General features: G+C 48.9%; 2 protein-coding genes across 3 annotated transcripts in view; both read right to left on the bottom strand.

Moving 5' to 3' along the window:
• Positions 1-21,754: 21,754 nt before the first annotated feature.
• URM1 (ubiquitin related modifier 1) lies at positions 21,755-46,371 on the bottom strand. The gene is made up of 5 exons (XM_054007961.1): positions 46,295-46,371; positions 39,123-39,193; positions 24,303-24,384; positions 22,919-22,967; positions 21,755-21,980 (listed from the first exon to the last, which is right to left on the bottom strand). The coding sequence occupies exons 1-5, from the start codon at positions 46,327-46,329 to the stop codon at positions 21,912-21,914; spliced, it is 306 nt and encodes a 101-aa protein (XP_053863936.1). The 5' UTR covers positions 46,330-46,371; the 3' UTR covers positions 21,755-21,911.
• A 16,814-nt stretch (positions 46,372-63,185) lies between these two features.
• Positions 63,186-71,042, bottom strand: part of SLC27A4 (solute carrier family 27 member 4) — an 18,117-nt gene continuing 10,260 nt past the window's right edge. For both annotated transcript variants that reach the window (XM_054007450.1, XM_054007449.1), the window contains exons 4-13: positions 70,496-70,654; positions 69,849-69,918; positions 69,633-69,724; positions 68,834-68,943; positions 67,952-68,161; positions 67,317-67,443; positions 66,519-66,656; positions 65,708-65,872; positions 64,716-64,862; positions 63,186-63,741 (exon numbers count right to left, since the gene is read on the bottom strand). In XM_054007450.1, the coding sequence (XP_053863425.1) occupies positions 63,584-63,741; positions 64,716-64,862; positions 65,708-65,872; positions 66,519-66,656; positions 67,317-67,443; positions 67,952-68,161; positions 68,834-68,943; positions 69,633-69,724; positions 69,849-69,918; positions 70,496-70,654 (1,376 nt within the window). In that variant the 3' untranslated portion in view covers positions 63,186-63,583. The remainder of the gene's footprint in view (positions 63,742-64,715; positions 64,863-65,707; positions 65,873-66,518; positions 66,657-67,316; positions 67,444-67,951; positions 68,162-68,833; positions 68,944-69,632; positions 69,725-69,848; positions 69,919-70,495; positions 70,655-71,042) is intronic.

Here is a 71,042-nt window from a genome sequence, read left to right as displayed (position 1 = left end):
GCCCATCGCTCATCTGTATCACACAGTCTACTTGCACACACTATACACATACACTACATCTCCTCCCCCAGAACACACTTTGTCATTGGAAGCCATGTTTCACTCCAGATAAGAAGTCACGGGTTCTTATACTGGATGATGTTGAAGAACACAGCTAAAAGCCCCCGCACTTAAAGCCACTGGAAACAAAGATTCAGGACAAGGGTCAGTTTGCTGGCAGCAGATCTAGGTTACAAGACCAGAGAGCCTAGAATCACACAACCTTCTGAAACCAACATCCCTTCTTCTTTGAACCTCTTGCTGACTCGCCATTTCGTCTGGCCTGGTGCAGAGACATTACAGCAAATCCATCTATTCTCAGAGGTAGCTGATGAGATCAGGAGGAGGAGATTGCTGTTAGAATGGAATAGAATTTGACAGCACGTGGCATCTTTTCCCCCCAAGGTTCTTTCCGGGGCAATGGTCAAGATCCTGGTTGTGCAGTGACTGCAAGTCCAGGCATGAACATGGCTGAGATTCACTCTGCATGAATCTCCTCTTGATTCTACCACTATTTAACGTGATGCTGATGACAGGGCCTTGAGTGTCAGCCCCTAGAGCCTAATGTTCTTTTTCTGTACTGGGGCAAGTTGCCCACCCACACACTGCCCTGCCAACGTGCCTCCGTTCCTTGGCTTTTATGCCAACGAGGTTATCATTGTGTATGTGGGGCTGGAAGTTTACAAACAAAGGTTATAGCTATATGGAAAGCATAGGATTGTAGCACAGCTAAGCTTTAATCTAGCTAGCACAGTGCCACTGGGCTTGGCTGCCCCATCACCCCCTCTTCTGGTCAAACATGGCTCAGCAGGTGTTTCCTACCTCAGTTTCTTCTGAGGTGGGTCCCCTCCTCCTTCCCCACAAGGTCAATGTCAGGGAATGTAGCAGGACACTCCAGCCTCATCACTGAGCAAATATATCCCCTTCCCAAATAGGGATTGTCCAGTTAAGAGCCACAACATACAGAAGATTAATCTCCTCCTCTTGGGCTACTTGTCAGTCTGCCTTGCCAGCTCAGGTCTTTCTTTGCTCGGCTATGGAGTGGTGGCTCCCAGTCCGCTGTCTCTGCAGCCCCTCTCACACTTGATCACGCCCCGGAGCTCCAGGCTTTTCACCCCTACTGCCAAGCCCTGCCGAGTTTGCTGCTCTTTCAGCTGAGCTGAGCACTGCCTCTCAGGGTTTGCTCTGCCTGGAAGCCCTTTTTCCTAGCAGGCTCCTATTGTCTCCGATCCCACAAGACTCTAGCAGCTTCCCCCCAGAAACCTGCCTGCAGGCACCACCTCGGGGCCTCCTGCATGACCCCAATCTGCTTCCTGTAGCACCTCCCTCTCTCTGATTGCACCCTCAGCCCTTTTTATGAGACCCAGGTGTTCCTCAGCCTATCACCTGACCCCACAAGACCCACCCCCTCTGTCTGGGAGGCAGCAAATTACACAGGTGGGGTTAAGTGAACAGGTGGGCTGGCCCAAGGCCTCCTGGCCCTTAAAGGGGCAGGCCACCCTGATACCCCCGTGACAAGAGTAGTGAAGACACAGTGGCATGGTCTTGTACTCAGCTACCTGCCCCAGCACAAGCTGACCAGGGAGCTTGGGTACGCACTCGGGGTGCTAGCCGACTCGGAAGCCCATGCCACCATGTCTTCACCGCTGTTGTTACTCCACTAGCCAGCTTAGAGCTAGCACAAATTCTGGCATTGCACCTTCACTTGCAGTACAGACCTACCCCCCAGGAGGGCTGACAACAGAATGTTGCCAGTTAGTGGCCAACGATGGTGGAGGGATTGTGCGATGTAAGAAGCTGGAGGTTGGGCTGAGACCCACCAAATCCATTTTATTCAGCAGGCCACCAGCCATCAGATTGTAAGAGTCACCTGGGCTAGATTTGAACCACTGATGTGCAATACTCTTCATCCAGCCCCCCTCATTGTGACCTAACAATGGCTTGGCTACATATCCTTGGTAAGAAGACAATTCAATCAATTATATGGGAGAGTCACAAAGCTAGACCATTGGAAAGGGAAACACAGCCCTCCCCACCATCCCTATCCATGCAGCCATCTGTAATGCAGGAAAAGCACCCTGGGTAAGTTCCGAAGGCGTCCGCACACTGAACCTTCCTCACCGGACCAAGAAGAGGGGACTCAGCTATGGGGCTGGATCAATCAGTCAAGAACCTTTACGCGACGGGACATCATTCCGATCCAGACCACTCTTCACCATTCCTAATGGAGGGTGGTGGGATGGACAGAAAAGAGGGACACGCAAAGGCCTCTCTCTCCAGAGGCAGTGTGTGGAGAAGGACACACACAAGCTCCACTGAGACTCTGTCTAATAACGCCTGAGAAATCTGTGTCCATTCCAGCTGTTTTCTCCCATATCCAGCTGTTTTGCAGATTAAAAAAGCTAGCACCAGCTATGAGTCCCAGAACTGGGTTTTCGTTCCAGTTTTCTGCTAAATCCATTCCCTTTCGCCGGGAGTTGTTGCCTTGTGCTTTTATTTTGTTCTGTCCTTCATTAGCCTATTCTCCTGGGCATGGAAGAATAATGGTGCCACGCTCTAATCAGGATATTTTTAGGTGTATTCCACTTCCCCCCACTAGGGCCTGATGGAAAGGCCCCAATTACAAGTGCAATTAAATCCTTAGGGTCCCCATAACCTGCATTTTCCACCATCTCCCCGGAGAGCTGCATAACTGAGATGGACTGACTGGAGCTCCAGAAGGAAAGTAAGTGGTGTTCTGTCTGACAGGAGAGGGAGGAACAATGCCGATGGCAGCTGTAGTTAGCGCCGAGGATTGTGCCACTGTGAGCCCGTATTGAAAGTCACCTGAGACATTTGTACTCAGTTGCCAGACACAATTCCACAGCCACACCAGATGCCCCCAGCTGCATGTCCATGTTCTACTGCAGAGGTTCATGTGCAAACAATGCGGTAGCCGAGCGCTGGCCAATCAGAAGACAAGCCGAGATTGATTTCTGAGTGGATGGAGGTTTTTCCTGGCCCACCAACAGCTCAGAGAGGAAGAGTTCCTTAGTGATGTTGGAACAACACAGAGGCTCCCCCACATCATTGATCTTCAAGTCTGGGCAGACGTGCCATGTCCATCCCTTTGAGTCCAGGGCAGGCAGGGGCAGGGCTCAGGCTGAAAACCAGCAAGCAATTTCCTTGTGGTACCGGCTAATAGTTAAAGCAGAACGATAGTCTTGTGGCTAAGGTGCAGGATTCCTGGGTTCTATACCTGACACTGAGTTGTGTGTCTTTAGGCAAGGCACTTAACCACCCTGTTCCTTCATTTCCCCATCTGTCAGGTGAACATCATAACACCTGCCTTACAGGGGGATCATGAGGCTTAATCCATCTGTAAAGTGTCTTGTGCTCCTCAGACAGAACGTGCTGTAGGCACACAAGGGTGTTACAAAGATGCCTGTTTGAACAAAGGAATCCAGAGCCAGCACGAAAGGAACCCCACGTACAAGAGGGGCAGCGCTTCGAGAGCTGTGTGCTGGGTCATTTGTGGAGCCTAGCTTGCCTCCACTGCCTGGTCTTGCAGCTCAGCAGACCAAACGCAGAAGGTCCCAGTGCAGGTGGTGTAAGGGAGTAGGCTGCCAACCACATGAAGCACAAAGAGGCTGTCCGTGCAGTCCTTATCCATAGCTGTTGGTAACGCAGCAGCGGTGTCAAGGGAAGCGTGGTCAGGTGAGAAGGTGCAGCTGTTGTGCACCAAGCCTTAGACCACGTAAAGAAGAGAATAGGCGTGGTCAGGTCTGGGCTCCTGCATCCAGGGATCCAAACTGCATGAGCCTCAAGGCAGGGGCCGGCTTTTCTTCTAAACCTATAAATCCCCAGGCACACCTGCGGCACCATGTAAATACTAACAATAGAAGTGGCTGCATCTGAGGCCCTTCCCCATCACTTCTCTCCATAACAGAGAAGGTCCAACCCAGGTGAAAGAGAATCAGCAGGAGGATCCAGGATAGGGCAAGGCCTCAAATGAAAGCCCTGAGAAACAAAAAAACATGCCTAAGAAAAGGGCGGTAGCCTGGGAAGACATGGGAGTCAGCTGACCGAGAGTCTGGAAGAGAGCTGCTGCTTGCAAAGCTGGGCCCTCAGTCAGCAGCTGCCACTCTCCGGCCGCCAGCTCTGAAGGCAGCAGCGCAGAAGTAAGGATGGCATGGTATGGTATTGCCACCCTTACTTCTGTGCTGCTGCTGGCAGGGCGCTGCCTTCAGAGCTGGGTGCCCGCCCGGCCAACAGCTGCCACTCTCTGGCTGCCCAGCTCTGAAGGCAGCAGCGCAGAAGTAAGGGTGACAATACTGCGAGCCCCCTAAAATAACCTGGTGACCCCCTGCAACTCCCTTTTGGGTCAGGACCCCCAATTTGAGAAATGCTAGTCTCCCCCGTGAAATCTGTATAGTATAGGGTAAAAGCACACAACAGACCAGATTTCACGGGGGGAGACCAGATTTCACAGGCCATGATGCGTTTTTCATGGCCATTAATTTGGTAGGGCCCTAGCTGTCACTAAGAGTCATGAGTCTAACTTAAGAAAGGGGACACATAGGCAACATATCAGGAGAAGCTTCGTAGCAACAAGACCCATTCACCTGTAGAGCCATCAGCCACCAAATGAGGCAGAGGGGCTCACTGCCTGGGCCAGTTAAAACACTGGCTAAGATATTGTAGGGCACAATCCTGCCCTGGATGCTGGGCCATAGAGGGGATGAGACCAAACAGGGATTTTCTAAACCTAATTTCTATGATTGTGTAATTCAGTCAGACCTAGAGAACCAGGCCCAGCTAGGCCAGCTCCTGGGATTCTCCTCAGACCAGGCCTCAGAGACCAGCTCCCGGGACTCTCCTCAGCCCAGGTGAAGTGGACACCATATGAACATGGGGGCATCCGATGTGTCTTCACTTTTTAAGGGGGGGGGGTACTTTTTCTTTTTTTCTATAATAAATTCCCCACTTTCTTTGGGAAAATAATCAAGGGAATTCTTCAGCCAGGCTCTAAATCTGAGCTCTAGTGGTCTTTGCCTTGGCGAGGTGGGATCTCCCTCTAGGACTCAGTGACCCATACTCTCACAATCCCCATACACCCCGCCTTTCCCTCCCTCCTCTCCCACCCACCAGGCCTTTCGGTCAGTCGCAGTCCAAACCCGGGCAGCTGGGACTGAAAACAAAGCTATTTCACACACAATAACCTTCTGTCCATTCCCAGATGCTGACCGCTGCGGTGGACAGCGGCTAGGGCTGGAGCCATTGAAGGTCCGTGCCAGGCCCCTGCTGGCAGGAGACAATGTTGGCAGTGATGGAGAGTAGGTATTTCAAAAGGTTTTGTTTTCAGATGACCCGCAGAGCCAGTGTGACCCTTCACCCCCAACCCTACCCACCCATGCTCCACTGTCCCAATAGCAACTGGCCACATTCCTGACCTTGGGGGGGAAAAGTTTAAAAACTCTTAGTGAGGAAACAATAACAGTGTCATGGAATTGATTTAGGAGAGACTTTTTCCATCACAAAGGCGAAACAAAAGGGCTTGGAGCTGGGAAAGGGGCTCCGGCTCTCAGCTCAGGAAGGGAACTGAATTACTATGTGATAGGAGACATCTTCCAGTGGGAGGGGGTGTATGTTGAATTCCACCTGTTAGTCCTCCTAGCTGCCTCTCCGCTCATGCACACTCCTGGCACTGCCTGCCTGGGCTACATTTTAATCGAAGGCCAATCTTCAGGCTCTCTAACCTTTAACTTGCTGCAGAATCACTCCCCAAAGCCAGGGAAGCAGTGTGAAAATCAGGTCTGTTTCTTTCCCCTGTTCCACTGAAGGCATCCTCGTGCAGCTCATGTTTCAGGGTAGGGGAGAGAGAGAGCCAGGCCTGCTAAGTAGAAACCATGCAGCTGAAGCTGTGAGAGATTTCAGAGGCCTGGTCCAGAGCCCACATCATTATTTAGTGTCATGGGACCCAGAGAAGCAGTGGTCTGGAGCTCCCCAGAACTCCTACACACAGGCTAGCTTGAGGGGGAGGGCCCATAGCACCAGCTGCCAAGTCTCCCTCAGGTAGAAGAAGCCTCCCTCACTGGAAGACAGTTGGCAAAGTCTCTCCCTCTCAGGAGGGATGATTTTGCCACAGTCCAATGAGGCATTTAAAAATCCCACTCAGGGCATTTTGGGGTGGGGGGGGGTTCGCTGGTTCAGACGGTGTCAGAGCAATGGCCCAGCCAGTAACTGAAGCTGTGGGACTTTGTGTCACCCCTGGGCAGGGCTGAGATGAGGCCGCTTCTCAAGGACACTTACCAGCCCAGCCCATTTCCCATAGAGAGCTGCACCGTTGAGGGGAATTTGGCGCAAATTGTTTTATTGAGGGTCTCAGCTGTGGATGTCTCACCTCTAGAGTCACTATGAAGGACGCGCTCTGGATCTGCTGGGATCTCAGGTCTATAGCATCCATCATTGCCCTGCCTACACACCAAGGCCACAACTCAGCCTCCCCTGGCTGGCTCACTGACTCGCTCCTCATGTGAATCTGCCTCCATGAGGGCTGATCGCCTGGGGCCGCTGTCCCTCTGGGGAGATTGGGAAAGCGGGAAAGCCAGAGGGGGCTGAGGTAAGAAAAGCAGAAGGAGAGGGCAGCAAAAAGTAGCCCTGGATGGTTCTTTTTCATGCTGTTCAAGCTGCATTTTTAAGGGACAAATCCACCCGCCCTGCTCCCCAGCCTCACGTGGGCATGAAGGGTCCCACCTGCAGCAGGACTGGGGCCGTTCCAGCAGGTGGTGATGGGTGGGGTGAAGATTGTGTACATCCATACACCACAGAGCCCAGGTCCACAATTGCTCCTGGTGTGCTGTCACACAGCCCAGGGATGAGGATGGAAAGCCACGGGCCACTCTCCCTGACACAGGGTGGGTGCTGATGGGGTGGAGCCCATTCCAGCTCTGAGATTGGAGCTGTGGGCGAGGAGCAGCTTCTCTGCTTCTTCATGGCCTGTGGAAGGGAAGGTCCCATTCCTCCTTGCACCCCTCTCCTCCCCCCGCCCCGGGAGATCGCTACTGCCCATGTACTCAGACTACCCTGCAGAAGGATTGGGGCTTTAGCCAAAGCTACATAGTTCCTCTATCTGCTGGGTAAGAGGGAGGGGCAGTTTGAGACTTGAACACTGAAATGGGCCCTCATGCTCTCTGTGTGCTTGTGGGAGCGTCACCCACTGTAAGCCACACTCCCACTGAGGGGTGCTTCGGGTCACAGGGTCTGCAAGTGCCAAGGGGAGAACACAGCTGGGGCAGAGATGACAGAGCTGCGCACAGGCAGGACTTGGACTGAGTGGAAATGGGAAGGAGGGCAATTGCCCTTGTCACCGTGTTCGTGCACAGTTCAGTACCTGACCTAGGGAGGTGACCAACATGGAAAGGGAGTTCTCTTGTGCTAAAAGCTGAGCCCTCGAGCGCTGGCTGTGGGGGCAGCAGGGTGGGTGGGGAGAGTGAATGTGGTCCCTTGTGGGGGGAAGGGCAGGTGTGATCTGGGCAGACTTTGGGAGTGCGAATACACACTCATGGGGACACCCAAGAGGGAAACAAAGCGTGGGCCATGGAGCATGTAGTAAAGACTGTGCGATCATTGGGAATGTGAGGAGAGACATAGCCCTACGTGTTGGGGCTAAGAGGCTTATGGGCCTAATGGAGTCTTAAGGGCACCTCTGTTTTCTGCTTTAATGCCCACCAGCAGTCAGAGCTCAACAGGGTGGCTGCAGAGCCGTGGGAGGTACACACTCCCATCTCCTCTCACCCTTGGAAGGGAGAGAGGAGAACCAGCCAGCGAAGCCAAGTCTTCCACCTGGCAGAGCAGAGCGAAGGCCTTCCCACCCGGCTACTGGCTGGCCCTGCCACAACTCCCATGGTGTTGTGCCAGGCCCTGCGTCAAAACAAGAATGCAATATGGGGGAGGGGGAAATTACTTTGATTCTAGTGTGCGTTTCCTTGACATGTCACAAACTCGGGGCTGGCACTCTAGGCCTCACACAGGCCACGCTCCCCCTTGACTCAGTGGGAGTTTGGGTTGAATCAGGCCTGTAGGTCATTGGAAAATCAACCACCCTGCCTGACTTTGGTACCTGCCAGTCCAGCGCCATCCACACAGCAACCCTGTTGCGACCAGAATTCTTTTGGAGCAGTGGCTGGCAGCAGGCATTCTTGGGGAATATTCAGGCACAAGGCTTGGCATTGTGGGATGGTGTGAGAAGGTCCAGCAGAGCTGGTGCAGCTGCAATGCTTATGACTTCTTGGCAAGACTGGAGAACCTGCTGCAGGCTGCCCCAGACCTGAGCTAACGCCCTCATCCAGGGCCTACAGCCAATGCCGGTAAGATGCCTGGGGTGGCTGTTGCATGTGCGTGCAAGGTGCTGCATGCTCAGGTTGTTCCTAGCCTGGCTTTTCCACTTACTGCAGAGCAGCTCACAGAGGGTGTTTGCCTTTTGCTTTGGGGCAGCTCAAGAAGCTGGGTATGAAATCTCAGACACATGAGGGGGGATGGAGTGTTGGCCCCAACCAAGGGGAAACAAGAGATTTCTATTTGCTGCAAGTCAGTAGCGTGTCCTGAGAGTCAGGGGGAAGATTAAACAAAAGCAGCCTCCTGTCTGGGTCAACCCCTCATTCCCACAGGGATGGAGGGGAAAGAGGGGCTATCGCCTAAACAAAACTGGGCACAGACCGAGGCTCGGATCCGGCAATGCTCCACCCAAGGCAGATCCCTGTGCCCACAAGGAGCTCTTTGCAGAATCAGGGCTTCAGTAAGCCGCTCTACTCTCTGGATAAATGCCTCTGATGCTTCTCTCGCTGAGGCACTTTCTTGACTCATGGATACAGCCCCAGAAGGGGCAGAAACAAAAAGCCCTTGATTCTCTGTCCTGGTGGGCTCATTCACAGCCCCGAAGAGGTGAACCCTCTCCCTCCCCCCCCCCCAGTCATTGGGTTTTTAAAGAACAAACTGCCACTTGCCTCCTTCTGTGACCAGAGAGTCCACATGCTGGAGGAGAAAGAGTGACTCATCTGTGGGCTCCAATCAAAGGGGCTTTGTGAGATCCTTAACCCTTTGGCATGCTGTGGAGGCATCAGCTCCCAGCACCACCAGTCACATGCCAGCACTGGGACTTGGGCCATCACAATGATAGATAGATAGATAGATAGATAGATAGATAGATAGATAGATAGATAGATAGGATTTTAATACTGAGGCACATAAATTAAGGAGACATAGATGCAGCCAAGCAACATTAGGAGTGAAATTTAATCAAATATTTTACACATCAGAGAAGTGCTTTGATACCCTAATCCCCCTGCCCTCTCTCCAATCCCCCTCCAAAAGCCAATCCATCCCGGGTCCAATCCATCCCCTGGTCTTAAGACCTCTGATTTACTCCAGGGGATGAATTTGGGCCTCCATCACATTTAGAAATCTAAGAAAATAACTTCAGAAAATGTCCAACTTACTGAGAGTTCCTTAGCGTTCAGAGCCTGCATCTCCCGCCACGAGGACAGCATTCCGGCGCTGATGGGCTTTGGGAATGAACGAAAGGCGTTTTAACAGGAGAAATATTTTTTTCGCTTTTCTGGATGGATCGTCCAAGGGAAAGGCTGGAAACAAGTTCACTGGCTTTTTTTTTCCCCTTGTCCTATTTTTTTTTCCTGGCAGCCTCTGGGAGGAAAGCAGCTGGCAAGGTGATGCTTTTTTGAAAAGGGGCACTGCTTGTGAAAGAAGCATTCACTACTCTGTGAGCCTGGGGAAAGTCAGCGTTTTATCTTATCTCCAAAACAGGCGGATCAGTGCTGAAGGGGGGGAAATAGAAGGCAGGGTTGCAAGTGAGAAGATGTTCTGCCCACTCCTCAGAGCTGGGAATATTATTTTTATTTGAAACCAGGAGCCTAACGTCAGGTGCAAGGATGACTTTCAAACCGTGCTGTGCTGTGTTTACTCAGAATCAAAACTAAAGCCAATGACATCATGTTTTTTTCCAGGATGAAATTTCATTTGCAGATGACTTCCTCTACAGACTGGAAGTATCCAGGCTCTGAAGCAAAGAGGAACAGAATTGCTCTGAAAGAGACATTACGGTCTATGCTAGCAAGAAAATAGATTTCTTTTGCTAAAATGCATTGTGCGATTGTTTTATAAGTTGCCATCGATATTACTTGGGACTAGAAAGAGTGCCCCTCTCCAGGCATTTGAGAGAAAGGCAGAGCAGCTATAAATCAAACATTGGAATCTGTTATTTTGCCGTTTGAAGGAGCACATCCCAATCTTTAGACTAAACCAGCTGAAGTGAAAAGTTCTCTTTAAGAGGAGCACATTTTTCCACCTTGAAAATCTGTGAGGTTTGAATTCAATGGTGCGATTCTCTCCCCACCCACCCCAACCCCCAGCAGCCTCTGAGGGTCCAGAACCTGGGTTCACTTCTTTTGACTCTTCCCTGTTAATTTTGTTTAGAAACTTGTCAGGTTGGTACATAAAAGAGGTGGAAAGATCAATCCAATCTTTTCAGCAGTGTGGGAAAAAGTATTTCACTAATCCATATTTATTGGTGTAAGAAACTGAATGGGGAGGGGGGGGCTAGCCCCCAGTAGTCAGGAGCAAAGGACATAAGGGACAGTTTAAGGCTGCCCTTTTCATAGAGGGGTCACATGTCACCAAAATCTTTTGCTTTGTCTTTGGATTGGTTACATTTTGTTCTCTTTTTTTCAATTGGGGTTGCCAAGCAACTAGCTAAGTCCAGCCAAGATATTTTCTTTATTACAAGTGGAGCAGAAAGCAGCAAGGAGGAGAGAGATAAAAAAGGAAGACGAAGAAGAAGAAGGAGAAGAAGAGAAGTTTAGACAATTAACATTTATAGGATCACATAACTTCATTAACTCAGCCAGTATTATGAGGGGAGGGAGGGTGGAACATTAAGAATTAAAGAAAGTTAAAAGGAGGCTTGCAGCATCTGGGTTCTAAAACAATGCTAGGCTCCAAGTTATAACAATGGGTGCATCCCATTGCTTTGCAGACTTCAAGGGAGAGATGGCTTTAATTTCCTAAAGACGCTCATCAGGATTCCAGAGACCATGTAAAACCATTTTAGGATTCCTGCAGGAATCCGTTAGCAAGTTGTGGGGCGGTGGTTGGAGTTTTTACTTCTAATTTTTACCTTGAAAAAAATGGTTTGTTTAATATGAAAACAGAAGGGAGCCAGAAGAATCATTTGGAATGAGAGACCACTGGGGGCTTTCCCAGCTGCTGAGGAATCAGACGTCTTTTGAAAGGAGAGAGCAACGTTTTCCTGTTTTTTAATTTGGCGTTGGGTTCTTATTTTTCCTTTTGAACTTGTGATGCTGTTGACATGGCAGCTCCCACAAACTGAGACCGCTTAGAAATTGCTTTTACCGTTCTGTGGCTTTTCGAGGTGACTCGAGACTTCAGATGCCAAACTTGAGAAACTTTTGAAAAGCCTGATTTCCAGGCAGTGCTGAACACCCACCCTCTGAAAATTAGCCCCCCTTTAAGGTGTCTCTGGTTTGACACTCAACGACACTAATCACTTCTGAAAAGCTTGGCCTCTAATTTTTGCTTAACACTAAGATCATCACCAGTGATAATATCTGTTATCAAAGTCGGGCTCTCCTCGGGCAGGCCTTGCCTACCCAGAACTCCCACTGGAAGTCACTGAGAGGTTGCAATCTCCAAGAATGCAGGATCAGGGACTGACCTTGCCACCACTGTGCCTAGCTTCAGAAGTGGTAACTAGGTTTCTGGCTTGCAGAGAAGTCTTTGTAATTAAAATCTAATGCCTAAAATCTTCAACACCTGGGACATTCAAAATTAGACTGGACAAAACACTGGGACCTGTTCTGTAGGGAGAAATCCCGCACTGGCAGTGGGATTCAGTGACCGCATGGCTCTTTTCCACTTCTAACTCCTATGAGTCTCTGGCTCCTGGGCCCAACCCTGCCCTAAGCTAGGCACACACAACTGCTGCCTGTCTCGACTCCCTTGGAGGTGATTCTGAGGCAGGATCGAGTCCCATGCTCAGAAGCCTGCCCTGTGATTGAAGCGTTTGCAATATTCCCACTCACTCCAGCTTGCTGAGATGCTTTGCACAAACGTGTCCAAGTTTGCGTTTCTCTCTCTGCTCATTAACTGTTTACTGCTCACAGCAGTAGAAGTACAGCTCCCAGACTTCGCTTGTGGGCTTTCAGCAGCCAGGGTCAGTGTAAGGGCCTTGCTATTCTGTAATCAGCGTCTGAGGACAGTTCTTAAAACTGGGCAATTGTATGGAATAAAAGAAAAAAATTGGAGACAAATACAACTGTTGACTCTCTTTATTTCTTACTAGCCAGCAGTGCCCTTGCCACATGCCAGCCTTCACGCTATTAATTCATTGTATCTGCAGCCTCAAAATACATGGGAGGAAAGTTATTGCAGGAGTTAAGGTTGTTGTAATCACCAATTTAAGAGTTAATTTGATGTGCAAGAAAAAGTCCCCTAAACCTGGATCTAAAATGCTGCTGAACAATATATATACAGCTCAGTTTTTCTGTGTTGCTAAGGCCAACAATGGAGTCAGCTTGGGGGAAGATGACTGAAAACTATGTAGGTAGATCATCAAATGTTGGTTAGATCTTTGAAAGAAATCACGACAGTTAATTATGTCTAAACCCCATTTCAGTGGCCCTTAAAATCCGGAGCAAAAAAGTGGCAACGGCTATTCTCTGAAGAGCTGCATCGCTTCCCGGCTCTCCGAGCTCTGGTCAAGTGAAAAAATTATCTCTGTTATTATCATCATTGCAGTGTGTCCATTTTTAAACAGGGGACTGCCTGTGTCTGGGTGAAGTTTGCCCAGCATTTGTTTTATTTGGGTGTTAATTTCATTTGAGCCAAGGAAGGGGAGGGAACGGGATATTTAAAGAAAAGGACTCCCAACATTTTAGAAGTTCAGCAAGAAGGAGGGGTGGGGAGAAGTCTGGCTAGAACTTTGTGGAGGCAGGAGAGGCTGGGCAGGCTTGGAGCATGGCTGGAGGAGCTGTGGGATGCCGCACATCCAGCAGGCTTCTTGCCTCGACGGTTAGCTGATCACTTCGCTCCTCTGGATATGTGTTTGTTTCGCTTCTGCATGTATTTTGTTGGCTGCGATCTCTCGGCCCACCCTCCCTGAAACCCCCTTCGGCAGCTTCCTCGGAGCAGCAAGCGATGCCCTGTTCTCTTCCAAGGAAGGATATTGCAGCTGTTATGCTTAAAAGTCAATAATATTCATTAGCTGAAAACAATGAGCATTATTTATCTGTTTTCATTACAACGCTCCCTGTAGGGTGGAGCGGCGGAATGGACCGTTTTAACACTTTCACTGCAAAAAAAAAAAAAAGGGGGGGGCTAGCCGCTCAGGAATGCCATGAAAATAAGAACCCAGGGGCAGGGAGGCTGTCTGGGGGGCGGAGGGGAAGAAGGGATGGGGAGCCGCCTTGGGGGTCCCTTTACAAAACCGGAGGGGATGGAAACTCTCACACATAGTTAACGGTTCCGTTCGGAGCTGATGATCTCTCATGAGCTCTTTATGTTACGCATTTTCCACCATTCCTTAGACCCAAGATTTCACCACCCCAGGAGACTAGATAGATAGATAGATGGGGTGTATGGAGATAGATAGATAGATAGATAGATAGATAGATAGATAGATAGATAGATAGAATAGAATCATCTATCTATCTAAAAGCTAAACAGCAACAAATTGCTCCAAATACGCCATCTCTCTCCAGCCAGAAGACCTACAAGTCTCTCCCCAGGCTATTAAGGGCAGTACCAGTGTGAGGAAGAGAGTGGGGAAAGGGAGGTGTGCTTTAAAAAAGAAAGCAAGCTGAGTTGGGGAATGTGATCAGACTTCAAAGTATCTGCAAAAAAAACCCCACCACCACCACACACGCTCACACCAAAGCAGCCCAGCCACCATCCATGCCCACTGCTTCAGTTCGGTGCTGATGGAGAACCAGCGAGCAGGGTGTCAAACCAGCCAAGCCGCTAGCGGGAGACCGGCGGGGAAAAGGATCCGCGCTCTGTGAAATTCACCAGAGAATGGGCTGCGGGAGCCGGAGCTCTTTCCACTCATTAAGGCCATGGGAGCTCTCGGGCCGTGTCGCTGGCCGCTTTGCCCCGCGAGGAGCTCGGCACAGAAAGCAGAAGGGGACGGGGGAGAGCTGCAAGGACAGGCGGCTCCGCTCCTGCAAAAAAAAGAAAAAAGGCTGAGCGCGGCTTGGCTCTGCGCGCGCGGTCACACATTTGCGGCGCTGTGGCTTTAAGAGATGGCTGGCTCCAGGTTGCAGCTGCTGTTTCTGTGCTATGGAGACAGTGGAGATTCATTACTCCTAAAACACAATGGGCATTTATCACCCTGTGGTGTTATTCAAATTCAGTACCAATTGAAGGCCATCCCCATTCTTTTCTAGCCTCCTCTGCAACCCATTTATTGTTGTGGGCTTCAACTAAAAACCCGTCAGGACCCAAGTGCAGCCCCCAGAGCCTTCTGCAATGTGCTCGTCTCGGCAAGCCCCGTCCAGGAGGACCAGCTCCGCCGCTGGCACCAGCAGCCATGGAGCCGGGAGCCTTGGCGGATTTGGGAAGCGCTTGGGTGGGAAGGATACAACATGGAGAAAGAGAGAGCTGCCGGTGGACGCGAGCAGCAAGAGACCTTTTTTGTTTTTAATGGGAAAAACTGAAATCTCTCCCCCCAGCAAAAAGGAAAAAAAAAAGTCACTTGGGGGATGTTTGTGAGGAGCTGCAGGCGCAGGTATTGGAAAGCCCGGTGTGTGGATGTGCATGCCTCTTCTGCATGACTTTAGCAAATGGGGGTTAACAGGTGCAGAACAAATAGATCTGGGGCTTGGGTTTTAAACACATGCTGGAAATAGACTCTTTTCTCTGGGGGGACCCCTGCCCTTTGGCTGGGTTTTGATTTTTGAACCAGTTAATAAAATCATAGTTATCTATAGACCTTATAGATATAACGGTGTGTAACTATGTCTAGTTAGAGATCTATGGAACTGGATATAAATGGGGTGTTTCAATATTTTTCCATTATGTCCATATATAGATATAAATCTGTGCATGTATATATTTAATTATAACTACTCTTTCTTTATCTATAGGGAAAAAATCACTGAAACAGTTTAGATAATTCCATATCTATAGATAGCTAGATATCAGATTATATCCTCTAAATCTACAATTATATATAATGTACTGTGTCAATATTTTTCCATGTAATATATTATATTACTTGGAAAGAGATATTATTTATAATCGATATCTATGTTTTGTTTGTTATGTTGAATTGTGTGTGTGTGTATATATATATATAGCGTTTCAATCGTTTCCCCATATAGTTAGATACCTATTTATCCGATTATATAATCTGCCTCTATATAATATACCTTAGCTATCTATATGGGAAAGCTAGTGAAACACACACGTGTGTGAATATGTATATGAAAATATTGAACCGCCTCAAAGATGCATGATCAATTTCCAAGTGGAATTAGAAAGCCAACAATTTAAAGACAGAAAAAGGAAACCAGTTTACTCTGTTTGCACAGGTGCTGATGCTGATATTTATAGATAAGCAAACGGTACATAATTTGTGAGGAAAACGAAAAAAGCAGATTCGTGTTTGTTTAAAATGTTGGGGTTTAAGTCTGATGCGTTATTTTCTAACTAAAGAGGGAAAATGTTCTGAACTTAGTGAAGAAGCTGCATTTGGAGGGAAGGATTGTTACCGGTGAGAATCCGATTTGGATCCCCCCCCTCCCCCTTTATACATCTGCAGATCTTTATGAAGAGATTTTAAAATACACGGATTTAAAAAACATGCTGTTGGAAATTATTTATTTTTGTAAAAAGAGGGGGAATTCGATTCGATTTTATAGACGGAATGAGGAGAAAATCGCAAGCTTGTTCTCAGAGTGTCGGGTTTGTGTAGAGGGAAGGGGACATCCATATACAAACTTGCCATCAAAGGCTGAGATTGGAGTTCCTTTCTTCTTATTATTACAAGTAATTCCCCTCTGCACTTCCACACACACAGACACCCCAAAAGAGAGAAAATCACAGACAGTAACCGTTCAAATTTCTGTCTACATTTTTTCCACGAATTATTTCTAAAAAAGATAAAAACAAGAAAAAAAAAATACCCCTTTCTTGATTCAGATGCTCGACCAGGAATGTAGTACCGTATATATTCTAGGGAATTAAATCATTTGGGGTTTGAGGGTGACATGAAATCTCTCAAATCAAATTAGGGACTAGAAGCTTTACAGCAATGATCAGAAAGTTGTTCAGGATGAAGGGAGAGTGTTATCTCCATGTTACACCTTCCTCTAAAGGAATTGAAATACGGGGCTGTGAAGAGCCGCTGACACGAGGGTTTTGGAGAAGGCTCGGTGCGTGGAGGTGCCCCGAGTGGGGAAGGACGACGGGGGCTGCATGTGTGTGTGTTTGTGTTTTCTAGGAACCAGCCCGGATTTTCCTGGAAGATGCCTTGCCAAGCCTGGAATGCAGGAATCTCTGCTCCTGATTGTCCAAACGCAATTCTTGTGCAATGGAATCATACAAACCAAGAATTGTGTCTGGACATCTGTGGCAGAGATTTCACCTTCATCGTTTTGGTTTAGGGAGTTGATCTGAGGCCAAACAAATCCCTTCATTCCCTGGACCCTGTGTGCAGCAAGGTAATAAATATTCGTCACTGACAACCGCTAAACCCCCTCCTCTCAGAGGGATCTCCACAAGTCTCTCTACTCTCAGCGTTTGTAGGTCTAAATATGTTTTTTTTTTAAATAATTCCCTCTGTTTAGCTCCAACAGATATTTCAGTTCTGATGCGTCAGATAGTTGCTAGTAAAAGACTGTCCATGTTGCTCAGAGAGATTTTGTTCTTTGAAACGAATAACACGTTTAACCGCTGAAAATATTTTGTGTATATATTTAATTCTAACCTAGCTCGCTGGGTCTAAATCATCGAAGATTTTAATAAAAAATTCGGTTTAAACTTTCCACCGGTTTTCTTTTTATCTGCTTTAAAATCAAAACTGTTGAAGGGGAGGGGAGTAATTTTAAAACGTTTTTCAAATCTTTTCTGGCGGCTGTTGTTGTTGTTGTTTTTTAAACAAGCCCGGTGTTGTTATTTTACTCAACTGAAATTGTCTGGGAAAAAATCTACATCAATAAAAATATCAGCGGTAAAAAGATGAAGCAATAAAACGTTTTGATAATAATCAGAATTATGGGGAAAGTTGACTTTCCCAGTAAACCAGATTAAATAGATCTGATTCAAAGGGTGTCTAAAAAACGAACCCTCTTAGCATTCTTCTGGAGAATTGCTTAAAAAAAAACCCACTAGCCACTATGATCTTTAATTTCCTCTTCGCTGCGAGTAGACCGCTGGGGAAACCCCCGATAACCACTAATTTGTTTGCAATAGGGTTTTGATCGGACCGAGGGAAAGTCAGCACCGTTTGGGAAGCCTCTAAAGTGAAGGTGATCAAATGACACCAGCGTCCGGGCTGCCCTCGCTCCGGTTTTGTGGCGATGTGCTGGGAGGAGAGGAGTTTTGCTGTGTGCTTCCAGCCACAGGGGGAAAGCCCGCTCCCTCTCTCCAAGCGGGTGTCCATTCCCCAGCTCCTGCACGAGCACCCTGCTGCTAGAAGGGGGGAGCCTAGTGCTGGCAAAGCTGGTGGGTTTCGGGCTGCTTTTCCATTCCCCGGGGCAGGGACAGCACAGCACGCAGCATCGCATGCAGGAAAGGGGAAGGGTTTCCTTTGCCGCTGTGCTCTGCGCTTTCGGGCGCTGGGTCCAGCTTCCCTTGGACCCGATCCCCCCTGGCAGAATCGCTGCCACCCCCACCCTCTTTTTCGAAAGGAGAGGGAGAGGATCAGTCCCGTTGGGAAGTTTCTCCGCCACCATCGCGGGATCGGAGCCAGGGATCTCATCCCCCCCCCCCCCCAGTGCAGAAGCACGTGTGGAAAAACCAGCCAACCCCGCCCCCAAAGCGCGATCTCCATTTTAGGGGGTGCATGTGTGCCCCCCCCCGCCCCGGCTGAGCTGCGTGGGAGGGAGGGAGGGAGAGGTGGAGAGAGGCCAGGCCAGGCGCGGCTGGCACCGCCTCTGGGGCACCTCGGCCGGGTGTGGGAAGCTGCAGCAGGGGAGAGCCCCCGAGAGATGCCAGCTCCGGGCTGGCTCCTTTGAACCCACGCGCCCCCCTGCCCGCCGCGCAGTCACCCCACAGCCTCCTCCCACCCGCGCAGAGGGGCCCTGCCCCACGCCCCCCCCCCAGCCGAGGGGTTCCCAGACACCCTCCCCCCCCACCCGCAGTCTGCCCGGCTGCTCAGATCCGTCCGCAGCCTGCGCGACCCCGCTATGCGGCAGGGAGCCGGCCCGGAGCTGGCAGCCCCTGGAGCGGTGGGGGTGGGAGACCCGAGGCCAGGAAGGCCCGGGGCTGGGCTCCGAGCCAAGCAGCCCGAGCTCTGCCCCTCCCTCCCGCAGGGGCACTGGCAAAGCCGACATAGGCCCGGCCTTGCAGCCGCCCCATCCACTCCCGGGGCTCGGCGCTGCAGCGCCCTTTGCCGCCCCATCCACTCCCGGGGCTCGGCGCTGCAGCGCCCTTTGCCGCCCCATCCACTCCCGGGGCTCGGCGCTGCAGCGCCCTTTGCCGCCCCATCCACTCCCGGGGCTCGGCGCTGCAGCGCCCTTTGCTACCTGCGCCAGGGAGAGACCAGCCCCTAGCAGCGGCCACCGGCTCGGGCTGGGCTGGAGGGGGAAGCCGGCGCTGCGGGGCCCCGGCCAAAGGGGTGTAGGGGGAACCGGCCCTTGGCTGCTGCTAACAGCAGGGAGGAGGGGAATAGAGCCTGCAGCATGGGGAACAGCAGAGGACTCCTGGGCCCCGGGTCCGGGCTCTCTCGGGTTGCCAAGCCAGGTGGTGAGAAGAACAGCAGGGCGGCTGCAGTGTCTGAACTCATCCATCCCCTTCCACCCAGGCAGCAGCCCCCAGCAAACCGCCCCCTCTGGTTTAAGGGGCAAAGCCTCGTAAAGCTCCTGACGCTGCTGGGGCAACCCAGGAAACAGCCGAGGAACAACAAGCCCCCTTTCACCAAGGATCCAGGCAGGACAAAGAATGAAACAGGCCCGTGGCTCAGAAACTTCTGCAGGGACAGGAACTGGCCACAGCATTTCCCACGCCTTGCCCTGGCATTTCTAGCTTTTCTTGCACTGAGCAGCACTTCTTACTGCCTCTGGACTAATCCTTCCGGGGGCTGTCTGCACTCTTACGATTAAGGCAAGTAAGATTTCCCAGGGAAGAAACTCCTCCTGTGGTAAGTGACCAAAAGGAAGAGTCAGAGAAAACCCCTCTAAAGCCCAAATACAGCTTAGGGCAGGAAAGGGCTGTGAGGCAGGACTACACCCATCTCCTTCCACCTCCACCTGTTTTCAAGTCTTACCCACACTTGAGTATTCTCAGCCCGTGCCTAGCTTGATCTAGAATCCTTATGTGTTGTTTGTCCCCTTCCTCCCTGCAGTTTCACTCGGTGAAATGAATGACAGGTAAATTCAGAACCAATAAAAGCCTTTGGCCTGTGTAATGCACAGCTGCAGCATGGCCGAGTCAAGGGCTGCAGCTGGATTTGACAGAGGCGGATGACTAATTTTATTACCCATAATGCTCAGCGCTCTCCACCTTGAAAGCACTTCAGAAACATTCACAAGTTCATCATCATAATTCATAGTTGGGTTTAGTTATGCATCCTAGGACCTGGTAAACATCTCTTGGCATAAACCCATTGCTAGAGAGGTCAAACAGGAGAGTGTCTCCCCCCTCCCTTTCCACCATACAGAATGCAAATTTGTTAGGTGCAGCACACAGAAGGATTAATGTATTGGCCACATACATTACCAGTGGCAGGGTGCAACATCTCAGCTACTAAATAGCAGCTCGGGAGAGACCCCAGCTAGGAAGAGCAGGTAATAGTGCAGGCGACAAGTATTTGAAAGAGCTTGTGCAATACCTGATTGTCTTACATGTGGCTGTAATCAGTGCTACAGTCCTGATGGAGGTGCACTGGCAGAGAAACATGGAGGAGCAGGACTGGAAGAGGAGGGGTGGGGGATATACTAGTAGGCAAAGGACCAAGGAAGATCGCTAGACTGATATAGATGGAGGACGCTTGCCCAACATATTCCAAACCTTGGTTCACACCCCTGCTATCAGCTCCTCAGTTTTATTTACGGGAATCTTACCCTTTGCCCCTCCTGTACTTTGGCTGTGGAGTTTGGGCCAATGTGTATTTTCAGGGAAATTGGTGGAAGTCAAACAACATCCTTAGTTTGTTAAATACAAACCTCCACTTCAGCCACAGCAATAACAAAGCTTTCTCAGGAGGTAGACAACACTGGGAAGTCTCACCTTCCTTTGGGGAATGGGTTTAAAAGATGCATACTATTGGATTTTGCCACATTTTCATTATTGTTTTCAGTATGTTCCAGCCCCTCCACCCTTAGATTTCTGCAGCAGTTTTTGATGAGCAAAGCCAGGATGGCTGGTGCTGACCGGCTCTGCAGCAGTTCTGGGCTCCACATCTCTGATGCTGAAAACCCCATTCAATGCAGTTCTTCCAGTTCTGCTTCCTATCTCAGAAGCAATGTGATTCACTGCACCAGATTTTATAGGCAGAGGGCCTGCTTCTCTACTGCCTTGCATGTAGTGTAATTATTTGCATTTAGGTAGGTGCTCCAGTCTCATCTGCCAGTGTTTTACACTCCTTTGCTCAGGTGTAAATAGGGTGACTTGACAGCAAATGTGAAAAATCAGGATGGGGTGGAGGGGTAATGGGAGCCTATAAGAAAAAAAAGACCAAAAAAATCAGGACATCTGTTCACCCTAAGTGTAAAGTAAGTGTAAAACATTAGGAAATCAGAATTGTGTTTCACACCCACTTTGCACAGATGTAAACAGTGACAAGATGCAGGTGAGGGGAGAGCCAGGCCCTAAAAAGGGGTCTACACTGCAATTAAAAGCGCACAGCTGCACCAGACCAGCTGAGTTGGGTTGGTGAGGCTCAGACTACAGGGCTGTTTAATTGCAGTGTAGATGTCCAGGCTGAGGCTGCAGCTCGACCTCTGGGATCCTCCCACCTCACTGGGAACTAGGGCCTGAACATCAATACCACAATTAAACATCCCCTTAACCCAAGCCGGCCAGCTGCGGGTTTTTAATTGCAGTGTAGACACACCTTAAGTGTATGTTGCCGTCCACTCTCCACCTCATGTGAAGACAGCTAAAAACCTCTTTTCCCTCTGTCACATTTCCTCTTATCTGCTAATGTTGCAAGGCACTTTGGGATATAGTCCATATGAAAGACACTCCACCAAATAAACATCCCATTGAAAGAAACACAGCTATTGCAGCCAAGGCAAAGTCTGTCCATCCTTGCCCTGAAGCATAGCCACAATTCCCCCAGATCATCTTTCTCCAGGAAAAAGGCACCTTCCCCTCCCCCATATTTAAAGAAACTAATTTTCAGCACCTAGTGCAGGAGCCCTTCCCTCGTAGACCCAGGAATCAAGTGACCAAATGCAGCAGGTGCTCTCCCATCACCTTTGCACCTGGGATTGCAGGCAGGACAAGTTAAAGTAGAACCAAAGGATGGAAGCGCCTGAAGTGCACGCTAGGCCAGTCACTGGCATGGGTTTTATTTGTACGCCTAATGACGGTGTAAATGATTTGCCATGGCTTGTAAGTGAGGCACAGACAGTTCAAAAAGACATGAGGGTTCTCCCCCCGTGTTCTTGTTTTATGTCCTTATGAATTCCAAGAGCTCAACCACCATGTAACGTTGAGATGAAAACCACATTATCCTGGTCCTGGAGTTTATAATCCAGCTCGCCCTGCAGGTCAAGAAAGAATGAGAAATGGTTTAATAGGCATTTCCAAACAGAGGCTGCAAAAGAAGAACATCTCATAACAGATGCCAGAGCACTAGGGACTGCAGAGGGGGAAGATCAAGGTTTACTCCTAAGAAAGGTGAGGTGGAGAGACAGGAGAGGGAGCTCTCAGGTATTCACGGTCATGGGGAAGTGCCACTCTCAGAAGTGACTATTATATCTGCAGACTAGTTCGTGACTATTTATAGTGGGCCTGTGATGGTGGGCTGAGAGGAGAAGACATTAGCCTGTTTGCCTAGGCCACGTCTGCACTAAAAAGTTAAGCTGACCCAGTTACGATGCTCTGGGGAGTGAAAAAATCCACACTCCTGAGCGAGATAGTGAAGCCAACCTAACCCATGGTCTAGACAGCACCAGGGGGACAGAAGAATTCTTCCTCGCTTTAAGTGTAGGCATAATCCTAATGTAGCAAAACCCCCAAGGGCCAGCTCTGCTTGTTCTACCTGAGCATCCTCCTCTGGTTCACCTGAGAATGATCTTAGGCAAAACATGTCTTCACCTCCCAAGCACTCACCTTCTTATAATCAAGGGCTCTCACAATTGCCCAAGGCTGTGAAGCAACATTGGTGCCCCACTGAGCAAGTGGTTATCTCAAGCATGGATGAGACACCAACTCAGTTCCCAGAGGAGTGAAGGCCACAGCTGACTGTCGGAGTGTGGGTGATCTTCTGGGGGACTGAATGGTGGTTTAGCCTCAGCAGGTTAGATAAAGGCTCCAGGCTTTAGAACAACCAGCGTACACCACACGCAGGAACTCCTCCCTCCCCTTGCCCACTACTAGATGCTTAGCTTGGGGCAAGAATCTAAAATAGCTTCCCAAGAACAGCCACAAATCAGGCAGAGCAACAGAACAAAGAAAATAAAACTGAAGTAGGACTGACCATTAGTTCCCAGTCTGCATCATTGATGAGTACCAAAATTCCTGGCCGCCTGCAGAACAGAGAGAAGTAGTCAGGAAATAGGGTTGCTAAAAGCTGCAAAGAGTTCGCACCGCTGGCTGTTAAAAAGCAGATCACAGGCAGGCTGGTCTGTAAAGCTGATGCGAAAAGGGAATCATAGCACAGAGGTGGAAATAGGGACAGGCAGTGCCCTTTCTAGATCAAATAAAGGGGAAAACGAGATTGATCCCAGAGCTCGTTTGAAATCAAAAGACACCATTCACAAGAAGGCTCTGGGATGACTCCATTTCAAGACAATATAGAAAAGCCAGGTAATTAAAACCCATGCACTGCAATCGAGTGCAGAGAGGTCAATTCAGAGCTAAGGAAAGCAATTGTAGTGCCCCTGCTAACGGTTGTAAACACCCAGGATCAACTCAGAGCTCCTGATTAGAGGCAAAGGGATTCCCCTTCTTTGATCTTCAATGTCCTGCAATTGTCTCTCCTGCTACCAGGGGACCTGGCACACGCTTCAGCTCACAGAGACCTGTGAGGAATGTTAAACACCCAACCTCCACTCTGCAGCTGGGAGTTGCCTGCACAGCACATTGTGCTCCATTTCTTCTGGCCTTTTTCAATGGGATTGGCCCCATTTTAAAAATAAAATCATTTCCCAGCAGATCTATTTGTTGGTGCTTCTCAGAGTGACTGATCCAGACCCACTGATGTGAACAGAGACTGCGCTGTGCAACACAGACACACAGCTGGAACAGGGGGATGGTCTACTTGCTAAAACCTCAACCCTGCAATCTACACACAATGCTAGTACTCAAGGTGACGGGAATGGAAAGAGGCCATGAGTGCTGGGGGACCTCCTGCTGTGGGTCGTAAGGAGACAGACATTTTGTGGAATTGGGTTGGGCTTAGGTTCAGAAAGAGCTGGAGTTCTCACAGTCAGACCTGGCAAAGAGCAGACACATTGCTCCCCAATCTGGATAATTCTCTAGAATATCAACCCACCTCCCTCCACCACAGTAGTAACTTTGCACTTGCATAGTCCCTGTCATCCAAGGAAATCAATGCCCTTTACAAAGAGAGCCTCACATCCCTCCCATGGGGTAGTATTTATCCCCATTTTACAGATGGGAATAATGAGGCACAGAGAAGCTAAGTGATCTGCCTTTGGTCATACAGCAAGACAATAGAGCGGACCTTTTTTCCCCTATTCAAGTCTATGGGGTATTCTCTTCCATGTCATTCCTTCTAGCATATGCCATATTTCAACTGATATAACTTTCTTCCCGCCACCAGCAGTAACACATATGCCCTCTGCACTGGGACTTGCAGACAGGGAAACATAAACAAAGTCTTTTACATCTGTACTTACACAGTGTCCCCTTGAATAAATAATTCTGGTCTCTCTTTTAATAGATTCTGTTTGATCCACTTTAGCAGGTTTCTGATGTCCCCTGAAAGGAGAGAGAGAAAATCAGAGTTTATAGACTAGCTTCCTCACCAGCACCAAATATCCCAGAGGTGGGCAAACTATGTGGCCCGCAGGACTGTCCTCCCCGGCCCTTGAGCTCCTGGCCAGGGAGGCTAGCCCCCGGCCCCTTCCCCACAGTTATGCCACCGTGTGGGCAGCGCTCTGGGTGGTGGGGTTGCATGCTCCTGCCCAGCAGCACGTCTGGCTCCGGCTGGGCGGCGCAGCTGCCAGACATGCTGCTCTGAGCAGCATGGTAAGGTGGCTGAGGGTTGGATAAGGGGCAGGGAGTCCCAGGGGGCAGTCAGGGGACAGAGGCAGTTGGATAGGGCATGGCATCCTGGGAGCGGCCGGTTAGGGGCGTGGGGTCCTGGGAGGGGGTTGGATGGGTCAGAGGTTCTGAGGGGGGCAGTCAGGGGGTGAGAAGTGGGAGGGGTCAGATAGGGAGCGAGGGCCAGGCTGTTTGGGGGGGCCCAGTCCTCCCTACCCGGCCCTCCATACAGTTTTGCAACCCCAATGTGGCCCTTGGACCAAAAAGTTTGCCCACCCCTGAAATATCCACTTCTGTTTCACAGGAGGTCAAAGACTAGGGCCCCAGCCTTCACTCCCCAGTTAGCAGAGATGTTATGCTCATCCTGGGACAAGGACCAATGATGGGAACAGTGCTCCATTCACTCTGTCTGGTCACAAGATGTAACCAAGGGAATAAGAGAAGGGATCCTCGAGAACCCACCCAGGTCAGCATTCACCAGGAAGGGGCATCTCCTTTGTTAGGAGGCACACACCACGCACGCTCACACCCCCATAGACAGAGTTGGTTGGATGTGCATACCTGACCACAGAAAATGCAAAAAGCCTCCACAGTTAATGGAACAGGAATCAAACATTTAAACTGCAAACTTAAAATGTTTAGAATTAAAACAATACAAGCGTGAAGATGAGGAATTCAGTAGTCTCAAGGAGGATTACACAAGAAGCTAAGTTTGAAGCTTCTAGTGTTGGGTCTGAAACACGTACTAAAATGGATTGAAACACATGGTGAAAGTGTCTCCTTTTCTCTCTCTCTTTCCCCTCCCCCCACAAAATGGCAGCATAAACTCAAAAAAGTGGCTGAACCGATTTCACTCAAGTCTACTAAAACCATTCACCTTTGGGCTGCAACAGGCATGGATGGATACTTGCATGGCCTATAAGAATTTGTTTGAGAAACTGAAGAGGAAACTAACAAGTGGGTTAGAACGTGACTCTCCCTGGAACAGTCACTTTGTGAGACACATGCAGGATACAAACTGATGACTAGATTTGTAAATGTCCGCTCATTTTGGGCGTCTAAATTTCTGGGCATCCCAACATGAGACATCTACATCCTGGGGCTGGCTTTGTGTGTGTTAGTTTTTGAAGTGCAGAACACCCACTATGGCAAGGGAGCTCAGTGGGAGATGTGAGCATTTGCCACCTCTGAAAGCCAGGCCAGCACTTCTGAAGGTTTATACTTTTGAAAACGTAAGCCCCATAAGACATAGGCAAACATTCATGAATATACAGTCACATACATAAACAGACATGTTAGAGGTGGCGTAGTTCCACTCAAGCCCTTTGTAATCTCCTTTGGCATCACACCTTCAGCTCAGACCCTCTGCGCGCGCGCACACACACACACACACACACGCTTTGTTTTATAGTTGCTTTATTAAAGCTCAGCCTTTATCTTTCTATTTCAGTAGTGACAGGACGGATTTGTCTTCATGTAAAAGGAGGAGGAGACACTGCTAGCAGGTTTTTATAGTAACAATTTTACTTTGTGAGGCAAAAACAATTTCTTTAGCGATAGCATCAGTTAATTTCCTATTGGCGAGGTGAGACGTGTCAGAGGGAGAGAATAATCCATTACAGGGTTTGGAGAAGCTGACAAATTACAATGTGGCGTTCTCCTGCATTTGCCTCTATATTTCACTGTTCCACAATCCACTTCATCATTCTGAATCTACAATCAGTTATTCTCCAGGGCTCCTTTAAAGAACCTTCTGAAAGCCCCAAAAGAGCTTTATTTGTTTCAAAGGCACAAGGAAGTGTTCCCAGTGCACAAATCCACCTATCAGCTATTAGGGCTTGAACCCCCTCTAGCTGTATCAGAGGGAATAACGGGCTGTATATGCACATCTCTCTGTTGTAAACGGCACTGTAAATATTTTCACAACCCTCTTTTACAGGCTGAGCTAAACAACTCTTTTTGGTGCAGTTGTCGCATGACTGATCCATGAAATAAATACCCTTGTAATGGGGTGACTCAGTCCTTGCACTGTGTCAGCACATTGTGTGGTGCTGTCAGGGAGGCTCCCTGGAACAGAGCTTTGTTTCTTTAGAATAAAGCTACAAAGGGAGGTGCTTTCTTTCACTGGTCACATTTGTGACTCTCCCCGCATGAAGAGTAAACTCTGCTCAGCTGTAAACAGGTGTAAGTCAGTTACAGTGAATGGAGATACACCTTCCCAGGAAAAAATCCCCATCTGTTGTAAGTGAGTGTCTCTCCACTAGGACTCCTTCCATTTTTTCCCTCTTTCACACATCCTCTGTGGCCCTGTGTTGCTGGCTTCCTCTAAAGCAGTGGGACCGACGTACTCTAGGCGGCCAGAGGGGATTGCCAAACGATGCTGCCTCCCAAAACTGGACAGTTTCTGTCACGAAGGGAAGATCTGTCTCATGGCAGCAGATTGCACTGTACATTGGATCCTCACCTACGGTCAGAGCAGGGATTTCTTTTTAACTAAATATCGGTTAGAGAAGTTTAGTTTAGCAACATGGAATCTACTGTCCTCCAAGGTGATCACTTCCCTGGAGACAGTGAGCAATAGACAGAAGGCATAAGGAGCTGGTCAGTCAGCCACCAGAACAAGAGTCAACTATGTCAACCTTCACCAAAGAATGCTGCTGCCGTGTACAGCCCCCAGGAGCTCACCCACAAACTGCTTTTGCTCTCCGTCGCTATGAAATGAGCGCTAGGGAATGAGAACGACAAACAGCCCTACAGGAGGAGGAAGAAGAGTGCAAAAGGAAAAACCAGCCCCACCACGGCAACACTATGAAGGGCCTTATGCTTGCGAGCAACGCACTTGCATGAGGGCACAAAACAATGAGGTGGATGATATAGGATTCTGCTTTGATACAGTAAACAGCCTGCTCTTCTGGGGCCCTTCAAGACAGATCATTTAAAACACAAGCACACTGTAGCAGGGTGGGCCATTTCCCAGGAAACACTAATTTAAGACAGGGCACTGGTAAATACTGGCTTAAACCCGGTTTAAAACAGGAAACCGAGAAAAATAATTGCATCAGCATCCAGCAAGTTCAGCAAGCACAGAATGAATCTTTTCGTACTTTGGCTACAGGCATTCAAAAGTGAGGAATAAGCTTGGTCTATCCACTACATCACAGCTGGTCTTCTGCTACAGAATGCTGCATGGCCAAAGGGACTGGTAATCTGCAACTGTGCATGTCTTCGACTGCCTAAAGCTTCAAGCCTACAACTCTGCATTATTGTTGTTTTCACAGACGACGTTTTTTGACTTGTATTTATAAAATATTGAAAACTGAACTATGAAGCATGACATGAATAACTTCCTTGAGAAAATACCAAACCAAAATGTACAGACATTCTGACGTTCAGTATTGGACTTGCATATTATGTCCACTGCAATTTTACTTTTTATTTGTACAACCCTAAATTAATCTATGAATCTACTGCCTTTTGGAACCACAATTTGAATATGCAACTAAACCTAAGTGTAATGTAGTGTACATTAATTCATTTTTAAAATAGAAAATTCCTTAAACTGGGATGAATTAGTTTTCCCCAGGGCAGTAAAAACCAAGATTTTACCTGGTAAAAGCCACACCATCCCTACACTGCACCAGCTGGACCAAGGATAGCCACCCAGAAGAAGCTTGCAATGTGGTGTGGCTGGCTTATTTCAAGACTGTCTCGGAAGATTCCCCCCACCCCTTCCATAATAAATACATTATTTTCAGCCCCATCTGTGCCTGCAGTTACAGAGCCCAGACAACACTCACACCAACACCCCTAACACATACCAACACCTCCCCCAGAAGTCTCACACGTGTGCATAGGAGAATTAAATGCAACCCCATGCTCTGAGTGTCCATAGCCTCTGTTTGCCAGAAACTGGGAGTGGACAGGGGATGGATCACTTGATTATCTGTTCTGTTCATTCCGTCTGAAGCACCTGGCTTGGCTACTGTTGGAAGACAGGATACTGGGTTAGATGGACCATTGGTCTGACCCACTATTGCTGTTCTTATGCAAGCCCCCCCCCCCCCCATTTATTCTTGAATATCCCCTCTGATCCAAAGAGGAACGTAACTCTCACGCCTTCTCCAAATCCCATCTCAGACTCACTTCTTTCAACTGTTCTTCCAGCACTGAATTCTGCTCCTGCCCTCGTATTTATCTTTGCTCCTCAAAACTACCAATAATATAACAATGAAAAATGACAGATCCAAAAAGTATGCACAGACAAAATTCAAAAACTGAATAAGAATACTTAGATTGCAAGGTCTTTTGGGCAGGGACCATCGGCTGTTCTGCATTTGTACAGGGCCTGGCACAATGGGGTCCTGGTCTGTGATTGGAGCTCCTGGACTCTCCCAAAATAATAACGTGTGCAACTAAAGCACAATTCCTGCTCTTTTATTACCATGACCCTTCTCTTTCCTACAGCACCCTCCCCCACGCTGTGGTGTGTATAACTTGGTTTGTAAGCTCCTCGGGCCAAGGACCTGTTTGTCTGTAAAGCACCATTCAAACGCATGGATCTGTAGAAATAATCAATTGGAAGGAAAGCCATTTAAACGGACCACCCTCTGTCCACTGCCAAGCTGAATCCTCACCATTGGGACACCAATTTTATGCTTTATCTAAACGGCTTATGAAAGCGGACTCATCATCGGAACAGGAGTATTTAATATTTACAGAAGTGCAATTGCACAATGTATGCTGCCCTTTGGCAGTGACAGATCACATATTTTGTGCAATGGCAGTTCTGTGCTGCTTATTGAACATTATACAATAAAAATAATGTTAAGAAGTAGGTAATTGGATGGCTCAGAGCATTGATAAGAGGGTCCTGAGCGGTTTTCCGTTAGTCACCACTTTAAACTCAGCCCAGTTAATAATGACCAAGATTTGTTACCCCAGTGAAATTACTTTGGTAGCTTCAGTCCAGTTCCTGGTAGACAAATATTCAGACCATAAAACCCACCATAATTACCAACAATGGGGCCAATTAGTGCTCATCTAAGCAGAGGTGCCAAGGGCAGAATGGGCCACGGAAACGGAACTACCCTCTGACCTCAGGGGAGGTCTCTGCAATTTGGGGTTGAAGCACAATGGCGGGGAACTCTGTCTCTGATCCGTGGACAGAGAGAACTCAGTCTTCAGGGCTGTCAACCCCGTGCCTTTCACCAGCACCATAGTCACAGGAACATTCTGAAGTGAATAGAAAAGCCAAGAAAAAAAGAAAAAGAAAAAAGCAAATGTGAGTGAAGTGACCATCCAAGTGCATCACAGGAGCTGAAAGCCACAGGGCCACTGTATACGCACAAAACAAACAGCCCAATGGGAATGAACAGATCCACGAAAATGAGCATGTTTTCAGTGACACAAAGCCACTGGCTTGTCATGCAAGTGGACAGGATGTGAGAGCTGCAGTGAGCATGTACCCAAATCCCAGGCTTGTTTTTAACCCATACAAGCTGCAGTATAAATATCCCTGAATGTGGCTGAAAGATCTGCATAGTCTCCAGCGTGGTCTCCTCCAAAGTCTGATCTGTCACATCTAACTTTTCTGTCCGGAAGAATCAGTGAGTATCCTCTTAGAGAAAGTGACCTGGGACTCCATCTTAGTTCTGCCTCCTACAAACTCCTGGGCTCATTTGCACCCTCAAAACCATAGCTGAAACCCATAGATCTTTCACAGCTCAATAAAGCCTCCTGGTCCTGACGGACTCATCTGTGATAATTCAGCAGAGAGAAAACAGTCATGGCAGACAGGTGCCTGGAATAAGAAACAGGACCAGCTTTTCTCTGCGAAATCTCACCAATCATGTAAACACCCAGAAACCCTAAACACTGCCCTGAAACACATACTCGCTGATCTTGCATTAACATAATATCAGTGAACGTGAAAACGCAGCCCTCCACTAACAAAGAAGCTGTATGAACACACATAGGGCTGTGTGTGTCACTGGCAGATTTACACACACAAACACAACATACATATGCATCTCCGCACCTCCCCCCGCATGCCCCTCATACATTAACGAGCAGATGCACAATCCAACCCTCCCGCTAGGGCTTCCAGAGGGTGTATTTTCAGTAATAGCCTTGTCTTGGGTGCAGAATAGGAAGCCTATTTCAGGAAAACAGGGGACTCTTAAGGCCTAGACACCGGAAAGTTCCTTTCTGGTTTGGAATAAATAAGATGTATGCAGCCCTGCTCACCGAGGGGTCAGTGTTGCAACAGCACAACCGGTTTTCTCAGGCCGCCTTTCGGACACCTCCCTATGGGGCACCATTTCTCTGACCCAGAACACGATCGTTCGTCATCCGGACCACGGCTCAGCTCCAATTTGTTGAGGTCACTAACTCTGGCCAAGCGCCATCCCACCCACATTCTCAGCCATTGGCCTGTAACCATGACAGAGTCCCCTCTTTGCATGCCTCTTCCATCATTCCCGCTGCCTGGATGGGAAGAGAATTTGTAACCCCTTTGCCAGGTTAGGTGGCTTATTTTTCAAAATATAAAACATCCCCAAAATACACCACTCAGGCAGGCGAGTGCCTTGTCCATTTTACTGAATTCTAATTAGCACAAGGGCCACAATGTTATGAAAGGGCCCATTGTAGAAATGGATACAAGGGGTTCCTCAGGCTAGTTAATGTGCAAAGTGAACCTCCGAAGCAGATGGTGGGGTACCATAAGCTGCAGCAGAAGGCCTGGAATGGCTTATATAAGCAGAATCAGAGGGAAAGGGTTAAACTCTGGCTACATCTACACTGTAGCGCTTCTGGTGAAGATACTCTAAGCTGACAGGAGAGGGCTCTCCAGTTGGCTTAATTACTCCACCTCCCACGAGAGGCGGTAGCTGTGTCGGCAGGAGAGGCTCTCCTGCTGACAGAGTGCGGTCTATACCGGCACTTAGGTTGGTGTAACTTGCATCACTCTGGGGTGTACCGGAGTAAGCTCTAGTGTAGACAAGGTTTCAGACTCAAGGCATGGTGACCACAGCAAGGCCAAGAGAAGTTTCGAATCTGTTTTCACTGACATCTTCTGAGCCATTTCTGACATGTATAGGAAAGAGACTTCAATCTGGATTCTATTAACAGGGAGCTTTTAGTGACTTTGGAACCATCGGCTTCTGTGCGTTAGAAGATAATGCCTGGGTCCTGCTTACAATCACCTGGCAGAGAGATAAAAGTGGTAGTGGGGAGGGAGAGAGTTAACTGGAAGGGAGGGCCCACATTAGTGCTTCCTCCATTCCCTCTTGTCCACAGCACAGGAAGAGACCAGATGCTGCGTTCTTCCATAACCCTTCTGTTAGCTTGGATGGAGGACCTCAGTCCTGGGCCCTGCATTCAGAGGAGTTCTTGGCCCTGTCAGTCATCAAGGAACACGTGGATCATGGGATTTTCTGTCAGCTCTTGTAAACGACAAGGGAGCACTCAGATCCCAGGATCTCACATTCCCTCCAGTTAGCTGGTAGGGAGATCATAAATTCCAGGGATCTTTGATCCCATTTGCCAGCCAGCAGCAAATCGCCAGATCCAAAGTGCTACCATCAGTTCCTGGCATTTCTAACGGGATTTGATCCTCTGCATAAAGCTAATCCCGCCACAGCGCCAAAAATCAGAGTTTCTAATCTTACAACACCCAACACTATGGTCACTTTAAGGCTTATGAATAAATGCCAGTGCACTAAACCATCTCTTTTTATTAGGATCATGGATCACTAGCAGTGGTACATGGTCCAGTCTCTTGTTCAAAATTATCTAAGGAAGGATCTAAGGAGAATCTTACAAAAAGAACGGACAATAGGTGGCGATTATATTCAACAGGCATTGAAGGCTGGATTAGGAATCAGAGAAGTTAGAAATGATGACCAGGCAACAGGGCTCTTCTAGTTTCTCTCTCTACTAGTGCCGGATTATTCCCAATGGAAGACTGTTTAGGGCTTTCTCCAGTCTAGTTTTAAAGGGCTCAGGGAATGTGGTGCTTCCCACACATCCCGTAGGAGATTGTGCCATAGCTTGCAAAGTTAGGAATCTTTTTACCAATAGCCTAAATTCTCATTTTCTTAACTGCATCCTATCAACCCTAGTTAGACAATACTGCATCACCCTAACTATAACCTCTTCCTGACATAAAGAAGTGGGTGTTCCCATCTTGCCACAGATACCTCATCTATTTCTCCATTCATCTCTTCTGCACAACCTGGAATTGTTGTGGATTAATTTGTGTGAGCCACTCAGGCAAATTCCCTGACAATTCAAAGAAAGTATTACTAAATGCAGACAAAGTCCATTTTAAACTTGCTGTGGAAATGAACTTTCCTCATTTCCCTGACTGTGTTGGGAAAGAAACAGTGGACAGAGAGGAAATCTAACCACTAACACCAAAGACTATGTAGAATTATACACCCAAGACTCAGGACCGGAGGAATGTAACTATTCATACAGAAAGACTGCAGAGGGATCCCTCTGGTCACACTCACCCTGGCAACATCTATTCATACAGAAGCCTGTAGAGGGACTTCCTTGGTACAGACTCACACTGGCACCGCGAGTTGGGCAAGAGTTTCTTGCCCTGACTCCTCACCCTCTTCCCATCAGCTTTAAGAACTAGTGATTTTTTTTATGGCTTGGTAGGATTAGTGGGGGAGAATAACTGATGTCCCGTTCAAATCGCTATTATGACTTTATTCCTCTGCAATACAAAAGCCACACAATTATCTGTGCCAATCCTTGCCTCTCATTTTCAGCAGTTACTTTGCTAACGTTATATTTTCATATACAGCAAGGACCATTAAACCAATTCCCCCTCCCACAAAAACACCAACCTCCTCAGCCTTACTTGAAAGGGGAAAAGAAAGAGTGCTGATGGGGGAAGGGGAGGAAGATTTACAATTGAATGGAGGTAAGAATGGAGCAGTTTGTGGGATAAAGGGGCTGCAGAAGGAGCTTTACAGATGTGCAGAGGGACGGCGTCTCATTGTTTAATTAAGCAGAAAGTGGCTCTTTTGAAAAGCAATTTTGCTCAGCTCTGAGCTCAGCAAACAGCTCCTGTGAGTGAGGGCAGGAGGAGAAAGGAACAGCTGGCACCGCGAACCGTGTGAAACGCATGCTAAGCAGTTTAAAGGGCCAGGAACCTCCTCATCAGCCTATGCTCTGCTGCCATCCTTTAAACAGTGGTGTCATGACAGCAAATACCACCAAGAGAAAAGGAGTGAGGGTGGGGGTTGGGTGGTAGGGGATAGAAAGGTTATCCTAATAGGTGTCTGTGCAGGAACACACTGGCTGGGAAGGACAGAAAAGCCAGGCTTTGTTATCAGAGGGATTTGGTCACACAGAAGAGAGATGGGCTTCTCAGTGCCTGGGAAGTTCCTTCTACGAGTTCAGATTAATCAGATTCATGGCAGAGGGGTAACGCAGCTCCCATTACACGAAGCCTAGTAGGAAAGCACTGAGATGACTCCTGCAAGAGAATTTTAATTTTTCCATCTTTCCTTCTAACAACGAAGAACTACAAATGAATCCACTCAACTGGCCCCCTTATAAATAACATACCCACTTCACTGCGACAACAGCCAGGAAATACTGCATACCAGTGATTCAATGGGGAGATGGCACAACTAGGCAGAACAGATGAAAGGGCCCAGCCACACAACCCAATCTACCCTGGCTGGGACATATTAATGAGGCTTGGTAAGCCAGTCAAATGACCATGGTCAAATATTGTCAAACATTCCAACAAGAAAGCCCTGATAGAGACAGCAGCCTACCTTTTTAATTGCATCATGGTGTTATTCTTTCAGTTTAAGAACTTCATTTCATTTTTTGGAGTTCAAAACTCAATTAAGTAACTCGGTTTTTGTAATTAGGCACAAGTATCTAAGGCTAAGCCTAAACCTACTGGAGACAACAAAGTCTTACTCTTTTTTGTTACTATTGGTACTATTCTAATAAGTCATTGCTTTAAAAAATTTGACTGGTCAAATCAACCATTTATATCTGGACCGGTCAAATGCCCAAACTGAATAGTAACGTGACAGTGCCCTGATAGGGTCATAATATGGATCCCCCCTGACATAGAAGATTTGGCTGGGCAGACTGGCCTTGTGAAAGAGGGGTCTTGGAGTCAGGACTCCCAAATTCTAATTCTACCTTTATACTAACATGAGATGCTCTCTCTGGTAAGTCACATGACCTCTGCGCTTCAGTTTTCCCCCATCAATATATACATACTTCACTAGCCCATTGCGGTGTTGCAAGGAAGAGAATATTCACATATTCCTTTGAAGATGGAAAGCGCCATATCAGGTGGTTTGGAAGGATTCGATTTATTTTAATGTCCGTGGATTAAGTCAATTATTTAGTTTTTAATTTGACAAAACTTTGCCCTACCAGAAATATTTTAAACATTCATTTCAAAACATTTAGAGAGAAGGTAGGAGTAATCAACTCAATAAGAAATCAGTATTTGGAATGATTTTTATTGCTGACAGCCAAATGTTATCACCACCATTATTTTGCACTTCTAGACAACTGGTGCCATCTTGTACACTCAATTCTAGCTATCTTCCTGGCACTCGGGTACCACATTCGGGTCAGACTATCCCCTAGTGCACTGTATCTGAACTATTCTGTTCATATTTTGGGGCCTTATCCTGAGAGATAGACTCCCTCTTTTGAGGTGCTGAGTGACTAATTCCAACTGATTTCAACAGAAGTGAAGAGCACTCAGCACCTTGCAGGATCCGGTGCTTGGACTGTAAATCCCTCGGCGCATTTCCTGTGTCTCAGATAGCACCATGCACAGTCAAACTCAAATACATTATTTTAATTTTCCCTCTCTCAAAATTGTGATTAGCAATGGATTTTTCCCCTATGAGATTTTGAGTAAATGGGGAATAGATATGATTACTGACATTTATGGATTACAATTTTATCCTTCCAAATCTTTGAATGCCAAGTACTCTAACAAATCTAGAAGCTTCAGATTGGTCATTACAGCACACGATCAACACTTGGAACTTTTGCTCCAAAAGCACAGATGCCTGCCACTTAAAGGAAAAATCTTCATGATGGTTAGCAGTGCAGGGCCTATGATACAGAGTTGAGCAGCTCCTTGCACAACAGCCAGAGCCTCTAATCAGTGCTCTCACCTGAGCATACAAGATCCAGTGGTAAGAGCACAGCAGTGAGTCTTTCTAGTTACTCTTAGCCAACATAACATCCTGGATTTGAACCTGGGACTCTGCTGCAGGGGTTAAACGATGCTCGTTATTTTCCCATCCTTCTAAACACAGTCAGTTACATTCTCATGACCAGAGACAAATCCAGCACTGTAAACCTAAGTGGGATGGAGGAAGGACCTCAGACATCACTAGCAGCAGCATTCATACAATGCTCTATTTGATTGCTGAAACACGAGGTTAAATAAGTTACTGTGGTTTGTTTCAGGGGGATGCTGCCAAATACATTTGCAGTGTTTTTAATTTAGGGTTTCTTTTCTTTATGCTCCATTGTTTCCAATAGCACCTTCGATGCTTGAAATTAAGGTTTACTTTCCGAGTCAATTTAATCCTCTCTCCATGTGACAAATATCTCCTTCGCTGCCCTCTCCCACCTAGCAATGTTCTTTTACGCAGAATAAGTCAGAGCTAGCTCCTTTAATTTCTCTTAAACTCATTGATAATGCTGATAATCAAAATTGTCAGCACAGCTTTGGGACAAAGGTTCTTATTAACTGGTGCTCTTCTTTCTGCACAGATCTGCAGCGCCCGAGAAAAATATGATATGGTCTCACAAAGTATGGTGACGTGTGTACACGTACACACCCACACACAAACCCTTTTTTCGTATGTTCCTCAGGGGCAACATGATAAAATCTCTTCAAACCCCAGATAGCAAAGACAGCTGCTGCCACATGGCTCCATACATGGCCTTCTGTGGTCCCATTTGCAGCTCCCTCCCATCTGCCCACCTTAACCTCCTCCAGACCCTCTTCCCCTCTGGCCAGTTAACACAAGAGGAGAAAGGGTTTAGAATCCAACCACATTTTCACCTAGTGCCTAGACTCAGGAGATTTGCATGTGGTAATCTCACTAATTAAATATAAAACCAATTTTTATAATTCAGAGAGCACTAGCCAGGTCAAATTTGGAGCACAGACTATTTTATTCATTTATAGATTCTTCCCTATTTGTTCACTTAGCTCCCCATCCCCCTGCATCTGGGTGTTGTACAAAATGTATAAACAATTAAAATATAGTTGGGTCCAATGTCCCAGAGAGAAGCAGTTGCTCTGCAAATAAAAGGGACAAAAAATAATAACCCAAGAGGAAAGGAAGCGTAAAGAATGGCAAAACGGCCAAAAATACACTTGACAACTAATAAAAATCAGTTAAAATGGGATTATGATCCTAGTACTCATGAGATCTGTTCATTCATGGTTTCTTCAGTACACTAGGAGATGAACATATGGTATAAAGTAAGTGACTAGACAGGAGACACTGAACATGGTGAGTTAAATTCTTTAAATACACAAGACCCAATGATGCAGTCCTTACTCAGTCAAAACTCCCAGAGAAGTCAAGGTGAGTTTTGCCTGAGTTAGGATTGATGGATTGTGCTCTTTATTTTCCACTGAGAAACATTTTCATTTCCCCAGAGAGAGCTGCATTAACTTGTTTATTGTTAATAATCCCAAATGTTTTCCTTATTAACATGATCAATTAGGGAATTTATAGAATTTCTTCTTCACACAGTTTTTCTGATCTAACCCTGCTGATGATGCTCTCACCTCTGAAGTGCCCACAGCTTCCCACACCTGAACTATTGTCCCATGTACCAAGAGAGCCTGAGTAAGCAAGATCTTCAGGGAGGGAATTTTTTTTAATTAAAAAAGGCTAAATTCAACTCCCATTGAAGTCAATGGAAATCTTCCCAATGGCTTCAAAAGAAGCTGGATTAGGCCCTTTGTGTGTTGTATGCTGCACCATGGACATCTATCAGGCTGCAGAAACTAGGGACTCATGCTCTTATCCCTGCTAGATAGGGGCACCCTGCACTACCCTCAGATAGAATTAGAATACCTTATCATTCCTTTCTAACTGAATGCCTGTTCGTTGTCTGAAGACTGACAGTGTGTTAGACTATGAACAAATATTCTAAGCCAAACATCTGAAAACAAAAACAAAAAAACACCCAATATCCTAGCCCAAGATGTTTACAATCCAAATAAATTAATAGTCTGCCACTTCTTTAGTGCTTTCCATCCAGGGACATCAAGTGCTTTTCAGACATTAGAATTTAACCTCAGGACACCCTTGCGATGTCTGGCAATAGTACCCCCGTTTTAACACAGGACAGAGAAGTTGAGTGACTTGCTCCATGTCACGTAGCAAGTCAGTGTCAGACTCAAGGACAGAACCTAGAGCTTCACAATCCCAGGCCTGGTCTTTGACCACATCCTCCTCCATCTCAATGCTTCTATTCCTTTTGAATTATATATAGCTTATATTCAGGATCAAAAGTTTACTTGTCCTGAAAGCATTTGCACTGGCTTCTAAATATTTCTAGGCATGGCAGGAAGATCTCAGGCCTTAAAATACACAGCATGCAGATTATATTTACAACCACTCTCTCATGAACTGCTAAAGTTGATTGATCCTTGACATCATTTCTAAGTTTATAATTCCAGGTTTCAAATGACATAAAGCTTTACTATCGAAGAGTTTTGGATACATCGGCTGCTAAAAATCACAATGCAAATGAAGTGTGGGCAAGTGTCGAGGGGAGGAAATTAGTAATGAGAATGATGTTGATATCCCGAATCACTAAGGAAATAAATTAATGTTGTATAATCACTGGAACAGTCACTGGTCACTCAGTCTAGCAGTGTTTTGTTTTTTATTATCTGCAGGACTGAAAAGAGGATGTCCTGCACGCAAGACCAGCGTAATTTTCAAGCCTTAGCTTTGTCATGCTTGTCTGTGTGGTTTAAGTATATTCAGTTGTTTTAAATTAAAATCAAGAGAGTGATATTCCTATATAAGCACAAATAAAACTGGCTAACAGGCAGCTTCATGGACTGACCAAGGAGAATACACTTCATGAAAATATTTAGAGGCTGCTGTGTATTAACAATATTCAGAGGGGAGGGCAAAAAATCTTTGAGGAAAGGAACTCATTTTGTGGTTGCCTGGAGAACGGAAAAGGTGCTCAGCTTATTTATGTTTTGTATTTACTTTGAGGGTTAACCATTGTCTGCCAAACTAGCCAATCAATAAAAGCATGGCTGAAACTGCCCTAAACCACATTGATTCCAGTTGTAAACTGAATAACTGCTGTACAAACTGACTCTCTTTTTCACAGAGATTTCATTTGCGGTCATTCTTTCGACTTATTTGAAAAGCTCTAATACTCACAAGGCTCTGGTTGACAGGGCAAGGTCACCTGATGTTTTTTAACGCCATCAAACAAAAGCTCTGCTCCACCTCTGAAATAAAAAGAGAATGCACAACTCATGCTTTGTTTTATTTTCAAGTGACAGAAGTTATAAATGGGGTAGTTTACAATGCAAAAAAAACAGAGAGAAAAAAAATGGACCGGATTGTATTTCAAGTAGGACAATTGTCTGTCTGTGTCTATTTGGCCTGTAAGCACTTTGGGGCAGTAACTGTCTCTTACTATTAGTTACTTGTATGGCTAGCTATGGACCAGGACGCACTGTGCTAGGCACTGTACAAACCGAGGACAGAAATATGGTCCCTACCTCAAAGAGCTGACAGTCTGCTTGTACAGTGCCTAGCATAACGGGACCTCAAACTCAGTTGGGCCTCTAGACAGTACTGTAATACAAATATCATATTATAAACTCACATGCTCTAATACCGTGCCCTTCTGTAACACTTTTATCCAAGGATCCCAAAGTACTTTACTAACCTCAAAACACCCTGTGGAATCGGTACTATCCCCAGTTTACAGATGGGAAAACACAACTTGTGCAAGGTCACACAGCAAGTCAGAGGCAGAGCCAAGAGGATAATCCTGGAGTCCTGGCAGTTCCCTCTTGGTCTAGCCACTACACAACTCACCCTCCGAAGCATTACAGCAGAAACATATGCGCAGTGTGAGTAGCAAACAAAACAAGGGACTCTGCATGCAAGTTGTACAAAATATCACTCATCACATGCTTCACCCTCTGCACTTGCTCTCTGTTGAAGGAGCCAGTTCAAAGTCTGTGTCCTGATATTTAAACACTCCCAGAGAGATCGCCTCTCCCTCTGCGACCATTATATTACAATCTGCCAGCACAATTAAAACATTGATCAATAAGCAGAGCTTTGGGAGCGTAGGAGGCAGTACTTTCTCAGGAGCTGATCCCAGACTATAACAATTTTGGGATTTCAATGGGATTTGGGTACCTAACTCCCTTAGGCCTCTGAAAATCCCAGGCTAAATGCAAAACTCATTTCAGTGGCTTAGACTTCCCTCAAACTCTCCTGTGAAGAAAGTATGATTCCACTTTACAGCCCCAATCGATTCATTTCTTGAGAATACAGGACTGTAAGAACCATCTGTACGAAGAGGGTTACCAAACTGGACTAGGAATCCGGGCTTTATTCCTGGACCTGCCACTAACTTCTCGTGTGTTGCCAATTTCCCCATTTACGAAATAGACAATTAACCATCGCAGTAAAGTGTTTGAGGCTTTATTGTTTATGAAGTGCTCTGTGCTGAGGAGGACTCCAAGACAGACCCATCTTACTGATTTGATAACTCACTGTCATAGTGGTACCTCACTCGAAAGCACAGATATATCTGAAGGGATAACCTCATCTGAAAAGGCAGAGATTTTGGCTGTGCTGCAAAGGCATCAAAAGGTATTTTCCAGCAGGCCAGGACTGACTCACGAAACGGTCCATGAGATTAGTGGTACCAGATGACAGAACAAGGAGCGATGGTCTAGAGTTGCAGTGGGGGAGGCTTAGGTTGGATATTAGGAAAAACTTTTTCACTACGAGGGTGGTGAAGCACTGGAATGGGTTACCTAGGGAGGGGGTGGAATCTCCTTCCTTAGAGGTTTTTAAGGTCAGGCTTGACAAAGCCCTGGCTGGGATGATTTAGTTGGGAATTGGTCCTGCTCTGAGCAGGGGGTTGGACTAGATGACCGCCTGAGGTCCCTTCCAACCCTGATATTCTATGAACATTGAAGGACCTCAGCCCACACCCAGCAGAGCACACCAGACAACTGGTAAAATGCAGGTGAAAGTTTGCAAGGAAATAGCAAGCATGCTGAAAATGGGACTAATAAGAGTTTAACAGTCCCTGGGCTTCTCTAATTATGGTCCCCGAAAAGGAGGGGAACAAAGGGTTTTGTGTTGATTACAGAAGGCTTAAGGCTGTCTTGGTTCCTGATGCACACCATATGCCCAGGATCAACAACATGCTAGACACCATAGACAGGGCAAAGTTCCTGAGCACCCTAAATTTAACAAAGAAGTATTGTCAAATTCCTTAAACACTGAGGTGAAGAGGGGGAAAAAAAAAATCTGCCGGTGTTACTAATTCAGGACTTTTTGAGCTCAAGTGTTACCTTTTGGGTTAATCAATGCAGGAGCCACATTTCAAAGGCCTGTAAACCAGTTGTCAGCTGGGTTACAGGATTTTGCTTGGGCCTACGTAGAGGACATTACCATCTTCAGCTATTCCTGGTCTGATCATAAAAACCCAGTTGGGAATTGTGCTGAAGAAATTCAAAGATGCTAGTGTCACGGTAAAAATGTCCAAGTGTAAAATGGATGCAGCCAACATCCCTTATCTAGAAGATCATTTGGAAGAGGGGGCCAGATTTGCCCAGATCTATTGAAAGTAGAATTCACTGTTAACTGGCCTGTACCCGAAATCAAAACACAAGTTCAGTCTTTTATAGGCTTGGAGAACTATTACCACCAGTTTGTGGAAGGATTCAGCAACATGGTGTCTGCTATCACAGACCTGTGCAAAAAGAGAAAACCTAACGCGGTGCTGTGCACAGCAGCCTGTCAGAAAGGGTGTGATAAAGCAAAGAAAATCCTAAAGCCTATTCTGGCCAGACCAGATTTTGAACTGCGCATCACCGCTTCTGACACAGGCCTGGGAGTCGTACTGACGCAAGCAGGTGAAGACAATAAAAAGCATCCTATTACTTTCCTAAGTAAAAGCCTGACCCCTGGTGAACAGAATTCCTCTGTCATAGAAACCGAATGTTATGCAATTGTGTGGGCGGTCAAGCAGTTAAGGCCTTACTTATTTAACAGGAAGTTTAGGGTCCTAACAGCCCACTCTCCGTTGGTATGGCTACACAACAAAAAGTACCAGCTCCAGACTGAGACACTGGAGGTTAGCAGTGCAGGAATATGAAAATTGTACATATTAAAGGCCAAGAAAATGTGGTGGCAGCTGCACTGTCCAGGCAAGAGGGCTCCAAGCTGATGCATATGGATTAGCCAGGGGCTGATCCTACTGCATTAGTGTAAGAAGGGAGGTTTGACCCAGGGACCTCGATGTCAACTGACAGAGGGGATGCTTGGGGTTTTACAGGGATCTACTGAGCCTGAGCATAATAATTTACCAAAGGGTGACATGTAAGGTGTCTACAAAGAACCAGTAGCTTACTGGTCATCATAGTCATTGCATGTATGGACAGGTAACATTTATGTTATACATCTATATTGGAAATTATGTTCTTAAAGCCTTGAAGTTAAAAGTAAGCCACCAGCTGGTGACAGGCCTTGAACAGATTTTGTTCAGACAGGTAGCAGGCAGGATATACTTCTCTCTCTGTCTGGTCAAGTGTATTGTGCACTGTATTTATTGCAATGGAGGCCTATTTGCATTACCGAGCCCGATATTAGACAAGAGATTGCAAAATTCAAGAGCGGAGAGCTGTAGGAAAAAACTAAAAGCAGTGGGGTATCCTGTTTAGGAGTAAAGACAATGGATTTGGGGGTATAACTGGGGTACTGAGTTACACCCTAGATCCTTCACTGAGGAGATGAACGGTCAAGTGGGTTCTGTCTTATGAAAGGAGGTCACAACCAACCCAGCTGGAAAACACTGCAAAGACTCTGGGTGAGCTAAACTTCACTGAAAAGGAAATGATCTTGTTAATGAAGTCTAGGCTCTAGAACGTGTGTTAAATGATTTTATTTTACATGTAACTTTGTTTCCAATACTTTTACTTGCTACTTCTCTAACCTCTATTTTTGTTAAATAAACTTTTGCTCATCTTCCATTATAAACATATCTAAGTGCTATGCCACTTTAATAGTGTAGCTGTGATCTAAGGTGTAAGCTGAGGGACTTTGTTCCTTTGTGAGCAGTGAGTCTGGGAATGTCCATTGAAAACAGGGGCTGGACACTCCAGGGGGACACTTGGCGGTTGGAGAGTACCTAGTGCTAACCTGCAAAAGGACAGCAGAGCCTGTGCAGGCTAAGAAGGGAGTGCTTTTGTTGCCAGTGGAGTCCGGGAGCTGACTCTAGGCAGACACAGACAAGGCTTTCTCATGCTATGGGCAGATGGTAGTGAGGTGCCTCACAACCATGGGTACGCCTGGGAAGTGTCCCAACATTATACAAGTGCAACATCGGACAATATATGCTACTGACTCAGTTCTGCTTCCTGAGGCCAAGAATTAGGTGCCTAAATGAAGATTCAGCCAGCTAAGTATAAGGCTTGATTTTCAGAAATGGTGAGCAACCAGCAGCTCCCACTGAACTCAAGGGAAACTAGCCAGTTCATCACTCTTGAAAAATCAAGTCATTTCAACCCCTAAATCCTTAGACAGACAACTAATTTTGAGACAATTTTTAACATCTTGGCATGAGTGATTCTGCCTGAAGTATAGGTGCTGCTGGAGGCTCATGCCCCATCAGTATTGAATTTGGAGATATTTGATGATGGATTCATCCAATAGATTCATAAAAACTACCAAACTCTATGCAGATACCATTTAATCCTTGGAAAGATTCTGTCTTAAAACACATAAAATATTTTGTAACTTTTTTACTATTCAGGTGTACAAGTATGAGTCATTGCTACCTTGCATTTCTCACAACCATGTAGATTAAAAATTGCCTCAAAAAAAAAAAAAAAAGGATGTATTTTAAAAGCAAACATGTGAATAACATGGAAAATAATGAGTCTACATGTGACTAAGTCCCTTTAAATCCAATATCTAAAAATGTCACACTAGGAGTTTTTCTTGGCTCTGCTATGGAAGCGCACAACAGAACCTTTGTTATGCTCTTAGCAGTGCTACTTATATGCAGTGACACTCCTAAAGACTGCTCTGTTGGTGTTCTTCCACCAGCTCACAAAAAAATGGAAGCAGCAATTATTAACTTTAGCCGAGATTCTTGTGAGAGAACAAGTCACAGTAATTATATGAAAAACATTTTTTTATGTAACGAAAACAAGGTCACACTGTTATTGTAGAAATGTAGATGGCGAGATAAGGTCCTTCTGTAATGCGCTAACTGTGGAGAACTCAGCTGTGATTTACACATAGAGAGCTCATTTATGCATTTCCAAGGGAAGCAAAAATGCTTCTCACTCTTCTGAGAAAACGAGGAGAGTTTCTGCAGCTGGAAGTGGGGAAAGATTGAGGAAGGGCCTCTTACAGAGAAGGGCATTTAAAGGGTTATGAAGATTGTGTACGTGTATAGGGATGGGGAAACCAACCAAACCTTTTAGCTTTTGTAAGAAAAAGACTTAACAAAATGTAAGCCCAAGACAAATGTTTGTAAATTTCCAATTTAAACAAAATGTTTTAAAGTTTTTAAGTGTCCAGCAATCCAGATATTACAGCAATGAGAACCTGAAAATAAAATGTGATAATAAATAACGTGAAGCTGACATTACTAGTTTACTTTATCTGAGCTGAAAGAACTGCAAAAAGCAAACAGCATATATGTTGAAAAATAAAATTATAAAAAATATTTCAATTTTAAACAATTTACTATACCAAAGGAAAAGGAAATGATTTATAATCTATTTTTGACATTCACAATGGGATAATCCATCAGTAAAAACAACTTCCCTCCCATTGTTCAGTGAGTGAAGAACAGGGGTTTTCTCTAGGATAAAACCATCTCAGTAATCCTGCCTATTAACTGTGGTATCAACTATGGCATTAACAAACAAAAACACTTCGGGGAAACTGTACCAGTCTTCTGAACTAAGACCTCACTTGTACCACCAGTGCCCAACACTTCCCGTTCAATTGTGCATGCTCTAATTTGACAATGGCAAATCCTTGGGCAATTACAAGACTGAGGACTTTAACAGCGACAGACAGTAATTGGTACACAAGAGCCTACAAAACTAAATGGGAGGTAGAAAGTAGTGACCAACAGAGAGGCTGGTCATTAACATAGGAAGGAGGAACAGAATAAATGTTATAAAACCCTGAAATATCAGTACTGGTCCTTACTGAGTCTTGTTTTCAATTAAATTGTAAGTGCCTCTGAACAAGTTGTGTGTCTTTCTGTGTTTTTACAGCACCTAGATCAAAGGGTACCTCGAGTGCTACAATACAAAATGAAACTACACAAAGCTTCAGAACTGTTTTTCTAAAACATATTGCCTCATGTCCGTAAATGTGTTGATTGTTTAACATAATTTGTCCTTGTGCCAACAATGAATGATGACAGAAGTCCTGCATTTTCTGAAAACCTGGGTAGTCACATGTTAATCACGATCCATTCAACCCATTACTGAAACCCCACTGCCCCTCTCACATCTGGTTTCCTCATTGATTAGTGCAGACCAGCTCCCATCCTATCCACTCCCTCATTGTAGATCCCTTCAAGGCACCTTTTAAAGCCTCTCCTCCTTGTGATGGCCCCATATGTGTTTCAATAGGATATTTAAAATCCTCCTTATGAAAACTGTACCACCTAGAAAGCATTCCCTGAAACTAAGTTTCTGCAAGACAAAAATGTCAGGTTTAAAATGACGCTTTGCTCCCAAACAGCAGGATAGACGATTCCTATTTTTCTTCTCATTCCCCTTGTGAAGAGCGTTCTAGTCTGTGCTCCAAGGCAGTGACAACACACCCACCACAATCCTTATCCCTCCAAAACCCGGTAACCCCCTAAACTCCCAAACAGCATCATCACCTCTAGTGCCAGCCTCGTTCTCCAGCCCCTGCTCTCCAGCCCTGCGTTATAATCACCCAGGGTCTTGGCCCCCCTGCACCACCTCCGGAATCCCACAACCACCCCACGAGGTGCGTCTTTTCTGCCCCAAACCCTCCCACTTCTTCCACCCTTCCCCCACGACCCTACGCCAGCCCCCTAACCCCAGACCGCCTTGCCGCGGCCCCTAGTACATTGGTCTCGCCACCAGGCACCCCAGCTCCTGCCTGCACTGGTGCCCCCACAGCTCCAGGCCCACCAGGCTCTAGGTCCGTGGCCAGTCAGCGTGTCCCCGGATCTCCTGGCCCACCCCACGGGCGAGCACCCACAGGAACGGCTCCCACGGGCCCCCACACGGCACAGCCGCTCCAAGGACCCTGCCCCAGGCCCCTCGCTGCAGCCCGGCCACACTCACCCAAACTCCACCAGCAGGGACATGGGCGCCGCCATCTTAGGGGAGGGGAAACACGCTGCTCAACCCGGAAGTACAGCCTCATTTCCGGATACATGAGGTTGCGTAGCAGCCGCGGCGGCGCTGCCTTTGAAGGCGGGGATCTGGGTGGGGGCGGAGCCAGCGCCAACCTTGAGAGGGCGGGGATCGCGAGCGTGGGGCCTGTAATGGGGAGGGAGAAGAGGTCGTTGGGATCCCGAGGCTCCAGGAGCTGGGGCTTTGGGGAGCCACAGAAACCCAGTGGTACCATCACTGCGCAGGCCCATGGGCCGGTGATACGGGGCTGTCCAGCACCAAAGGCAGAGCCGGGGCACATGGCCCTGATACCTAGTGGCCGTGCCCCTGGGGGGTGAGGGCACCTTGCCCCCTGATACCTAGTGGCCGTGCCCCTGGGGGGTGAGGGCACCTTGCCCCCTGGTACCTAGCAGCAGAGCCCCTGGGGGGTGAGGGCACCTGTCCCCCTGGTACCTAGCAGCAGAGCCCCTGGGGGAGGTGAGGGCACATGGCTCCCTGGTACCTAGCGGCAGTGCCCCTGGGGGGTGAGGGCACCTAGCCCCCTGGTACCTAGCGGCAGAGCCCCTGGGGGGTGAGGGCACCTGGCCCCCTGGTACCTAGCAGCAGAGCCCCTGGGGGGTGAGGGCACCTGTCCCCCTGGTACCTAGCAGCAGAGCCCCTGGGGGAGGTGAGGGCACATGGCTCCCTGGTACCTAGCGGCAGTGCCCCTGGGGGGTGAGGGCACCTAGCCCCCTGGTACCTAGCGGCAGAGCCCCTGGGGGGTGAGGGCACCTGGCCCCCTGGTACCTAGCGGCAGAGCCCCTGGCGGAGGTGAGGGCACCTGGCCCCCTGGTACCTAGCGGCAGAGCCCCTCAGGGAGCAGAGGGCACAGGGCTCCCAAAGGCAGAGCCCCTGTGATGACGGTGTGGGCCCCCAGCACCTGAAGGCAGAGCACCAAGGGGTGATAATATGCGGTCCCATGCCATCCAAAAGCTGTCTGCCAGTGTAGGGTACAGAGTCGAGTTCAACTGGGCCCTTCTCCCTGATGGGGGCCTCTAGGTGCTACTCTAATGCAAATAATCATAATAATAACCTGGCTCTGACCTGTTCTGACAGTCTCTCTGGAGGTTTTTTTCCTCCTGTTTAAAATATTTTATTGCAAAAATGGCATTGTCCCCATTCACTAGCTCAATGTCCCACCTGCCTTCCAAACTGAAGAAGCCTCTCACTGAGCACTTTTTATGTCCTCATTGCTTTAAAAGTTGTATAAACCAAAACATTCACCTGATGTCAAGCAGGCAAATACAAGGAATGTGATCACCATTATTCAATCTGTGAAAATGCAACATCTATATGGTCTGAGGGGTCCACCCAAGAAGCGGCCCCCCATATTGTGAATTAGACCATGAAAGGCCACTCCTGGAGTCTTGTGCTGCGGGAGTCAAGTTATGACTAAGTATCCTAAAGATTTGTCGTGTTGAGGGCTGAACTGAAAATCTAGGGTTAAACTACATGCAGTTGGCTCAAATACACCCTGGTTGTTATAACTATGTAGATGCAGGAACCAGATTAAAGCTTTGTCATGTGAGGGGAGATTCCAAAAGGAAAAGAGGTGTAGATTGGCGCCAGGACTTGGCTTGAGATGGAAAAGGCTCAGGGCACGGCGCTGGGATTGTGAAGAGTAGGGCATGGTTCCTGACCGGTGGGGTAATCAGGAAGGAGACAGCAGTGGGGAACCTATTTTAATTACACTTCCATTAACATTCACCTACCTAGTGTAGATGCAGCCATGAAAGGAGAAACACCATAGCAATATTTTGGCTGGCACAAGCACTGCTCCTTGGATGGAAGTGACAGAGAACGTGTTGGCATGGAGAACAGTAAACAATGAGCATCTAGGATCAGAGAATAAGCACAGTTCACAACCAAACCCCAAGATACTTAAGTGGGAAAAGGCATTTGATTAGCAGATGAAAGTTTAAAGCTTCCAAGATGCCATGATCCAAAATGCCTCTGTTAAAATCCTCCCTCCTGCTGTTGCAACCAGGTCATCCCGCCCCTTTCCCCAGATCTTTTCACTGGCTTCCTGTCTCCTTCTACAGTAAGTGGGCCTTGTTCGCCTTTCAGGGCTTATGCTCTTGGCTATATCCTCTGCTCTCATTTCATTTTAGAAGTCAGCCAACAAATGCCACTACTGTCAGCCTTGAGCACACATAATCCTTCTGCAGCAAAGCTCCTAGCTAAACCAATGTTCAGTACAAAACCTGGATAGTTTGCAGAGTGCTTAGGAATTTTTCTGAATGGAGATGGGCCAGGACAAAACCTGAGATCCAAACAACCCCTTGTAATATCTCTTCAACAACTCTCTGCTTCTTAGTAACACAATGGAAAAGAACCGTGTCAGATATTTTCCAGTGGTGAACTCAGATTGACCATCACCTACCATCCATCTATCTAGTTATATGCTAATTTTTAACAGGAAAATAGGAAAGACCAGAGTGGATCAGACTAGTCCAGTCTCCTGTCACCAACAGTGGCCAGACGCTCCAAAAGAAGGTATGATTTTGCCTAGGTCTTCGCGAATCAGCCTTCTATTCTGTATAGGTTTTTAATAGCTCACTCATCACCATAATATCTGAGCGCCTTCTAGTGATGCCTTAAGGAACTTGACTAACATCTGTTGTGTTTGTTCTCTCTCACCCACACACAGCTCTGTGTTTATGTTACAGAAGGCAAGGTCAAAGAAATGTGCCTTGCACTTGGAGCAGAAGGTGGTGAGGTTTATGATGATGGTCCTTAGTTCCTGGGAGAGTCCATTCCACAGTCTGGACCAGCCCCCTGCCCCAAAAGTTCTGTCTCCTGCACAGACAAGCTTCACCCTATGGTAGAGAGTTCCATTGTGCCAGAGGAGTGTAACTGTCGACCAGGGTATTTATCCCAGAGTGTTAGTTGAACTTTTAGATACCCTGGGCCCAGGCTTTGAGTGCCTTGAAGATAAGGATCGAGATGTTAAACTTGAGTCAATATGCTATGCAAAGCCAGCGAAGGGAGCAGAAGACAGGTCAGGTGTGTTTGCAGTAGCCAGTGTTGCTGAGCAGATGTGCTGCAGCCTTAAACTATGTCGTACCGCACTGTACTATAGAAAGTATCAGGGATATGTGCAGGGTCTGGAGTTTCTATGACAAGTATTTGTTTATTTGTAGTTGTGTTTATCTTTCATTGGCTATTCTTTTTTGTTTCCAGAAGTCATATACGAGGCCAAACTAATAGGAGATCTGGTTTTCTAATGGCATTTCAGTTCCTGGATTGTAGGAATCTCACAAGAAGGACAGAATCATGTGTTAATATCCCTTCACAGCCAAAAATAAATAAAGCAGTAAAAACATAACTACAGCATTATTTAGACTTGTTCAAGTATCCAGCTGCACAGTCCTAGAAACTGCCCTGGTACAACAGTCACTGAATACTTCAGACCCTATAGATTCATTTTCATGGTCATTGTGTGTTTTGGGACATAGCAAATCCTCATCTTAGACCACACTGCTGAAACCAAACTGTCTGTGTCTCAAAATTCTCTTAGGAGAAAATTACCTCTCTTAATAAAATTGATATTGATCTGATTATTTATAGAGTGCTGTAAACATACATGATCCTCATGAACATGTGAATAGGATGAGGTTCCCTGGCTTGAGAAATTGACATACAAACTCAGAAGAACACAATCCACTGGGTTATGATTCAAGCTGAGGAATGCGTATTTGCCATACCATGAATTGTTTAATCAAAGCTCAGGTTTGCTCAAAAATCTACCGGCAAAATCTTCTGTTCTATTACGAAGGTGCATCTTCCATTGATTTAACTGGGATTGCACAAGGGTAACCGACAGCCGCATCTGGCCCACAAGAGTCCCATTAGCATTCATAGCCATGTAAGTGGTATTGTAGGAGTGGATACCCCAAACTGATGTGCTTCTGCTTGTAACAGGAAACAGTCCAGACTTGCCTTGCTACAATCTCACTGATGCTCATCTCAGTTCCCCACCCACAGATTCAACAGCACCAAACAAAAGATAAGGTCACAAATTTGTTCTCCGTTGGAAAATTTAACCACATAATAAAAAGGGTTTCGATTCTTTCCTCTGACCTCTTTTCTTGTTTGTTTCTCTCTCTCCTCTGGAGCATGGAAGGGAAAGGCCTCCTCCCCCTGAAGACAGTGTATTCAAGAAGAAACGGTTTGGGTTTGTTGTGGCATTTTACAGGGAAATGAAGTTTATAAATAAGGGATTTACAATGAGGCCCAGTGCTACGAAGAAGCATTTTAACAGGGAGCCTTGTAGTGAGGATTCAATTATTTTTCCACAAAGCATCAGGGGAATCCAGAAACAGCTGTTTGCATCCCTCCACACAGCAAGTCAAACTTCAAGGCGAACAATAGATGGGAAAACTGGAGCCATCTCTGCAGCAGTGACAATGGGTTTCCTTACTCTGGCCTTTGTTTGATTTCCCAGTCTCAGTTTTGAACTCCCTCTGCATCAGAGAAAGGAGAGGGGGCTTGGGGCGGGGGGGGGGGGGAACAGTGAGAGGGGAGGGAGGGTCAGTGGGAGTTAAAGCCTTTTGCAGCCTTTCTCTCCCATTCATGTGGTAATTGGGTGTCAAGCAGAGATCAGTAAGATGGAGCCCGGCCTCTGTCCCCGGGTTAAACTGCAGCAAAAAGAAAGCGGGAGCTGAACCGATGGAGCACTGAATGTCATTACAGCTCACAGGAAGCTGCCTGCCTCCCCCAGGAGGCACTTCTGTTCCGGCTGGGGTGTTGTGCTGTGGGGAGTGCAAGGCTTTTTAATTCACGGGATCGCTGAAAGCAGCTAAACAAAGCCGGAGGGCATTAAACAATACCGCACCCCCGTCTCTACCTTCAATAGGGGGCTCTAAACAGGCATTTAACCTTCAGAATAGCTGAAAGTGATACTCAAAGCTGAAAACACAGCTAACCCTCTGCTGCTTAGCCCCTTATTATTGGTGAGCCGGAGGCCACTTGGATGGCTAGGGGCTCCTGCACAGGGGAAGGCCGCTCCTCGAGCCTTGACTTCCTGGTCCCTTTTGGTTATTCCTAACAATCATTTCTCTAGCAGGATGACAAGCGTGCACGGCACTTTACTATAACCTGCATGTGCCATGTAAAGGACAGGCTCTCTAGCCTGCACACACTAAAGGCATGTGAGGGGCAGGGGTGTACTTCCCTGGGCTTGGTCTTCTCAGGGCTTCAGCACATCCCGGAACCCAGGCCAGGGAAAGAGTGAATCATGCTGCAAGGAGAAGGCCATGGCAGTAGCACAGGTTCCGCTTCACAGGCCTTCAGAACCAGGGATGAGCTGGAAGGGGGTCCAGGGAGATGCTGAAATCCCATCTGCAGGCCACAGCGAGGGTTGGGGTAATCTCTCTGCTCTGACAGTCACCCCCCTCTCTGGATGCTGCCAAACCAGGCCTGACCGAGTTGAATTATCCCTGTACTCTTTGCGGGCTTGATCCCACACCGTTAGTCAATAGGATCAGGATCAAGCCCCAAATTATTCTGGAAAGACAAATCATCTGCCTCTGGAATGGGCCAGATTGTGCCAAGTGTACAGTATTTAAAAAAATAGATCTCCCCCCTAGGCTTCCTGAGTAGAGCCATTCATGTGTGTGCTCACCAGTAGGGCTGGCTCTCTCTTTGGTTATGAGCAATCATTTTGATTTAAATCAGAACACACCCCTCCGTCCCTGCACCTCTCTGCAGCACCCCCCGAGACCTGGGCTTTATCACAGAGTAAGGAGTGTTTGGCATTTTTGTGGGACTCTTCTCCACCTTATTAAAATAGCACAGCACTGATCAGAAACACGCGGCAGAGAATCTCTCTGCCCTAAGTTTTACTCTTAATTATACTGGAACTACTCAGTGGAATCATGTAGTTACATTTCTAAGGAATTCATCAAAATACAGTTCATCCTTGTAGCCCTGCACACTTCCTTCTGTACTTTCAAAAACCTAGAGGCAATGATAGTCTGCACAGTGCATTATACAAGTACATGCATTTCATTGTGTGTAAAGAGTTAACATGGAAAGAGACGTCAGGAATAGGACCAATTATAAGGGTTTTAAAAAAGTTTTACAGCCTTTCAAAGTAGTAAAAATGTTTCATAATTTTCCTTTAACATTTCAATACTTGATCCTGCAATTGCTGAGCATCTCGCAGGACTGGGTCCTTCATCTATATTGTAATATTCCCCTGCACTCTTTGCAAACCAAACATGGCTGCACCAGACTAGTGCATGACAGCCAGACAGCAAAATTAACAAGAAACAGATGTTAAAAGTATTATTACTACTACTTTAATAGTATTTTCACTGTCCAAGTTGAGAGGGCGCAAAAAGCGATCAGCATAAATGGTGAAATGTAAATTAGCTTGGTAAAACTCTTCCACTTTTCACAAACTAAGGGGTTAATATGCAGTGTTATTGTAGCCATGTTAAGAACATAAGAACGGCCATACTGGGTCAGACCAAAGGTCCATCTAGCCCAGTCTCCTGTCTTCTGACAATGGCCAATACCAGGTGCTCCAGGGGGAATGAACAGAATAGGTAATCAAGTGATCCATTCCCTCTCGCCCATTCCCAGCCTCTGGCAAACAGACCATCACTTGGTCCCAGAAGATTAGAAAGACAAGGTGGGTGAGGTAATATCTTTTATTGGACCAACTTCGGTGGATGAGAAAAGCTTGAAACCTTGTCTCTCACCCACAGAAGTTGGTCCAATAAAAGATATTACCTCACCCACCTTGTCTCTCTAACGGGTTAATAGTAATCAAGAAAGGGATTCATTTTTAAAGTTAAGATTTTTAACCTTATGCAATCACCTTTACTTATGTTTCATTCAAAAACAGAATCATATTTCACACTCATAGAGCACATTAACTAATTGATCAGAAAAGAGAAGCAAGTCCCACGCAGTGTCCTTCAGAATAGAGATGGGATGAAATTAGTTTATTTCCTTTTTTAAAAAAAAGCACATGCATCAGGTTTCATTACGACTAGCCACTGGCTGCTTCTTGCCAACCACTGCCTTCATTGGAACTGTTTCATCTATGCACTCAAGCCCTGATTCTGCAAAGCATGTAGGCACCTACTCAAGGACCAATGACTTCAATGTGCTTAAGTGCTCTGCAGAATCAGGACCTTACAAAAGATACCATGGGCCTGATCCAAAACCCATTGAAGTCAATGGATTTTGCATCAAGCCCCAATACATCATCTGTAGCAATGTATCAACCTTTATTAAGTGCAAAACGAGTCCAAGTTGCATGTGATCTGGCTTGTGCCACCAGATTTACCATAGGGGGAAAAAGTGCTACAATCGTCTATAGTAATGGCTCCAAACAGCTCAGTAACACTAGCGTAAACTATAGCGGTGTGACCATGACAGGAGCGTACTACAGTGACAGCTGTCAACATAGACAGGTGAGGCCAGATTTTCAAATGCTCAGCATCACCAGTGGGAGCCCAGGATTGAAAAGAGCTCAGTTCCCAGGTTGGCACCTAAATAACGTCAACCCAACACTCTAAGCTCTTTTGAAAATCTCATCACTTATTTAAACCCGTAGGTGGGAGCTGAGGTGCTTTGAGACTCAGACCCTGGTTATGGGGGGGGGGGGGGCGGTGGAGCTCCTTGGAAAATTCCAGCCATACCGGTGGCATACATAGCTAGATTAGACTGACATCTTTCTGAACCAAGGTCTGCTGATAGCTTTTCTCTTGGCATGCAATTGGCCATGGTGCTTCCCATTTCTTAAACACGCTTAGTCTCCCCACTACAAGAGCTCACTGCTTGAGGTCCCAAAGCTCCCATCCAAACAGCCACACACTCCCAGCTGCTACAATCATTCTCAACGTCAGAGCTTCCATCAGACATATGTAGCCACAGGTAAAGCCCAGCCAAGCTCTCCACAGGAGCCGAGCTCCTCATGTTCTGGATGGATCTCATGTCTCCAGCCACACACTGGCACCAACAGCACAAGCTTGTTTTCATTTTGATTAGATTAATTAAAAAAACAAAACCTGATCACTAGCAGTATCTATGAGGCAACAGTCCCCAAGGCATCTGGGCTCTGTTACATAGAAGAAAAGCACATCACTTCCCCCAAGGAAAAGGTAAAATGCTCCCATCCCCTCCTGCACAGATTAAAAACGTGCATCTCCAGGTGCTATATTCCATAGTGCCCACAGCAGGGATAATTTTGCCCCTCAGCTCTTAGTTTTTGCCATTGACTTCAAACAAGCCATGATTTCACCTGTTATTTTTAGAGCTGGCCTCAGGAGACCCTCTTTGGAATGAATCCAGTTCGATCTGGGGTTCTGAATCAAACCAGGACTATGGCTGAATGGCGCTGAAATCTTGCAGGCCAATAGCACCAGATTTCAGCCCCCTGTGGTGGAAATGTTATGGGACAGATCACAGGGGATTTCTGCCATTTTGAATCTGGCAAAAGCATCAGAACTTGCAAGATGTCTACCCTCTTGGGTGGCATCTGAGGTTGTCCTTTGGCTGCCCAGGTTGTACCTGTTCTGTAGTTCAACAGAAGGCATCGGGCTTCAGGGCTGTTAACCTGGCACCTTTCACCAGCTCTAAAATATCTTAAAACGGTGTGTCCCCATCAATCAATCTCCCTTCACATCTGGCTCTAGAGGAGCGGGAGTCTCTCAGAGATTGTTAATTGTACTGTACAGCGCCCAGCTATTTCTGTGAGGGGTGCTCTAGAGAAGCTGCACCACCACCTCAGGCCCTGAAGTAACAGAGGTGAGGATGGAGCCCCACCGCACCTCCCTCAGGCTGACGCATCAGGAGAGCTGTGTGTGAAGCAGGAGCACGGGCAGCTTACGTACGTTCACTCAGCGTGGCACACGCTTGCCTCACTCCCGTGCTTTTAGGAATGCCACTTGCTGGCCCAAAAGTCCTTCTCACCATCTAACTGCAGGGCAGCCTTTCACAGACAGCCCAGAGGTTGGCATTCCAATACCACCGCGGCCACAGGCCTCTGTTTGCCTGCATCAGGACGCCAGCTGCTGTGGCAACGTCCTTACAAGAGGCGGGGGCCTCCTCCTTGTTCTAGGGGCCCCATCTGTCTTGGGAACAGGGAGTCGGTGGGAAGAGCTGCTGTCGACAACCTGATCTGCGAGGGCCATGCATGGTAAAGGAGGAAGGGGGGCATGGGACAGGGCCGCTGTCTTGGAGATCTCGTTTCTCCTGACGCTATCAGAGTCTGACCCCTGGGCAGTTTATTGCAGCCACTTTACACGACGGTTAGATCTCCCTCGCCTCCGTTTATGCATCTTCCTTTGGTACACGTCAGCTTGAAGCTCTGAGCCATGCCCCACACCCGCGCCCCTCTGTTCTGCTCCCACGGGCTGAGTGTGAAATCCCAGCAGAGCACACACAAACCAGTACCGCAGGCCCTTGTAGGGGCTGGTGCGGTGTTAGCCGTACCCAGCACCCCCTCCACTGGCAGCTGCAGGAGCTGCACTTTGCTCATGCTTCTCAATGGCAACAGGCCAAGGAGACGCAGAGGTTGAAAGGACCCCCCAGGTGGCCTAGTCTCCGCACACATCCTGGGGGCCAATGGCCTCCCTAGTACGCACAGCAGCAGCTACAAGGGAAGCGGAAGCTTAAGGGGAAACAACAGGCCCCCAGTTTGCTCCCTCCCCTTTGGTGTGTAAAATCCAGGTAATTCTTCCAGCCTCACCTCCTGCTGCCACCATAGAATGGAGGAGCCGGGCTGGGCCCTGGGGAGTTCATTGACAAACATGGGATGGGGCAGAATTACCAGCCTGGCCGGTTTTTCACCAGCTTGGCCGGTACTGCCTTTCATTTGCCAAAAGAAATTGTGCCACGCACTGGGGGGGTTCACTGGGGAGCAACATGCCCTGTGTAAGCAGCACACGACATTCGTGTAACTACCACACACATACACAACACATGGCTGGGAGGTGGGAACATGGCCAGCGCCCGCCCTGGGTCCTACTCAATGTACTGGGACTTCAATCAGCCTGTCAAAACCGGGCAGTGCCAGGGACCAGCCATTGGGACAAACCCACAGCGTGCAAGCAGGGAGGGGTAAGGAGCAAGGTGGGAGAGGAAGGGCCTCCTGGGAGGAGAGGGTAGGGGAGCTTCCATCTCTCGAGGGCTGTTTCCCCTCATTTTTTTTAAGGGGGCGGAGGCCCACTGGTTAGTTGTTGTTTTTTTGCATTGTGGAGGTGGCAACTCTAGAATGAGGCTGTTCTCCACTGAGCCCCTCTTGGTGGTCTCTGGGCTAAAGCAGCTGTCACAGCACCTGCACTACTCTCGCCCCAGAGAGGAAGAGTTGGTGGAGCTGGGCAGTGGCAGATCCAGCTCCTTCATTCCTTCCCCTCCCTAAAACCCCATCCATTCACCCCATGCAGGCTTCCCAAATCCAGTCCCACATGCTGTCCCACAGGGCTCTGATCACCTGTGGGGCAGGATTTGCCCCTGTAAATGGGATTTGGAACAGGAAGGCATCAACAGTAACAGGCAACCCTACAGTAACAAAGCAAGTGCTGGAAGGAAAACGTCTCGACAGGAGACCAGATTTCAGTTTTGTGTGGCCTGATGAAAACCCTAAATAGTAAAACAGCACATGGGAGATTGGAAAGTGATGGGGAAAAAACAAATGGGGCTTGAGGGGGGGGTTTGATTCTTGACAGAAACCAGATTTTCTCTAGGGCCATCATCATAGGTGGGGTTTGTAGAACTGCCCCGTGCTGAGTAACTGCCCAACACTTCCCTTGGCAAATCCGTTTTCAGTTGTTTAACCAGTGGGTCTGAAATTTTCCATTCCAGACATTTACTTCAGGCTCAATTATTAATTATGATTATTATTTTGGAAAATTTCAACCAAAACAGTTCAGACATTTCCAAGAACAAGGCTAGGGGGGAAAGATGTGGTTTTGCCCATGTTAAAAGATGCTGGTGACTTTTTCTTTGAGAAGCTGTAGTGCCACCACGCTTGGCAGGGACTAGAAATTCAGGGGCGGGGAGAGGTATCAGGGAGCTGCCATTTGCTGTCCCTGTGAAAAGTCTACCCAAATATGGCCAAGACCTACGCCTTTGAAATTTAGTAGTTTGCACATGCTTAGTAGAGATGTCTTCGATTTTAGCAGCTAAATTCCCCAAAGATTCATACTTCCATGAAGCATGGTACTGCTAAGCTCAGGGCTGGCTCCAGGCACCAGCAGAGCAAGCTGGTGCTTGGGGCGGCAGATTGTTGGAGGCGGCATTCTGCCCAATCCTAGGGCGGCACGGCCGCTTTTTTGTTGTTGTTGTTGTTCTGCTCCGGCCGCCCTGTAGGGGGCGGCGGCGGCGCAGAGAACCAGAGCGCCCTGCAGGGCAGTCCTCTTCCTTCCCTCCCCGCCACCTGGAGCAGAGCCCTCCTGGCAGGAGGCGGCACCCCTACTGTAGCCCTGGCCACCCCCTTCTCTCTCTCTCCTGGCCGCTCCCTCCCCCTCCCCCCCCAGCTGGTCCCCCTGCACCCGCGCTCTGGCCGCGCTGCAGGTTATTATTTTTTTTTTTTGCTTGGGGCGGCCAAAAAGCCAGAGCCAGCCCTGGCTAAGCTCATTTTCCAGATGGAGAAACTGAGGCAGAGCAAGGGGCAGTGACTTGCCCAAGGTCTCTCACTGAATTATCAGCAGAGCTACGAAGAGAAGCTAGGACCCTTGACTACCAGGACCCTAGTCTAACCGTCAGACCCTTCCTTCTGTCGTCTGCAACAGCTCTAATATAATCAGAGGATAGTTGGGAGTTTCTTCCTCCTTTTCAGGTGGATAGAGTAAATCTTAGCAATTGTGAACATAGACTTGAGCTTCAATTTCAAGTTTCCAGGACTGCAGTCACAGCGTGAAACACGCCAGCCTAAAATCCAAGTGCAAGAGAATTTGAAATCCACTAGGGGCCATAATGATCCCATGATTTTTATTTCACATCAGGACTTACAAGCCTGGCTTAGGCTTGACATGTGGAAACAGATGAGGTCATGTGACAATGGTTTGAGGAGAACATGAAAGCGGTCCCATCCCACTCCTCCTCCTCCAGGCTGATGGTAGAGATAACCTTGTGGGATGCCACCTCCCAGCCCCTTCCTGAGTGTCATTATTTCAACATCTAGTCAGTGCCGGGAAAACAGACGTTTGGCTGCTGGACGGACTCGTTGGGACCTGCGAGAGGGAGGGACCGGACGCACTTACAGAAAAACATTCCAGTGCGGTGAGATGGGGAAGGGGTGGATTGTAGAGCGGAGGAGAAAGGGAGCCCAGTGCTGAGGACAGAAACACACCTGGGAGCGCATGCGAGGAACTGCTCCCCTGAAAGCAATGGTGAAGGGCTCAGCAAGGTTTCTGCTCTGAAGGGCGGCCTACCACCAGGGCCGGCTCCAGGCACCAGCTTGCCAAGCTGGTGCATGGGGTGGCCACTCCAGAGAGGGGCGGTAGGTCGAGCTATCCTGCTCGGAGCGAAGGACCTTACACTGAATTGCCGCCGCAGATCACGCTTGTAATCGCGGCTTTTTTTTTTTTTTTTTGGCTGCTTGGGGCGACCAAAACCCTGGAGCCGGCCCTGCCTACCACACGTTCCATTCCTGGCAGGGTGTGTTCAACCCCACGGCTTACCCCCCTATAACAACGGGTCACATGTGGAACTGGTTTATTAGGCAACACTCTGCTCTGAAGGCTGGTCGTCTCCTCGCTGCAGCCCTGCCCTGAGCTATGCTGAAGTCAGAGTCCCATTGACATGCATGGGCATCGCCTGCGGAGGGAGCATGGGCAGGCAGCTGCCAAGCCCTTTGCCACCAGCTGTTTCATTCATCTTCACAGTCAGCTCCTCCCCAGCCAGACAGGGCCTGGTGCCAGGGGATATGGCCCATTTTTAAAGCTCTGCCAAGCAACAGCTTCTATCCCTCCATTTACATGGCTCTCCTCACCGTAACATCCAAGGGAGCCCAGCCCCTCATGATATTTTGAGCCAGCGGGGCTCCCTTTGGTTACACTGCGGTGTTAGGGATGGGGCTTGGGGAGAAAAATATCTACTGGCCTTTGCTCTTCTCCACCAGGTCAGAGGGATAAACACGGGGATAGCCCAGGCAATAAGGAGGGGGTGCAGATTGTGTGCCTGTCTCCCGCCCCTCCTTTTCCCTACTGATCTCAGGCACCATTTAGTCTCATGGGGATGGGCTGAATTACGAATAATTTTAAAGGAACAAGCTCTCTCACTAGGAGAGGACACTGAGAAGGGGCTTTGGATTGGAGTCAAACAGAATGAAGTTACCAGACTGCGATCGCTCACCCACCCACGCTCTGCCGCTGAGCCCGTTTGTAGATCAGAGTCATTTGTTCTGGAGAGCCCTCATGCTGCATTGGCTGGGACTACTGTTACACCAGCTTGGAGAGCGCTATGCAGGGACAGACCTGGTGAGTGAACCACTGTTTTCTTAAAATAATGCACTGCAAATGCTGAGGGCTGACTCAGAGGCCCTGGCTGCACGAGGAAGAAAGGTTCTCTCCTCTCCCCCCCCCCCCCCATACATTAGCTAGCCTTAGGTGCCCCCAGGTGTTTTCCTGGACTTACTAATGGGAAAGTTATAAACTACTGTGACCATTAATTTAGGCTCTAGCACAAGCCCCCTTACCACACGCACAAAGATCTCTAACCTGTTTTTGCAGGTGCTTTAAGCCCAGGCTAGCTGACTGGGTGGGGGAAGAGCGGGGAGGTGAGAACCAAGGCTCTGCTTTAACTCAAGCTAGAACCCACCTACTTTGCAGTAAGGACAGGGCCGGCTCCAGGCACCAGCCCACCAAGCTTGTGCTTGGGGCGGCACCTGGAGGGGGGCGGCGCGGTGCTCCAGCTGCCAGGGAGAGCAGAGCCACAGTGGGTTCGCCACCCTCCCCCCGGCGCTCTGGCCGCTGGGGAGAGCGGAGCCCCGGCCGGGCTCGGCGCCCTCCCCTGCTGCGCTGGGGGGGGCGGCGGGAGGCTTTTTTGCCTGGGGCAGCAAAAAAGCCAGAGCCTGCTCTGAGTAAGGAGAGACACACAAAAAATCACTCCAGTGCTGGTAGCCTTCCACTACCTTCCCACAGTGCCCCCTGCAGGCCAGACATTCTCCCACAATTGACTGAGGGGAAAAAAACAAAAACCAACCCTAGAGCATCTCAGCACAAAAACCATGGGCTAGGCCCCCAGACACACACAGGGGAACACAAACATACACACTAATGGGGCCAGGGCTTTGTTGTGGGGATGTCACACCTAAGCTATGCTAACCTGAGTGCCCAGACCTAGGTGCCAATCATCCACGTTAGCTGTACAATGAAGACAGACCCTATGATTTTACCACAGAATGTTGCCAAACACCTGTCTTCTTCTGCAGCGTGGTCACCTCCCGCTCCACTAGGTCTCCTTGTGGTACCTGCACTGTCTGCAAACCCATCTCTCCTCACGCTACAGCGGGGTATTGCCCCCGCCCCCCCGCCATCTGCTGGCTGGAGGCCATAACTTTACACCCTAATAATACAACTACCACTGATGGAGAAGCTCCTTTAGCTCACATCAGAGACCTGTGGTTTTGGAGCAGTGGATCCCAAATTCTAGCTTGGCCAGGGGACGCACTGGATGACTGAGGAGCCAGCCACAGGAGTATGTGAGCGAGACTCAGGTTCCTTCATTCAAGCCTGGGTGTCATGAGTGCAAACATGCCCATTTGGCAGCTGGTCTCTTCACATCCAGCCCCAGGTAAGAATCATCTCCCCCTTCCCAAGGACATTTCTGACAAGGGGAGGGATGTGAAAATTCTCCTCTGGTCACATGAAATAGTTTCCTTGTGCCAGTTTCCAACCCAGACCCCCCGCTACAGAACGGACAACCAAACAAGAGGGAGCAGCACCTGGGAAAATCCAAATCACTCGTGCTCAGATTTAGCTGTGAGGGCTGAACAGGTTCAGGGGTGGGGGAGCAGGGTGTTGGACCTCCACAAGCATATAAGGTAGACAGAGAGCTGGCTAGATCGTCGGGCTCAATGGGTAGTGATCAGTGGCTCCATGTCTAGTTGGCAGCCGGTATCAAGCTAGACAGAAGTTCTGCAGAGAAGGACCTAGGGGTTACGGTGGACGAGAAGCTGGATATGAGTCAACAGTGTGCCCTTGTTGTCAGGAAGGCTAACGGCATTTGGGGCTGTATAAGTAGGGGCATTGCCAGCAGATCGAGGGACGTGATCTTTCTCCTCTATTCGACACTGGTGAGGCTTCATCTGGAGTACTGTGTCCTGTTTTGGGCCCCACACTACAAGAAGGATGTGGAAAAATTGGAAAGAGTCCAGCAGAGGGCAACAAAAATGATTAGGGGGCTGGAGCACATGACTTATGAGGAGAGGCTGAGGGAATTGGGATTGTTTAGTCTGCAGAAGAGAAGAACGAGGGGGGATTTGATAGCTGCTTTCAACCACCTGAAAGGAGGTTCCAAAGAGGATGGATCTAGACTGTTCTCAGTGGCAGCAGATGACAGAACAAGGAGCAATGGTCTCAAGTTACAGTGGGGGAGGTTTAGGTTGGATATTAGGAAAAACTTTTTCATTAGGAGGGTGGTGAAGCACTGGAATGGGTTACCTAGGGAGGTGGTGGAATCTCCTTCCTTAGAGGTTTTTAAGGTCAGGCTTGACAAAGCACTGGCTGGGATGATTTAGTTGGGGATTGGTCCTGCTTTGAGCAGGGGGTTGGACTAGATGACCTCCTGAGGTCCCTTCCAACCCTGATATTCTATGATTCTAAGCATACCAAAGAAAGCAGATGCCTACCATGCTTATAGACAGATGGACATACAGAGACACTGTTCTCAGGACTCATCTTGCTAAAGTATAAACACATGTGCTTTTCTTTGAATAGATCTTTCCTGCTCTCTCATCCAGCCCCCCTATGGGATCACACAGAATCAGATGCGGCTAAGGGTGATGCACTTTGAACGTGAACAGATGGAATTTCTGAGATGCCGAGCACTAGCCCACCAACAAGGTTTGCAGGTACTCAAAATCTGAGCAAGAAAATAAAAGCCATGTGATTAACGGCCTGGTCTTTACAACGGTGAGGCGCGTGACACACAGCCAGATCGGCAGGTGCCACAACACCAGATCAGCAGCATTGCACCCCTCACCCGGGGCATAAACTCCAGCTGAGAGCAGCCCCAAGGAGGCTCAATTCCACAAAGTCACAGCTCCAGTCCCCTCCTGCTCCTGGACAGGTAGGCCTGGGAACCGCCTGCCTGTGGCCTTTGTGCCCTAACCTCTGGAAGAGAAGAATCAGGCCCAGATGAAGGGGGATGTCCTCGTGTGAGAAACAAAGAAAAAGAGAAGGATAGTTTAGCACGAGGATGCACCCGTCACTCTGCCCTAGGTTTGTGCGCTGGTTAAAAAAAAAAAAAATACAATAAATTAAGGCCAAAAAAAAAGTATGATAATAAAAATAGAAAAATTATCCCCTGAAAAGAATGATGCATGGCAGAGACACTTGCCTTCCCTCCTCTGAGCCCCACAATATCCCCCCCCCCCCCCCGCACCTGGTATGCTCTCCCCCACCTCCCCAAAGTTGCAATGCTTCAACGGTGAACCGCAAAGAAGGCAATGTTTTTGGCCTTGCATGATGGCCCCCAGCCAGCTGGTTGGTTCAGTGTGGAGTGCAAAGCTCACCTCAGCTTAGCTGCTTTGAGGAAGGGCCAGGCCCCCATTGTCCTTCGGGGCCTGAGAGAGGCACCACTGCTACACTGCAGAGTCCAAAAAGGGCTGGTGAGTAGGACAGCAAAGGAGAGAAATAAACAATGGCAGGGAAATGGAGGCTCGTGGAAGGTGGCGCCCCGCATCTCTGCCATTTTGGCCTGGCGAAGGTCCCATGCCCCTGATCTTTGCCATCCTGGCCTGGCAAAAGTCCCACATCCCTGGCCATAGATGAATAGAAGACCCCATGCTCACAGCCCAGGGGGCCACTCTGGTATGAAGTAGAAAATAACGCCGTAATGATTCTATACTTTGGTACATAACCTCCTGCCCCACCCCATCAAACACACCCATCTGCGTGCATAAAACTTGTTAAATAAAGCCCGCGCCTGCCCTTCGTGTCATCCTTTAACCCTTTCCTTCCCCATTCTGACACATCAGAGGGATCCGAGAGGCGACTTGCAGAGCCTCGCCCATTACAGCTTCTGTTGTCCTGACTGGATCCTCCTGAAGGCCTCCATGTCCAGCGGGAGGTAGCAGCCTTGCCTGGAGTCCAGGAAGAACAGCTTGTCCTTCACCACGGCGGGGTCAAATCCGTCCCTGCGCAGCTCCATCTTCTGGAACTTGTAGGTGCCTGGGGTGGAAGCAGCAAGGGGTTAGGGGCAGCGGTGGGGAAGGAAGGTGGCCTGTGGATATCATGGTAGATCCCTATTCCTCCATTCCACCTTCTCAATGTGTGCCTCCCTCTTTGGAAATCAAGCCTGCCACCCTCCACTGCCTCTAGGACCACCCACAAGGAGAGAATCAGCCCATCCACCCCTTGTCAGATCCTGCCCACAGCATGGCTGAGATGGGACTAGCAGACATAACCCTTGCTAACCGGATTCTAGGGCTATGCCACACCTTTGGGTGAGCCGTTTGCATCAGGGACTGAATTTAGGGCCTCTCCATCTCAATGTGTGAGTCTCTATTGACTGAGAACCCTCTGCTATGAGGCCCAGCCACCCCTAGAGGAGGACAGAGCACCACATTGAGCGAGCGTGCCCAGCACCGTTCTCTCACCGTGCGCTGCAAACCATGGCCCCTTGTAAAGCTCACAGTGCAGGCCTCAGCCATCAGCCCACCACCCCCCATCTTCCCTGCTCATGCTAGAGTGTCACTACCGACAGCCGGGTTTAAAGACACAATCAGTCAACCAGAGGGGCCAAGACATCCAAGGGCCAGGGCCTGGCGCCCCACAGCTTTGCAAGGCGTGTGGTCACCAGCGTACACGGGTGTCGAACGCCCAGACGCCATCCCAGTGGAGGGAGCGAAAAAGAAAAACGGACTTGCTAACAAGTGAGACTTTCCAGTCCCTTTGCACGCCGAGAATTAAGCCGCCCCAACCCACATGCCGTAGGTCAGGACACCCCCATTTTAGAGGGAGAAGCTGCGGCATGGATGGGGAAGTGACCCACCTAAGGTCACACACTGAATCAGTGACAGTCAGGAATAGACCTCTGACTTCAAGTCTCCCCTATTCCAGACAGGTCCTTTCCGGAAGCCAGGAGAACACTCCCGGCTTTTTGTCAATTCAAAAGAAAGTGCCCCCAGCTGGGGCGGACTCACTTGTCTTGTGGACTTCTGCCAGCACTCGCAAGAAGACGGGCCGTGCGTACAAGGGCAGGGCCTTCTTCAGCTCATTGGCAAAGCTCTCCAGGTTGCAGGAATTCTTGGGGTCAGCAATGGCTGCCATCCCTGCCTTCCCCTCGGTGCCTGGAACACAGGACAGAAGGTGATGCACACAGTAGGAGGGGGCTGGTGCAATCACTCACATACACACACACCCTAGCCCGGGAGCAGCTTCAGCAAGCTCGGTGCGCCAGTTGGCCCTGGACACAGCTTGCCAGGCCTGCAGCAATATGCCTAAAACAAGACACAACATAGCCGCAGAAACCCACAACAAGACAGATAATCCAGAGGGCTCTGGATTGCCAGGCCGTTAGCAATGTGTTTAAGAGGCAGAGGCACCACGCACACAGGCCCAAGGCTCACCTTAAATAATGCATCAGCAACACACATTCTCCATCCTTCAGCACCACATACATACACCTCAGCCCCCAACAGCGACCCCCTTGCCAGCATCTCCGGCATCAGCCCCTGGTTGAACACACATCCAGGAAAGCCCCAATCTCTCAGCACTTCTGCGCTGGCTTTGGCTGGACACCGTTGCCCTACAAGCCAAGATACCAGCAATACCCAGTGGTCACCTCATCCCATTAGAGCTGCCTTTGGCTGAGTTAACGCCAGAGGTTAGCGAGAATGGGGTTGGCTCTGCCCTGCACCTTGTGTTGTCATTCACACCCAGGCAAACCAGATCGACTGTAAACTCTCACCTAAAGTGTTTCATGCACCCACAGGCCTAAAGATGGGAGGTTCTGCATCCCAATCCTGACCTTTCCTCCTCCCTCTCCCATGCAGCAGGATAAACAATGAGACTCTCAGGATGAAGACCAGGGCCCAGGCACCAAGTGCCAAAGGGATGAAGGGCCATCACCCCCGAACTTAGGACAAAGGAAGGCTGGCAAGAGCAGAGGGCCGCTCCCCTCAGCCCTGGTTACCTGGAACCTCCACCCCGTAGACGACGACGTCTGTCATGTGGAGGATGCGGCTCAGAGTCCCCTCCACCTCTGTCGTGGAGACATTCTCGCCCTTCCAACGGAAGGTGTCCCCAGTGCGGTCCCGGAAGTACATGTAGCCGTATTCATCCATCATCAGCACGTCTCCTGCGGGAGCCGGAGGAAGTCAGAGGAGCCTACATGCTCCCAGGGTCGGAGTCGCCGTAACACTCTGCTCTTCTAGAGTGCCCTCCAGCCAGGCCTCACTATCCCCCAGCCTGAGGCAGGTCAGATTGTTAGCGCCATTCAACAGCTGGGGGCTGGGGCCACAGAGAGGGGAAGCGACCTGCCCGCCAGGAGTCGTGGGCAGAGCTGGGATTAGAACCCAGGAGTCCTGGCTCTTGGGCCGCGCAGAGCAGCGGAAGGAAGCATGATCAAGTAGTTAAAGCAACAACCTGGGCGTAACAATATACCAAGACCCTGCCACTGGATTCGTTGGGTGACCTTGGACAAAATCACTTCCCCTCAGGGTCTCAAAAGGATAAAGTATCCCGCCCCAGTTCTTGGGTCAGGGAGTGCGGCTGGGATTCTTAATTCCTGTTTGCAAAGTGGTTAGAGAGGGCAGATGGGAGGCTCTGGAAGGGTAAGTATGATTGAGCGAGACCGCCAGGTATGGATAGGGACAGCAAGCAGAGGATTGACCAAAGGCCTTGCTGGGACTCGCAAGGCGACCCTGGAGACCAAGTGAACCTGTCAGCATCAACCCCCTCCTCTCGGGGTGCACCCTCTGCAGCTAGGGGACAAGGGCCCTCACCGGTAAGATACGTCAAGTCCCCCTTGGCGAACACGTCATGGGCGATCTTCTTGCTGGTGGCCGACTGGTTCAGGTACCCGTCGAAGTGCAGCAGAGGGTCACTCTGGATGATGCGTCCGACCAGCTGTCCCGGCTCCCCTGCGGGCAGAGAGAGTGAGGGATATGCTCAGTCCCTGCCATTCTGCTGTATCAGAGACAAGAGTACATACCGATTGCCAGCCCCGCATGGCGTGCACGCGTCCTGTCTCCGTGGGAAGAGGAGATGCTTTAGGGAGGACACGGGGGCTCTATTGTACAAACATCTCTTAGCACGCCAGTGTCCAGTTTACCTCAGCAAGCTTCCCTCACGCTGCCCTCCCAACGGAGCTCAACCCTGACCCAAAGGGACCTCCGACTGAGCTCCTCTCTCTGCCCTGTCTCCATGGCCCATTCAGTCCCTGGCTCTCCGCTGAAACTGCTCCCAGGATGGCCAGGGAGTGCCAGCTGTGATAGTGATAGCAGCAACATGGGAACTGGGCTGAGAACCATCACACTCACTTCACACCTGACACCCAACCTCCGTGGGTTGGTAACTATGTCCAGTCGCTACTGAACTGGAGCCCTGGAGGTGCAGAGAGCCACCAAAAGGGGGAACCGTTTCCAATGACAGCAGAGGATGCTTCTGGATGCTTGTCAGAACGGAGACTCCTGTGCAGCTAATCACAAATCAGGTCTCTAGTTCAGGGCTCATGCAACGCGGGACAGAGGGAAGTACCAATAGATAGAGGCTGCTCCCCACATCGCCCCATCCCCCTTCACCTGGTTTACAGGGGATGCAGAGTCCATCCGGCCCACGGATCAGCTCCATGGTATCTTCGTCCACCCTCACCAAGGTGACAGGGTAAATCCCAGGCAGGATCCTGCTGTTGAAGCCACAGGAACCAACCTGGAATCGAGAGAATGCAGAGACATAGCCCAATGGCAGCTGGAAGTCCTCTGCCCTCACCCTCGCTTCCCTCCTATAGCCCCAGCTGCCAGCCCAAGGGATTGCCCAGGGCATGCGGGAGCTACCCCACCCCCACCCCAGAGACCAGACACAATCTGCTGCCTTCCCAAGGTCACTCAGGGCTGCCTGCCAACGTCAGCGGAGGGGCCTCACACCTGCCCCGCGGAGGGATGCTTACCCAGCTCAGTCCTCTCCCGGGATCAGAAGGGGTGTCTCCCGACATCCCCTCCCAAGTCTGCTCCATCCCTAGCCTCTCACCATGGCCTGCTCTGCCAGCTCTCCGGGCACAGAGCGCATGAACCATCCCACCAGGAGCACTGAGGCCATGTGTCTGCATGAGACATCACGGTTGCCCTCGGCAGCCAGGGGGAGGGAGGACCAGGCTGCAGGGGGTGGGGAGACGCCGCAGCGGCTGGCGGAAGGACACAGACAGCAGACGGGGCCGTACGTTATTGTCGAAGTTGCCCAGGCTGCAGTTGCACTCGGTGGCACCGTAGAACTCGGCGATTTGGGGGATCCCAAAGCGGGAGATGAATTCCTTCCAGATAGACATCCGCAGCCCGTTCCCAAGCGCCATGCGCACGTGGTGCCGCCGCTCCACCTCCTGGGACGGCTGGTTCAGGAGGTAGCGGCAGATCTCCCCGATGTACTGGACAATCTGCGAAGGGGAAGGGAGACATGGCACACTGCGCCCTTCCACAACACCCTCCACCCAGGGACCGCAGAGTACTTGAGCAGCGTCAACCCTGACGAGCCCCCAGGAGCCAGGCGGGTGTTAACAGCCCCGTTATATAGATGGGGAGGGACAGTTGGGGAAGAGACTTGCCCAAGGTCACCCGGTGAGTCAATAGCAGAGCCAAGAATGGAACCCAGGAGTCCTGCTTGCTAATTCTGTGCCTCCCACCTAGCGGGCTGCCGCCTTGTAAGTTGGAATAACCGGTCTGGCATTCCCTGTTTTGCTTGCAGGAGGCAACACCCTGGCTGCCCTCCGGAGCATGATACAACAAAGAACAGGAGCAAGGAAAGGACATGGAACTACTTGGTTTGTAAGCTCATTACAACAGGGACCAGCTTTTGTTCTGTGTATGTACAGCGCCTAGCACAGCAGGTGTCTGGGGCGAAAGCTATCGTCCCTCATCAGACCCCGCGGCAGTGACAGTGATCTCCACAGGAAACAGCCAGCCAAAGCCTCGGTTTCAAGACATCCAAGGGCCCCGCTGCCAACTCCCAGGATTCTCAGCAAGTTGCTGATTCTCGGGGTTCCTCGGCCAGCTCTTCCCCCAGCACCCCCCCATCCCGCCACGAGGCCCCTGCACCCCCACTGCCTCACCGTACAGTTGTACGTCACACAGTCATCCCAGAAGTGAGAGGCTGAGAACTTCTTGCGGATCACCACAGTCATCCCCTGGAGGAGGCACTGGCCAATCCCAACAATGTTACCTGGGCGAGAGGGGAGCGAAGGGGAAACCATTAACCTCCCGCCTCTCGGGAGAGGGTGGCTGATCCCAAAAACGGGACAGGCTGGCTTGGGGACATGGAGCCTTTCACCTTGAGGCATCTGGTTTGAATCCAGCCCAGGATCCAGTAGGCACCAGAAGGTGTCTCCCTCCCAGGGCTGTTTGATGGAGCTGGAGGGACTCAGGTAGGTTCTTAGTGGGAGGTGCCCATTTCCCAAAGTCACCATCACTAGTGGTGCTAATGGGCCCCCTCAATACCCTCACTTAGGTCTCTAAGCACCTTACAGAGGAAGGTGTGCATCGTCACCCCCATTTTATATATGGGGAAACTGAGGCAAAGTGACTTGCCCAAGGTCACCCAGGGAGCCGGTGACGAGCCAGAAACAGATCCCAGGGGTCTGTACTACCAGTTTCCTGATCTAACCACTAGCTGCCTTGTCCTGGGCTGCCAGTACTGCAAAGTGGCTACCATGGACCTTGTGAAGACCCCAGTCCTTCACACTGATCCAGTGGGGACAGATGGGTGAGCCCCTCCTCAGCACAGAGCAGCTGGCGGTTATGGAACGACAGTCACTGCAGCAGCCCCTGGACTGAGAGTCTGCCGACATCACGGGCAAGGAGACGGGCTACAGAGGCTTGGGCAGGGAGACGCGTGAGCAGGAGCTCGGATACCTGCCGCATGGTAGAGAGGGAGGCAGTCGTACATCACGTCATCTGGCCTCATGCGGAATCCGTAATACACCAGGGATGCCATGCGGTAGTACCTGGGGCAGGAGAAGTGGGTGCATCAGTAGCCCAGCAAAGCCCTCCACTGCTAGCAGGGTCCAGATCCCACCCCCATTCCCCTTGCACCCAGCAACGGCCTGCCCCTGCTCAGCCCCCCCTTACCTGCAATTGACCACGATGGCTGCCTTGGGCATCCCCGTCGTGCCGGAGGTGTAGATGTAGAAGAGTTTATCTGGACGGCAAGTGGGGGAGGCAGAGAGAGGATTCAGCATCACAGCAGCATCTCACAACCCGCTCTTTCCCGGGGAGCCAGAAGGGCCAGCATGCTGGATCAATCCAGGCAACTGAACACGCGCTCGCTCCCTGCCCGTTGGCTACGGCCACCCCACCTCGGGCTGCCACCGAGTCCGCTCGCCCAAGCCGGCCTCGTTATTTGTACAGCACCAAGAGCGTGCCAGGCTCTTCACTAAGCTAAGCGGGTTCAGGCTGGGCAATACTCCGACGGGAGACCTCCAAAGAGGTCAGTGCACGGGTGCTCAGCTCAGCCCGGCTTGCACAACAGCAGGCCAGGGTTGAGCAACAGCTTCCCAGAGCTTGGTGCCGAAGAGTCACACGTCAGCAGACTGGGGAGTTACACGCGCTCCAGCTCTCTGCCGCTTACATGGGCGTGGCTGGATGTGTTTCACCCCAGCTGTTTCCACCCCCGGGATTATCCATGGCCATTGCTGGATGACACATGGGAACAGCGCAAAGACTCAGAGGCACAATAACCCACCCTCCCTCTGCACACCTCGTAACATGGGACATACCTAGGAAACCCTTCTTTGGGGGGCTTGGCAGGTGCCGAGGAGCCATCTCCAGGAAGGGGTCCAGGTGTTCTGTGCTTGGGGGTGCGGATTCTGGATTCCTCTCTCCGGAGCAGAAGAGACGAACAGATTTCCCCAGGGAGGGCTGTACCTCCTGCATGGCTGGGAGGGAAGGAGACAACAAAACAGGAGCTCTGAGAAAGGACATCTACGAGACATTGAGATCCAGGAGCACCAAGAGAGGGGTGGGAAGGTTTACAAAGCTAACTCCCCCACACACTTGTCCAAGCCGACGTTACGCCCATAGCCTGCCCCAGCCCAGGGCTGCCTTCGCCCCAGCCTAAGAGGACAACTGGCTCAGGAACTTGCTTCACCCAGATTGCTTCAGGCTACGGTCTAGAGCAGTGACACTTGGACTCTTCAGAGCACTTGCAGGCAGTCCGTGAACCTGCTGCCAGCACAATAGGAAGGCACCTGTCCGTCTCCAAGCCTGGACAGTCCTTGCTGGCCACAGCCCAGGACCATTGTAGGTTCTATTAAAAAAAGAAAA

Source organism: Malaclemys terrapin, chromosome 17 (assembly GCF_027887155.1).
Source record: "Malaclemys terrapin pileata isolate rMalTer1 chromosome 17, rMalTer1.hap1, whole genome shotgun sequence".
NCBI lineage: Eukaryota > Metazoa > Chordata > Testudines > Emydidae > Malaclemys > Malaclemys terrapin.
The sequence above is the reverse complement of the archived record's forward strand: the minus strand, read 5'-3'. Positions and strand labels throughout refer to the sequence as shown.

What these genes read in the sequence shown, in the direction of transcription:
- URM1 (XM_054007961.1), bottom strand. Translation starts at nt 46,329, where the DNA reads ATGGCGGCGCCCATGTCCCTGCTGGTGGAGTTTGG. An exon ending in TCCCTGCTGGTGGAGTTTGG is followed by an intron (nt 39,194 to 46,294) that starts GTGAGTGTGGCC and finishes TTTTTATTTCAG; the next exon opens with AGGTGGAGCAGAGCTTTTGT. An exon ending in GCCCTGTCAACCAGAGCCTT is followed by an intron (nt 24,385 to 39,122) that starts GTGAGTATTAGA and finishes CTCTCCTTTCAG; the next exon opens with GGGACATCAGAAACCTGCTA.